Raw genomic sequence first — 72089 nt, 5'->3', positions numbered from 1 at the left:
TAATTGTTGAAGATTTTCATGTAGTTGTAGATTTTATTCCCCTTTTAGGCAGGTGGTCTCTTCATTTCTCACAATAACATATAGTTATTAATAGTCTGTAACATATGGATAACTAATTCTGCCAATCACAATGGCAGTGATAACAGAAAAGAGTGTGATTGTTAAACAGGTCCAGACTCAATTTAATAGATTGATTCCTGGCTTGTGAGTAGGGCATAAAAGGTCACACATTTAATAATATGTTCTCTGACTGTGTGTATGTTAAAAATTATTAAATGTGTAACCTTTTATGCCCTACTTATTTTCTTAGCTATTTTTTCACAGTTTGTTATGGAACTTAAGAATAAAGATTTAGGATCAATGCACATAAAAGATATTCAAGACAGTGATATTAATTATAGTATTATTAATTCACCTTCAGATTGTTTATTTATTTATGTATTGATTTTTAAATTAATTTATTTATAAAATGGAAACACTGACAAGACCATAGGAAAAGACGGGCACAATTCCCACCATCAGAGCTCTGTATTCCATCCCCTCCCCTGATAGCTTTCCTATCATCAGTAGGAACATTGAGTTGCACCAATTTCAGGGCCCATCTTCTTCAGGTGGTAGATAGAGTATGTTATCCAACCCTTCTTCAGAGGATGGAACATTCTCTACAGTTGTTGATCCACATTGAGGGCAAGATCCTATGGGGACCCTAAAGAGGTTCATTATGTTGTTCCTGATGGAGATAACTGGTGACAATGGAGAGAGGGATCTATTTGAGATCTAGGCTCATCCTGTTTGTGTGGGAACCCCAGAACTCCCTGACTAGGGCCCCAGCTGATGGGGTGGCAAGATAGTGACTAAAAACCCATCATTAAAGTATGCCAGTCTCTTGTCCTCATTCAGATTTTTAAAAATATTTATTTATTCCCTTTTGTTGTCCATGTTGTTTTATTGTTATAGTTATTATTGTTGTTGTTATTTATGTTGTCATTGTTGGATAGGACAAAGAGAAATGGAGAAAAGAGGGGAAGACAGAGTGGGGAGAGAAAGATAGACACCTGCAGACCTGCTTCACCACCTGCGAAGTGACACCCCTGCAGGTGGGGATCCTGAGGCTCGAACTGGGGTCCTTATGCTGGTCCTTGCACTTCTTGCCATGAATGCTTAACCTGCTGTCCTACCACCTGACTCCCTTTATTCGGCTTTTGCAGTCCTTAACGTTGATAAGGTTAGCTTTGGATTGACAGAGGAAAAAGTAGTAGGAAGTAGGTGAGGAGGATATCTAGGTCTAAGTAGAAACTGTTTCATTAGGTATTTTAAGTGTCGTTTTAGGTCTTTCTACTTGCTTCCTTCATTTACTGACTCACTGAAAACTCTTGTGCACTTCTCCTTTAAGGTATATATTTTGCCCTAATTTATGGATACATGTGTACATCTTCCCTACCTCATGGGACCTGGTCTATATCTAGGTTTTTGAGGCTTTGTTAGGAAATGGACCACCCAAAATGTAATTAAGGAGTCCTATGAAAAAGGAAAGATCTCACCCAAATAATGAGGCTGAAAGGTTGACATTCCATGCCTGACTAACATCTCTAGACACATTTTGAAGTGAAGCATGCTGAGGTGGTACTCACTGCATTAAGTAGGCTGGGATCAGCAGATACAGTATCAGGTGGTATGAATTGAGAGAAGCATGCTGGAAAGTGAGTCCCAACCTAGAGTTTTAAGGACTAGGGGAAGTATGGACTTTATAGAGGAAGCGGGAGGTTCCTGCTGTCTTAGGGTTTAAGAAGGCAATAAATAGTTATTGCTATAATCAATTTTTTTTTGCCAATTGGTTTGACTGTGAAAATCCCATTGTTAGGATTTGCTGTATCATACACAACTTATCATAATTTGACATTTGATGTTTTATATATCTGTATTTTTTTAAATGAACACCACAGGTTGCTTCTGCTCTCCTGGTCTAAGGTTTAGGAAAGTCAACATTTCAAAGATTCGGTCTAGGGTCTGTGCATTAATAAGTTGAGACATTCAATCAATTTTGCCCTCTCATAATAATTAAATACTGATTTATATGACTACAAGTTTATAGAAGTGTTCATAAACTCTAATCCCACCAACAAAATACTGTGTCCCATCCCATCCTCCCCCTGCACCCCCAGTGAAGCTGAGTGTCCACCCTCACCCTCCACCCAGAGAGATATTTACTTTGGTACCCTACTCTGAACTCAGTCAAATCCTGCTTTGAGTTTCCCTTTCTGTTCTTCTTTCTTCTGTTGATGAGTGGGACCATCTCATACTTGTCTTTGCCTTTTGGACTTAGCTCACTTAACATAATTCCTACTAGCTCCATCCAAGATGGGTCAGAGAAGGTGGATTTATTGTTCTTCATAACTGTTTAGTATTCCATTGTGTAAATATACCACATTTTTCTCAGCCAATCATCTGTTGTTGGGCACCTGGGTTGCTTCCAGGTTTTAGCTATTATGAATTGTGCTGCTATGAATTTAGGTATACACATTTCCTTTTGGTTGGGTGTTATGGAGTCCTTGGGGTTTATCCCTAGGAAAGTAATTACTGGGTCATATGGAAGGTCCATGTCTAGCTTAGTTAGGGTTCTCCAGAATGCTCTCCACAGAAGTTGGACAAATTTAAGTTCCCACTAGCATGCAACCTCTTCAGCATTTGTTGCTGCTGTCCCTTTTGATGTATGCCATTCTCACAGGGGTGAGGTGGTATCTTAATATTGTCTTTATTTGTATTTCTTTGACAATCAGTCACCTAAAGCAATTTTTCATGTATTTTTTAGCCTTTTGGATCTCTTATATAGTGAACATATGGTGACACATAAATTTAATATTTTGGGACCCTTTATCAAAAATTAGATGTTTATAGGTGTGGGGGTTATTTCTGGCCTTTAAATTCTGTTCCACTGGACTGTGTACCTATTTTTGTTCCTGTACCAGGCTGTTTTGTTGATGATGGCCTTATAATATAGTTTGAGATCTGGGAGTGTGATGCTTCCATATCTGTTTCTTTTCCTCAAGATTGTTTTGGTGATTCTAGTTGTTTTCTTGTTCCAAATCATTGTAATTTTTGTTCTATTCTCTTAAAGAAGCTTGCTGGAACTTTGATGGATATTACATTAAATTTGTATATGGATCTGGGGAGAATATTCATTTGTATGATATTAATTCTTCCAATCCATGAGCATGGGATACCTTTCCATTTCTTAGTATCATTTTCTATTTCCTTAAATAGTGACTCATCGTTTTCAGTATACAAGTCTCTCACTTCTATGGTCAGGTTTATTTGTAGATATTTTATTGATTTTTGCTGTGACTATGAATGGGAGTGATTTCTGGATGTCTTATTCTTCAGACTTAGTATTTGCATAAAGGAATGCCACTGAGTTTTGGTACATGGACTTTGTAGCCTGATACCTTGCTATATTGCCTAATGATTTCTAGTATCTTTCTCCTAGATTCTTTAGGTCCTTCTATGTATACAATCATATCATCTGCAAAGAGTGAGAGTTTGACTTCTTTCTCTTGGCAAGAACTTCCAATACTATGTTGAAAAGTAATGGTGATAATGGATAGCCCTGTCTAGTCCCTGATTTGAGGGGGAATGCTTTCAGCTTCTGTCCATTGAGTATGATGTTGGCTGTAGGTTTGCAGTATATGAACTCCACTATCTTGAGGAATTTTCCATCTGTTCCCATTTTTGTACCGTTTTGAGCATGAAATGGGTGTTGGATTTTGTCAAAGACTTTCTCTTCATCTATTGAGATAATTATGTGGTTTTTGGTTTTGCTTTTATTGATGTGGGGCATGATGTTGATTGCCTTATGTATATTGAACCAGCCTTACATTCCTGGGATAAATCCCACTTGGTCGTGATGTACAATCTTTTTGACATACTGCTGTATCCGGTTGGCTAGGATCTTTTTAAATATTTTAGCATCGATGTTAATCAGAGATACTGGTCTGTAGTTTTCCTTTTTTGTTGTGTCCCTATCTGCTTTTGGTATTAGGGTGATATTGGCTTCATAAAAGGTAGAAGGGAGTGTTCCTGTTTATTCTTTCTTTGGAAAGAGCTTAAAAGTATAGGTATTAACTGTTTCTGAAGGTTTTGTAGAATTCATTTGTAAAGCCACTGGTACTGGACTTTTGTTGTTGGAAAGATTCTGAGTAATTGTTTCAATTTCTTAGTCTGTAACTGGTGCCTTTTGGTTCTGTAGCTCCTCCTGGCTCAAGTTGGAAGGGTATATGTTTCATTCTGTAGTAACTTCACATGAAACTTACTTTTTTTTTTTCCTTCCAGAACACAGCTCAGCTATGTTGGTTGAACCTTGTACCTTAGGCATGAAAGTCTATTTGCATAATCACTATGCTGTCTCCCTGAGCCTGAAAATTGCCTAGGTGGTCAGTGCACAGGCTGCATGGCTTTATTAATGTGCTTTCAAACATTTTTATGAATAAAATCAGCATCAAATCAACAGTTGTCATTTACCACTACATTTATCTGAAACCATTACTATATCTTTTTCCATGTCTTAAGAAGCAAGAATATAATTTTCAACATTGTACTCAAGACTTAGCAACATTTCCAGAACTGAGTGCCTGCCTAATTAACAAAATAAATAAAATAAATAAATAAATAATGGAGAACGGCTTAATTTTCAAACAAGTTGTAAAAGTTAGAATTTGTCAGAACTTCAGAAATAGCTTCAAGTTAATCACTGCAGTGGTAAACTAGTAGGTTTATTGTGACCATACCAAAACCACAGTTTGTAAACCAGTAACACTCAAATCAAAACATGCAATAAAGTTCACATGCACATTCTTTCAAAGCAGTTTATCTAGTGGAGGAGATATTGTTCTCTACAGTGATTCGTTACACTTTGATTTTCTGAAATGATACGGATTTGGTCAGTGATTATCTCACATTAGTCTGTGAAATAGTTTAAGTTTTGCTTATGATTTACAAAGCTATAAATAGGAAATGAGCTATGAGCTCACTTAAGCTTTGTTTTTAAAACTGAATTGGTTTAGTCTGCCTAGGGAGTTTTCAAGGCGAGTATCAATTATTTTTTATTTTAGCAAGTTATATTATTGAGGCCTGAAAAATCATGTCTAATTTTATGTATCATTAGAACCAATTGTACACATAGAAATAACTGTAGGAGGTAAAAGTACATTCACTTAGATTTTTAGGCAATAAAATTTATTATTTTACTTTCCAGGTATAATAAACAGAAAATTCAATATAGTTCTATAATTTTATTCATACCCAATTGCATTTCTCAGGTGTGTTTGTGATCCAAATCCTTTTATTTTCCTGAAGTAAACTTCAAAATTATACTGAGAAATTTGGAGTCAAGATCAAACAAATTACTCCCACAACCATAGTGAAGTTATCTGGTATCTGGCCTTAAAAGTTATTGTAAAAGACAAATTATTCAGGTAGAAGTAAATAATTAACACATGACTTCTATATAACTTTACATTTGACATTAGATATATGACAAAAGATTTGAATAGCAAAGTAGTTGGGTAGTTTTTAGCTTTAGAAATTTGTTTATTTGTAGATAAATTCGCCTCTGCTACAGTAGTGCCACAAGTAGTTTCTGTGCATAAAATTTAATAGTAAAGTAGAAGAAAGTATATAAGACTTTTATATATATATTTAGTAAGTGTTTTGATTTTATAATTGGTTAATTATTTTTTCTTTAGCTACCCTGTTAGTCATAGATTAAGTTCAATGAAACTTGGATTTTATTGCTCTATTAAAAGTAGCAACTTTATTTCTTTGTGTTTGACATAGTCTTACTAGTATAAACTTGGTCCTCAAACTGGCTGTTTTGAGATACTAGTTTCTTTTTCTTTTCTTTCCTTTTTTTTTTCTCCCCCCACCGCACCACCAAAGTGATTTCCCTTACTGTGTCTTATGTAGATAATACCTTCCCAGGGTGCAAAAATCAGAAGCAGAAAAAAAAGAATAAAGCTACGGAATCAGTCATCTGTCTTAGCAATTATTTTCCACTTTTGCAAGATATACTAATGTCTACAATGAAATTTTACATTTGATCTATATTTCATTACATATAATTAAGATTTTACATTAGGGATTGGAGAATGGTCACTAAGAGATTTACCTATAAAATGCCATATTATTTATAGAAAAACTTGCACAGTATAACTTCCCCACTGACTGATTCTATTGTATTAAATACTTGTCCATTCTTAATATATTTTTTGGGAAATTTCTAGTAATCAGAAAGGACACATTGTTGTTCTATTTATAAAAAATGAGATTTCTTAAAAAAATAGGTAGTTTGAAAATATACTCCTCATATTTAGGGTCTATATTCAATCTGTATTTTCTGTTTTATTATTTCCAGTCATTTCTTTTGAGAGTAGATTAAATCATATTTACTTATTCACAGTATTCTTGCATTAAACTTGAGATAGAAGTAAAAGTTTTTTTCCCCAGAATAACCTGTAATACATCTACTTTTCTAGATATAGACAGGTATGTGTATATGCATATTTATCACATTAGTATGATAAATAATATGTTATTTAAGTTTTTAATTTTCTATATGTAAACAAATTATACCATCATATCTACAATATATAATATTTTTAAGACACAAGTATTTTGATAAAATGATGAAGATTTTTGATACCAGTGTGACAGTGTAGTAGCAGTGGACTATTATAAATTACTTCATAAAAAATAAAATAGGACTCCCTGGCCAGATGACCTTACCAATATGCCCCAGAACATCACCTCTCCAGAGCCCTACCCAACTAGGGAAATAAACAGGCTGGGGGTATGCATTGACCTGTCAACACCCATGTTCAACAGAAAAGCAATAAAGGAAGTTAGACTTCCTTTTTCTGCACTCTATAAAGAATTTTGGTCCATACTCTCAGAAGGGTGAATGTTAGCGGAATGACCAGAGGGCTCTGAACTCCAATTCTGTCAGAATTTAGAGAAGAGAGAAAGGAAGGGAAAAAAATAAGAAGACACTCAGCAGTGGTAGGTATAACTTAGAAAGGAAGAGAAGGTAGGAGCATAAGGGGGAAAAAAAGATACACACATATAGAGATAGTTATAGAAATAATAGTCAACCCAAACCTGTGATCTTGAAGAACTAATCACTAGTTAATTAATATGAGAGGGGGAAAATTAATTGTATGTCTCGAAGTTTTTCAAAACACAAACTGAATCCTTTTAATATATAGGCTGTGTATTTGATATGCGGACTCTCTCAAAAGCCTAGACCAAGTAGATTAGAAGCATCCAATAGCACAGCTATATACAAGATACTGGATACTGTACAGCAAACCATAACAAAAGGACTTTTCAAAGTTAACCCAATTAAAAAATAATGTGATGATAACATTAACTATCGATTGTCTTTTGAACCCTAAGACAGCAGGAACCTCACATCTGCACTATAGAGCCCCTACTTCCCCCAGTCCTGGAACCCTTGGATAGGGCCCACTTTCCCGTATGCATCTCCCAATCCAAACCAAATAATATTGCATCCACCGATCACAACCTAACCAACGCAACGATTGCCACCTCAACATGCTTCACCTCAGACTGTGTCCAGAGACTTCACGTGTGGAATGACAACCCTTCAGCTTCATTACTCGGGTGAGACCTTTCCTTTTATAGTACACTCTAATTTCATCTCAGGTGGTTCACTTTCTAACAAAGTTCCATAACCTAGATATACACCAGTTTCTGTGAGAGAGAGCTTATGTGCACATGTATCCATAAACTACTGCAAAATGTATTCTTGAAAGCAGAAGTACACTAGAGTTTGCAGTGAGTACCCCCCTAACACTTCCTCTCCAGTATTCCAAGCTTTGGGTCCATGATTGCTCAACAATTTGTTTGGCTTTGTATGTTAATGTTAACTCTCCTTTCAATCACCAGGTTCCAGATGCCACCAGGATGCTGGCCAGGCTTCCCTGGATTGAAGACCCCACCAATGTGTCCTGGAGCTCTGCTTCCCCAGAGACACACCCTACTAGGGAAAGAGAGAGGCAGACTGGGAGTATGGACCGACCAGTCAACGTCCATGTTCAGCAGGGAAGCAATTACAGAAGCCAGACCTTCTACCTTCTGCAACCCACAATGACCCTGGGTCCATGCTCCCAGAGGGCTAGAGAATGGGAAAGCTACCATGGGAGGGGGTGGGTTATGGGGATTGGGTGGTGGGAATTGTGTGGAGTTGTACCCCTCCTACCTTATGTTTTTGTTCATTAATCCTTTCTTAAATAAAAAATTAAAAAAAAAAAACTCTGGTGGTGGGAAAAATGTGGAATTATGCCCATTATCTTACAGTTCTATAAATCAATATTAAGTAACTAGTAAAGATATACTTCTTAACAAAGTAGAGACATGACTGTCTTAGAATAGACTCAAATTTGCTTTAGCAGAACAGTGATAGACAAAAAAAAAAAAAAAGAAAAAGAAAAGAAAAGAAAATGAGAATGATAAGAAATCTTAATATTCCTTTCTTTTTTATAACACAAATTTGAAAACAGACTGCTGGACTCTGGACTCAACTCTGGACTCTGGGAATGATGGAGCTGTGGTTCCAAAGCATACAGCTGTCTGATCTGAAAATGATACATTGAGCAGACAAAAAAAAAAAAAAAGATAATATTGGGTTGTTGGAAAAGTCATGATGCATTTTTGCATAGAAAAAATACATCATGAATTTTTTGTCAAGTCAATCAATAGTAACTGCTGGATCTCTACTTACAGACTTTTTTTTTTTTTAAAGAATTGGTTAATATTCTACACTTGAATTTGGAGAACAAAAGTATAACTACCAGGGACTCGGGTCCCACTTTGAAAATCTGCTCCCTGGTTCTTTGGAAGTAATAAAGACAAGTTAACACTATTAACAGACTTTCTTCCAGGAGGCAATTTGAAAAAGTTTCTATCATGGTCCAGGAGGTGGGAGATCTGTTGGCTTAGGGATTGCTTCCTACTTGCCTTTGAAGCCAAATCCTGGCATTATACCCTCAAGGCTCAGTAAAGATTTTCCCTACAGAAAAGCTTCCCTTAAATCCTTGTAAGGTACCCCTGATAATATCCTCTATAAAATCCTGTGTGGGAAGGGTATTAAGTTTTCAAGTCTCATTGAGGTCATTCTTCCAGCTGTATATGCAACCTTAGATGCATCCCCACACATACTCAATTAGGAGCATCCAAGGCATTCTGATTATTGACCTTTAACCCCAACACCACTTCCGCTATCTGGAGATCATAGGATTCATCTGCCTCTCTTTATTCCTACCCCCAGGTGTGACCAGTGATTGATGACTGCTGTGAGAATAAAAATTCTTCTTTTACCTCCAGTTGAGTCAAAATGTTTTTGTCTGAGTATTTTATTTATTTTAATGAGAGAAATGCAGAGAGTAAGATACAGAGAAAGAGAGAGACAAGAGGACTGCTCAGCTTTATGGGTGTGCTGGGGACTGACCCTGAGACCTTAGAGCCTGAGGCATTAAAGTCATTTACAGAACCAGTATGCTATCTTCTCAACCCTAATCACATTTTTTACTAGTAATTTACAGTGCAGAGGTAATCCAGGGATTATGTTGTTTGGGATTTGCCACATTTCTTCCCCTTTTCTGTTCTGCCTCCATCATGTACTTTCTGGGTCCTCGTGTATGTTCTCCTGGATAAATTGTTTGCATCTGGATCTTTTGCTGATAGTGAATACCATCTGTCACTATGGTTGACAAATTGGAATGTACGTTTGGGTTGTCAGAAAAGTTATGACTTATTTTTCTATGTTTATGTATGCAAAAATGTCATGACTTTTCTGACAACATAATAGTTGTACAAGTTCCTTTGTGTTACATGCCCATCATCTTTGTTGCTGGCACACAGATACATATAGTAATGAAGATGTGTACACATACATATTCTGTATATCAGTGCTACCTTAGTAAACATAGTGTAATTGGATCAGGAAGATAACCTAAAGGTTGTACAAAAGATTTCTTGCCTAATCTCCAAAGTGCCAAATTTGGTCCCTTACATCCTCCTTAAACCAAAGTTGAGCAGTTCTCTGGTAAAACAAAATGACAATTAAAAAAAAAAAAAGACAATGTCATTTACAAATATGAAGCACAGGGGGTCGGGCAGTAGCACAGCGGGTTAAGCACATTGGCGCAAAACACAAGGACCAGTAAGGATTCCAGTTTGAGCCCCCAGCTCTCCACCTGCAGGGGGTCACTTCACAAGCGGTGAAGCATGTCTGCAGGTGTCACTCTTTCTCTCCCCCTCTGTCTTCCCCTCCTCTCTCAATTTCTCTCTGTCCTATTCAACAACAACAATAACTACAACAACAATAAAAAGGGCAACAAAAAGAGAAAATAAATAATAAAAAAGAAAGAATTTTAATAAAATATGTGAAGTACATGTATAATTAAATTGTCTTAGTTGTTAAATTAATAAGATTAATAGGTAAAAAAATAAACTTATAAATATCTTTTTAAAATCCACCTTTTTGGCTATTGTTATTGCAACATAGTAGAATGAAAATTACCAGTTATGGGGCTAGGTTGTGATGTACTCCTGGTTGAATACAAACATTACAATGTGTAAGAACCTGGGTTCAAGTTCTTTTTTTAAAAATTTTTTTATTAAGAAAGGATTAATTAACAAAAATCATAGGGTAGGAGGGGTACAACTCCACACAATTCCCACCACCCAATCTCCATATCCCACTCCCTCCCCCGATAGCTTTCCCATTCTCTATCCCTCTGGGAGCATGGACCCAGGGTCATTAAGGGTTGCAGAAGGTAGAAGGTCTGGCTTCTGTAACTGCTTCCCCGCTGAACATGGGGGTTGACTGGTCGATCCATGCTCCCAGTCTGCCTCTCTCTTTCCCTAGTAGGGTGTGTCTCTGGTGAAGATGAGCTCCAGGACACATTGGTGGGGTCTTCAATCCAGAGAAGCCTGGCTAGCATCCTGATGGCATCTGGAACCTGTTGTTTAGTTTCCATATTCTGTGACTTTAAATAATTTTCTGTTTGTTGTTAAATGTTAGTTTTACTCCACTGTGGTCTGAGAAGATACTTGGGATGATTTTAATGCTCTTGAATTTATTGATGCTTTTTTGAGGCCTAACATGTGGTCTATCCTTGAGTATGTGTTTTGTGGATTCAAAAAGAAAGTGTATTCCAGTTTTTTGGGGTGAAGGACTCTGAAAATGTCCAAGAGGTCTAGTCTGTCAATCTCTTCATTCAATTATTTTGTATCTTTATTGGTTCTCTGCTTTGTTGATCTGTCTAAGTGTGAGAGTGGGGTATTGAAGTCTCCCACTATTATTGTATTACTATTGATGTATTTTTGAAATTGTTTCAGTAGATGCTTAATGTATTTAGATGGTCCCTCATTGGGTACATAGATGTTAATAATTGTTAAGTCTTCTTGGCTGATTGATCCTCTAATCATTATGTAATGTCCTTGCCTATCTTTTATTACTTTATTTAATTTAAAATCTATCGTGTCTGAGATGAGAATGTCTGTTCCTGCCCTTTTTTGTGGTCCATTAGCCTGTATGATAGTTTTGCATCCTTTCACTTTAAGTCTGTGTTTATCTTGTTGTGACAGATGGGATTCTTGCAAGCAGCATATGGTTGGGTTATGTTTTCTGATCCATCCCCCCACCCTGTGCCTTTTGATGGGTGAGTTTAAGCCATTGACTTTTATTGATATTATGGATTTAATGTATTGTAGTGACATTGTTCAAAAAAATTTGTTTGCTCTGATATATTGTAAGTATAATAGTGATGTTCTTGTTTATAAGAGGTCTTTTAGAACCTCTCAGGGCCGGCTTGGTGATGGTTGCCTCCTTTAACTGTTGTTTGTCTATGAAGGTTTTGATCCCTCCATCTAGTTTGAATGAAAGTCTAGCAGGATATATTATCCTTGGTTGAAACCCTTTTTCATTCAGGGCTCGATAGATATCTTGCCATTCCCTTCTGGCTTTTAGAGTTTGAGTGGAGAAGTATGCAGATAATCTTATGGGTTTTCCCTTGTATGTGACTTTTTGTTTCTCTCTTGCAGCCTTTAGGATCCTTTCTTTATCCTTACTTCTTCTCATTGTGACTATGATGTGTCTTGGTGTCTTCAGGTCTGGGTTGATTCTATTTGGTACTCTCTGGGCCTCTTGAATCTTGATGTCCTTTCTGTTATTCAGGTCTGGGAAGTTTTCTTCTATTATTTCCTCTAGAATGTTTGCTTCCCCTTGCTCTCTTTCTTCCTCTGGCAGGCCAATTATACGAATGTTACTTCTTTTGAGATCATCCCATATGTTGTTGTTTTCAGTGTCTCTCAATCTCTTTTTAAGCTCTTTCACCTCTTTATTTGTTTTCTCTAACTCATCCTCTGTCTGACTAATTCTGTTTTCTGCTTCTGTTAGTCTTCTTTCCCTTGCCTCAGCTTCTTTTTTCATTACAGCTATTTCAGCTTTCAGTTCTCTAATTGCCTCAAGATAATCAGTATTTTCCTTGGGGGTCTCAACTGTTGTTTCCCTAATACTGCCATTCCTTTCCTCCAATGTTGTTTTCATTTCTGTTTTTAATAAGTTTATTATTGCTTGCATACTTTTCTTATGGTTACTTCTGGCTGATTTGTAGTTTCTTCTGGGCTCCTGTCTTCATTCATTGGTGTAGCAGTTTTATTTGTTTTTTATCTACCCATTTTTTTGATTTATGTGTTTTTTTTTATGCTCTGTTATTCCTCAGTTGCTGTGTCTTGAGTACAAGTAACTCTGTACTAAATACCTTCATGACAATTGCACTCACCAACCTCAGGAATTACAGTAGCAACTGAAGCAAATATTGAAGCATTTTAATCGTTACCATTTAGCCAAACAATTTCTCCTGTCTGTGAATAAATAGTAACCAAATCCCAGTGAAGAAGAAAGAGAAAAGAAAGAAAGGATAGCAAGAATAGACAGTTATGCAAATCTAGTATCCACTGTATATTCTAGGGCTAACAAGAGGGGAAAGGGAAGTAGAGCAGAGATACACACATAGAGAGTCCACTCTGAGTCAGATTTCTTCCTACAGGGATGCAGAGGTTACATAGGCCCCATGCTAAAGATGCGACCCAGTTCAAATCCATGTTGTTTACAATTAACAATATTTATACACTTTCCCCATATTCAGGAGCTACTGTCTTCCCTGATCAAGATTTCTAGTCCATTTTCCAACTATGACACCATTCCCCAAGATAGTACCTTGGATCCACCTGCATGTTAGCTGTCAGGCTTAGGAAAAAAACTAGTAAAGTCATGACCCCCTTGGAATATACCTAAAATAGACCTACTAGCTTTTTCCAAAATGGAGATCTCCAAATGTTCATCTGCAATATTCTTGTGTTTAGGTTCATGATTAGTCAACAATGTGTTCTGCGTTATAACTTAACTCTTTTTCAGCCACCAGGTTCCAGATGCTACCGTGATGCCAGCCTGACTTCCCTGGGCAGACAACCTCACCAATGTGTCCTGGACCCTCACTTCCCCAGAGCCCTGCTTCACTAGAGAAAGAGAGAGACAGGCTAGGAGTATGAATTGACCTGTCAATGCCCTTGTTCAGCAGGGAAGCAATTATAGAAGCCAGAACTTCCACTTTCTGCACCCCATAATGACCCTTGGTCCATACTCCCAGAGGGATAAATAATAGGAAATATATCAGGGAAAGGGATGGGATATGGGGAGTTATGGTGGTGGGAACTGTGTGGAATTGTACCCCTCTTATCCTATGGTTTTATCAATGTCTCCATTTTATAAATTTAAAAAACTTTTTTAAAGAAAATTATCATATTTTCCTTCTCTCTCTCTCTCTCTCTCTTCCTCTATATCTCCTCCCTTCCAGCCATCCTTCATTTCTCTCTTTCTTTCTCTTCCTTCCTTCCTTCCTTCCTTCCTTCCTTCCTTCCTTCTTTCCTTCCTTCCACCTTCCTACCTTCCTGTCTTTCTCCCTTTCTTTCTTTCCACCAGGGATATCATTGGAGCTTGGTGCCTACACTAACAATCCACCACTCCTACCAGCCATAATTGAGATGGGAAAGGGAGGGGGAGAGGGAGAAGAAAGAGATATCCACAACCTTGCTTCACAGAGGCAGCAGTGGTTAGAAATCAAGTCCTTGTGCATGGTAATGTGTGTGTTTAACCAGGTATGCTACTGCCTGGCCTCTGTATTTTTCATCCTTTGAAGTCGATCACAGTATATCTTCAGAATCTGCTGTATGTTTTACACTTAGAGCATGTCAAAATTCAAACTAGTTCACATATTCTGTATGTAACTAGTTGCAACTAATTTGGACTATGTAGGTAACAGATAAATAAATGTAATTTTGAAATGCAAAAAGGGTTATTATAAATAAGAGAAAGTTGATTTGAGTTAGGAGATATGAGCCTTTATAATATATTGTTTAAGAAGGAAAAACTGTTTTTATTTACCTGAGATATGATATCATTATCACCCATTATGCATATTAAAACCAGCTATGACTATTATAAAAGTACAAATTAGTTTTGTAATTATATTTCATGTATTTCCAAAATATCATTGCCATATAGAATTTTTACTATTTAAACTAGTAAACATTAGAAATTATTAGATGCTGAAACTAGCCCACATCTACATCAAGAAATGAAAAACAAGATGTCAGATTGAGGGAGTGTATTCACTTAAAGATCTGTTTGAAAAATAATCTCATATTTTAAAACAGTAGAACCACATATTTTTTTATTAGATTCCTCTTAAAATTGATTAGCTATTTTGACCTAAATAGCTCCAAATTAAAATGTTTTAAATTCTCACAGAAAATTTTTATTTATTTTTTAATTATTTTTTATTTATTTTTAGATAGAGACAGTGAGAAATTAAGATAGAGAGGGAGAGAGTTAAAGAAACACCTGCAGCCCTTCTTCACCACTCATGAAACTTTCCCCCTGCAGGTGGGTACCAGAGGCTTGAACCCAGGCCCTAGAGCACTGTACTATGCATGCTTAACTAGGTGGGCCACCACCTGGCCCTGATATAATTTCATTTTAAAAATTATTATTAGTGATTTAACAATATTTACAAGATTATAAGAGAACAGGGGTATAATTTTGCATCACACTCAACACTGAAGGTCTCTGTCCCATTTCCTTCCAGCAGTAACCTGCCATTGAAAAAAGAAAAAAAATATATATATATGTTTCTTTTTTGAGTTCATGTGTTTCAATTCTCTTGTATTCTACATATGAGTGAAATCATCCTATAGTTGCTCTTCCTTCAATAAGCATAACAAAACACCAGTTCTATTCATTTTGTCTTGAAGGAAACATACAGTTTTTGTTAACTGCTGAACCACTGAGTATATATCTCATGATTTCTTTCTCTTTTGTAAGACTCAAATTAGTGATTTGATTCAGTTGTTGAAGGCTCCCCCCACCCCAACTATGTTTTCCTCATAAGTTTTTTTCCACCAGTATTTTAATCTTTTATTCAGGGATATGAAAAGGCTTGTAACAAAAGAAGCACATGGGCCTTTGAATAAAGATAGATGATGCCATAGGGAAGCTGATGATCATTTTGTATTCATTACTAAAGCCCCACCTTCACACCATTTCTAAGCCACACCTATTATAACTTCCAGTTATATTTCCTTTTTTTTCTTCTCTCTCAGGTTAGAGTAACAGAGCATGACTTACTCAGATGTTCTTCAAACTCTCCTACTCAGATTTTGGACAAAAACAACAAAGGTTCCTGGTTACAAAGTTCCTAGTCCTGGTGGAACTGAGTTTCAGAGATGACCCTCTGGGTCATCTTTCTGGATGTACTCTCTCTGAGAGCATGAGCTCAACTTTTTTGTTGTGCAAAAAGAAGGAAGGAGTTCAAATTTCTGTAATTGTTTCTCTGCAGGATATAGGTATGATCCAGTTGATTTATATCCCCAACCTGTCTCTATCGTTCCCTAATAGGGATGGGCTCTGTAGTGGTGAGGTTCTGAGATAAGGTGGCAAGGTCATCTGCCTAGAGAGGTCAGGATGGAAACATATTAGCATCTGGAACTTGGTAGCTGAAAGGAATTAAGGTATAAAGTAGAGAAAAATGTTTAATAAACAGGCACCAAAGAGCAAGATTAGAGCCAAGGAGAATAGAGACTCTACAGTGGAAAGAAGCTACAAAGTCTATTTAAGGTATGTTCCCAGGAGCCTATGACATTACTAATCTTTGTTTGCACTTAATAGCTAACATAAAAGTGAACTAGAAATATAATATCTGGGAGGATAGTGTCAGAGTGGAGAATGGGACTTGAGAGCTGAGTTAGGGCAGAAAGTGGCTCATAAACATGTAAGTACAATTAACTGTTGATCACACAGGTCTGACCCAGGGCCCATGAATATCAATAATTAGCACAGGAGCCTGTGCAACTTCAGAGTCCCTGCCAATCTGAACTCATAGTACATTGTCACAGCTGGGAGCGTTCTATGCTGCACACATTATAAGACTAGTCATCCTAGAAAGGTGCTGGGCTCACACAGGGTGACTCTCAGCCAGGAAGGTAAGCTACCGGTTCACCCTCACTAGCTTGAGGACTCAGCGATATAGAGACAAGAGACATCGGGGAGAATTGGAACACTCTTATTTATTGAAAGGTGGGCTTGGGTTTAAATAGGGATTCAGACAAAGAAAATTTTTCAAATACGTCAGAAATTACAGGTTTCTTAAAGGTCAATTTACCCCTATCGTAGAGGAAGGAGAAGAGAACCAAGAGTTAGCATTGAAAGGGGAAAAGGAATTCTTAATATCACGTATGACAAGAATTGATGTGATACATAAAGGTCAAGACAATTATTCTCAATGATGCAAACAGGTTAATTATCTAAGGCATTTGAGAGAAGCATAGGGATTAAACCAGCAGGGTGAGATAGAAGATAAACAAGCTTGATGTAAATCAAAGATATCAAAAGATATTAAGGAAATAGTGTTTTGGGGGCTTTACTGACTGATGTCAGGGAGGTGCTTGATGGAGTATGTTTTCTTTAGTGATCAAAAGTGAGGTGGTTGTGTGAACTCTGGGTGACTATGTGAACTTTGAGTGAACCTTAAAGCAGACAGCCATGTGGCCTGCAGTTAGCGGGGAGAAACAGTGAGATCTCTGTGCGCTTGAGAGTCTGATAAGGGGAAACTGAGTCTGAGAGACATTTTTCCCCTTTGCTTATCTCTTGTGAGAGAGACTAGCAAGGGGGTGTCTTTCCCAGACCTCTATCCAGGGATGGGAGGAGTTTTCCCTAAACTCTACCAAGCTTACACATAGTCCCACAGAAAGGCAGAGTTGGGTGACCGATCCTCCCCTTGGAGAGTGGGGCAGTCCATACTGTTGCTATATTGTAGTTATTGTATTGAAGGTAAGGTCCTAAAGAGACCCATAAAAAAGCTTTAAAAAATTGTTTCTTTACAAAAGGAGAACATTTCTTCACACATGACCAAATAATATCCTTTACATTACTTGAAAACATTAATCTCTATAGCAGTGATGTGAACATTTACTGTGTAGTATATTAAGTGATGTCCTAGTTACTATGTATATTATTTCATAGAATCTTCATTTTCTTCTGAGATAGCAGATACTCATAAATATGGAACGAAACAGAATAAGCTGTTCCTGTTTTTTAATTATTATTAAGTAGAATCATTTAAAAAGACAAATTTTGGTAAAGAACGTGATTGTGATAATTAAATTTTTACTTTTGAAGCCTAACTTTGGAAGATAGACTGGAAACTACCTATATTGTTAATTTAATTTTTAATTATGGAAATGTATAGTTAATACTTTAGAATAGCCTGTGGATTGTATGTCTATCAGGAAATAATTGGGTTTAATAATTATAGTATAAAAAGATATTTTATGTATCAAAAGAAGTAATTTGCAATTTTTAACTTAGACTGTTAACATGATTTCATTTCATGCACACACACACACACACACACACATATCATCATCAAAGTCTTACAAAACAATGGAAAGGAGGAAAATTTTCCAAAAATATTTTATGGAGCCATTGAAAATCAGAAAGGAACCTGAAAACCCCACCAATGTGCAGACAACCCCACCAATGTGTCCTGGAACCCCACTTTTCCAGAGCCCTGCTCCACTAGGGAAAGAGAGACAGGTTGGGAGTAAGGATAAACCTGTCAATGTCCATGTTCAGCAGGGAAGCAATTACAGAAGCCAGACCTTCCACCTTCTGCACCCCATAATGACTCTGGGCCCATCTCCCAGAGGGTTAAAGAATAGGAAAGCTATCAGGGGAGGGGATGGGATATGAATTTCTGGTGGTGGAATTGTGTGGAGTTGTACCCCTCTTATCCTATGGTTTTGTTAATGTTTCCTTTTTATAAATAAAATAAAAAAATATATAAGAAGGAAGAAAGGGACTTGACCAAAAAGGAAACAATAGATTAGTATCTCCAATGCACATGAATGTAGACATCTTTTGAGCTTTTGGATGATATGTCGATTGTCTCCTAAACCAAGCCATAAAAAGGGACAAAAAGGATAAATCTGAAGACTACAGGAAATGAAAAATGCAGCATTATTAGACTGTTGTTCACCTCTTCTTAAAAAAAGTGAATGGGTGGGGAGGCGATAGCATAATAGTTATGCAAAGAGACTCTTATGCCTGAAACTTCAAAGTGCTAGGTTGAATCCCTACACCACCATAAACCAGAGCTGAGCAGTACTCTGGTAAAGAAGACAAAACAAACAAACAAAAAACCAAGGTGAGTAGTTCAAGTGCTCTATTTTTATAGTACACTTGTCTAAACTGGATATATATCCCAAATCTCTAAGGTGGTATGTATAGCTCTAAGCATAGTAAAAATAAAGCACATCCAAAAGATTCAAAAACTATTGGAAATGACCACTAGAGGATAAGTGAATTGATTTTTACAGTAAGTAAATGAACAGCATGCTTACAATAGCATTAAGATGAATATTTTTCTAATTTTCTAACAATGTTTTAAATTGACCCTGCTTTGCTGTTCATTAGGTGTGAATTAGTGAAGTTTCCCTCATATAGGTCTGCCTATATAATAATTATTTTAGCCTGAGTTCATTTTTAGTTAATGTAGCCTGAAATGTGAATCTGGTGAGTAATGCATTTTTAGTTTCATTGCCAAGAATTCTGAGAATATGCCCAAATTTGCTTGGCAAATGAAGTGTGTCACCATAAGGTCACAAAATTAACAATTTGATATAAAAGAAGAAAGTGTATATAATCATAACATTTTTATTCATTCTAAAAATTGGAGGTGCCATATGGCAATATATTTCTTAATTGTAAATGATTATTTAAACATTCCTTTTATATTCCATATTTACTTATATATATAGTATGTAAAATAAAAATTTACAAACTGTAATTAATATATGTGTTTCACTCTTTCCTGTTAGTCTACTGATGTATACTATATATTACTAATAAATTTTTAAAAGAAATTAGTATGAGTATTCATGATTATCTTTAACAGTGTATCCTGGCACCTTCATTACTGTTGAATAGTATGTAAAGTCAGCATATGCTATCACTGAACTGACCTATTTATAACTGTGAATAAAAATCGACAGACTCAGTGTAATAGCTTTGCTCTGTTATGTGTAGGTTTCTGGACCATTTTATGGATATGTAAGTTGAAGTACTTTGCACTTTAAGCTGTAGTACACTTAATATTGCAAGTACTTTATTTACTTTATTTACATACTACAAAATTTTATTGACACGTTAGTTTTAAAATACAACAAACGACCACCTAAACCTTTCTGTCAGAAAGGGTGAAAAATTACCAACTTTATTTCAAATATTTTAAATATAGTCTCTTTTAAATTGTTAGTAAAGATGAAAAGAAGAATTGAATAATATGTGCAAGATTCTCATGCCTGAGGCTCAAAAGTCGCATGTTCAGTCCCCTGCATCACCATAAGCCAGAGCTGAGCAGTGCTCTGGTGTCTCTCTCTCTCTCTCTCTCCATCTCTTTCTCTCAGAAAAAAATAATTTTATATACAAGTGATTTTATATAGATAGCAATGTCCTAGACAGTGTCAGCACTTAACAGATATTTAGGGACAACCTGGGAGGTGATACAATGACCAACATATCGGAATTAAAAACATGGCATCCCGAGTTAGATTCCTGGCGTTAAATGTGCCAGAGTGATTCCTGGCTCTGGTTCTCTCTCCCCTCTCTCTAACTAAACAACAGATATTTTTAAAGAAACATTTATGGGAATTTGTGAGGGATAGGCTATTGGGATATCTTTGGTGTAAAAGCACTGGAACTTTAGTGGTATCATTCAAATCATATATTAATATATAGTATATATAAGTGTGAAACAATTCTCTTCAAATTGTGTAATACTGCAAGCCAAGTTAAATCAATTAAATAATTAGTTTAAAATAATTAAAATTGGTTGGGGAAGGATCTCAGGACTTGCCTGCATAGACCACAGCTTTTCTTCTAGGCACTAAATATGCCAGAACTGAGCAGTTTTCTGACCCTTCTCTCTTGCATAGAACAAAAGCAAGCAGGGGCTGGATGTTAGCATACCATGTTGAGTGCACATGTTACCAAGACAAGGACCCAGATTCAGGGCCTCAGTCTCCACCTGCACTGGAGAGACTTCACAAGCCATGAAGCAGTGCTGTAGGTGTCTCTCTTGCTCTCTCCTTCTATCTCCCTCAACCATCTCGATTTTTCTCTGTCTTTGACTAATAAAAAAATAATGTTAAAAAATAAAACCAACTCCCTAAAGCAAAACAAAGGAAGTTGAAAAGTATCTATTAATGAGCAAAAAATAAAATTATTTTTCAAGTAGTCAGATACCTAAGAATATTGATAAATAACAATTGGGTTGGGAATGAAAGGTTATTGATAACAAGAAGAAAATTTCAGTGCTGTTGTAGGGATGAATCTCTGTTCACTATTATTTGGGGAAAAATGGTTGACTAGGAAGTAGGGAAAGAAAATTTAATTATGAGAACCTGAATTTATAATGTTAAAAGCTGGGGTTTCAACATTTCAGTTAAAAAGGACTAGAAAAAATAAGCATGGCCTAATACTGGCACTCTTCTCATATTAATCTTACTAGTATATTTGTTTTATCTCATGCTAATTTCTTTCCAAAAACTGAATTTGTAAAAGCACTTGCAGTAATGTTAGCTTTGGTGATAATGGATGCATATGGAGAACATGAACCATTACTGGACAAATTGTACAATTCCACCTATAATTTTTAAAGACTTTAATATGATTTTATTTCTATTAACTATATAGTATGAGACAAATATTTAATGTTTGCCGTCATTCAATAATTTATGTTTTTAACCGTTCTACATTTTTTACTGTAATATGATGGGATTTTAAGAATAAAAATAAATATTAAGAGCAAATGTGGTGTGGGATGTCTCACAGTGGATAGAGAAATGGACTTGTAAGTCTAAGCTTCTAAGTTTTATCTGCAACATTGCATTTACCAGAGAAATGCTCTAGTTCTTTTTTTTTAAATTTTTTATTTAAGAAAGGATTAATGAACAAAAACATAAGGTAGGAGGGTGTTGGTTTTTACTTTGGTGCCCTACTTACAATTTGGTCAGGTCCTGCTTTTACTTTCCCTTTCAGATCTTCTTACTCAACTTCTGTTGATGAGTGGGATCATCCCATACTCATCTTTATCTTTCTGACTTAGTTCACTTAACATGATTCCTTCTAGCTCTGTCCAAGATGGGTCAGAGAAGGTGGGTTCATTGTTCTGGATAGCTGCATAGTATTCCATTGTGTATATATCCCACAGCTTTCTCAGCCACTCATCTGGTGTTGGGCACCTGGGTTGCTTCCAGGTTTTAGCTATTATGAATTGTGCTGCTATGAACATAGGAGTACACACCTCTTTTTGGTTGGGTGTTATGGAGTCCTTGGGGTATAACCCCAGGAGAGGAATTACTGGATCATATGGAAGGTCCATGTCTAGCCTTCTGAGAGTTTTCCAGACTGCTCTCCACAGAGGCTGGACCAATTTACATTCCCGCCAGCAATGTAAAAGGGTTCCTCTGTCCCCACATCCTCTCCAGCATTTGTTGCTGCTGTCCTTTTTGATGTATGCCATTCTTACAGGAGTGAGGTGGTATCTTAGTGTTGTCTTAATTGGCATTTCTCTGACAATCAGTGACCTAGAGCAGTTTTTCATATGTTTGTAAGCCTTTTGGATCTCCTCTGAGGTGAATGTTTTGTTCATATCTTCTGCCCATTTTTGGATGGGGTCATTTGCTTTTTTGGTGCTAAGTTTGCTGAGCTCTTTATATATTTTGGTGATAAGTTTCTTGTCTGATGTCTGGCATGTGAAGATCTTCTCCCATTCTGTGAGGGGTCTCTCTGTTTGTTTAATAGTTTCTTTGGATGTGCAGAAGCTTTTAAATTTGATGTAGTCCCATTGGTTTGTTTCTGCTTTAGTCTTCCTTGAAATTGGGTTTGATTCATCAAAGATGTCCTTGAGGTGTAGGTGGGAAAGAGTTTTACCAATGTTTTCCTCTAAGTATTTGATTGTTTCTGGTCTGACATCTATGTCTTTGATCCATTTGGAGTTGATTTTTGTTTCTGGTGAGATAAAGTGGTTCCATTTCATTCTTCTGCATGTTTCAACCCAGTTTTCCCAGCACCATTTATTGAAGAGAGCCTCCTTTTTCCATTTAATCCTTTGGGCCCCCTTATCAAAGATTAGATGCCCATAGGTGTTGGGATTTACTTCTGGGCTTTCAATTCTGTTCCACTGGTCTGTGTGCCTATTTTTGTTCCAGTACCATGCTGTTTTGATGATGATAGCTTTATAATATAGTTTAAGGTCTGGGAGTGTGATGCCTCCATTTCTGTTTCTTTTCCTAAAGATGGTTTTGGCAATTCTAGATGTTTTCAGGTTCCAGATAAATGATTGTAGTGTTTGTTCTATTCTCTTAAAGAATCTTGGTGGAACTTTGATGGGCATTGCATTAAATTTGTATATGGCTCTGGGGAGAATATTCATTTTGATGATGTTTATTATTGCAATCCATGAGCATGGGATATCTTTCCATTTCTTGGTATCAGTTTCTATTTCCTTGAGTAGCGACTTATAGTTTTCAGTATACAAGTCTTTCACTTCTTTGGTCAACTTTATTCCTAGGTATTTGATTGATTTTGCTGAAACAGTAAATGGGAGTGATTTCTGGATGTCTTCTTCTTCAGATTTAGTGTTTGCATAAAGAAATGCCACTGATTTTTGTACATTGATTTTGTAGCCTGATACCTTGCTATATTGCCTAGTAACTTCCAGTAATTTTTTACTGGATTCTTTAGGTCATTCTTTGTATACTATCATATCGGCTTCAAATAGTGAGAGCTTGATTTCTTCCATTCCAATCTGTATTCCTTTGATTTCTTTCTCTTGCTTGATTGCTATGGCAAGAATTTCCAATACTATGTTGAAGAGTAACGGTGTCAGTGGACAGCCCTGTCTAGTCCCCGATCTGAGGGGGAATGCTTTCAGCTTCTGTCCATTAAGTATGATGTTGGCTGTAGGTTTGCTATATATAGACTCCACTATCTTGAAGAATTTCCCATCTATTTCCATTTTTTGTAGAGTTTTGAGCATGAATGGGTGTTGCATTTTGTCAATGGCTTTCTCTGCATCTATTGAGATAATCATGTGGTTTTTGGCTTTGCTTTTATTGATGTGGTGAATGACATTGATTGACTTACGGATGTTGAACCAGCCTTGCATTCCTGGGATGAATCCCACTTGGTTATGATGAACAATCTTTTTGATGTGTTGTTGTATCCGGTTGGCCAAGATCTTGTTTAATATTTTGGCATGTATGTTCATCAGAGATATTGGTCTGTAGTTTTCCTTTTTTGTTATGTCCCTATCAGCTTTTGGTATCAGGGTGATGTTGGCTTCATAAAAGGTGGAAGGGAGTATTTCTGTTTCTTCAATCTTATGGAATAGCTTAAGAAGTATGGGTATTAACTGTTTCCTGAAAGTTTTGTAGAATTCGTTTGTGAAGCCATCTGATCCAGGACTTTTGTTGTTGGGGAGATTCTTAATAACGGTTTCAATTTCTTTGTCTGTGATTGGTGCATTTAGATTTTGTAGTTCTTCTTGGTTCAGTTTTGGAAGTGCATAATATTCTAGGAATTGTTTCATTTCTTCCAGATTCTCTAGATTGGTGGCATATAGTTCTTTATAGAAGTTTCGCAGGATTCTCTGGATTTCTGTGGTGTCAGTTGTGATATCTCCTCCATCGTTTACAATTCTATCAATTTGAGTCTTCTCTCTTTTTTGTTTGGTGAGTCTGGCTAGGGGTTTGTCAATTTTGTTTAATCTTTCAAAGAACCAACATTTGGCTTCATTGCTGTTTTGTATGGTTCTCTTATTTTCGATGTTGTTTATTTTTGCTCTAACTTTAGTGATTTCTGTCCTTCTGGCTGCCTTAGGGTTCCTTTGTTCCTCTTCCTCTAAGTCTTTGAGGTGTGCAGTAAGGTCATTCATTTGAGCTTCTTCTTGGTGTTTAATATGTGATTGTATGGCTATAAGTTTCCCTCCCAGTACTGCTTTAGCTGTGTCCCAAATATTTTGATAGGTTGTGTCTTCATTTTCATTAGTTTCCAGGAACATTTGAATTTCCTGCTTGAGTGAGTCTCTGACCCAGTGGTTCTTAAGGAGCATGTTGTTTAGTTTCCAAATTCTGTGTCTTTTAATAATTTTCTGTTTGTTGTTAAATATTAGTTTTACTCCACTGTGGTCTGAGAAGATACTTGGGATGATTTCAGTGCTCTTGAATTTATTGATGCTGTCTTTGTGGCCTAACATATGGTCTATCCTTGAGTATGTGTTATGTGGGTTTGAAAAGAAGGTGTATTCCAGTTTTTTGGGGTGAAGGACTCTGCAAATGTCCAAGAGATCTAGTGTGTCGATCTCTTCATTCAATTTTATTGTATCTTTATTGGTTCTCTGCTTTGTTGATCTGTCTAAGTGTGAGAGTGGGGTACCGAAGTCTCCCACTATTATTGTATTACTATTGATGTATTTTTGAAATTCTTTCAGTAGATGCTTAATGTATTTAGATGGTCCCTCGTTGGGTGCATAGATGTTAATAATTGTTAAGTCTTCTTGGCTGATTGATCCTCTAATCATTATATAATGTCCTTGCCTATCTTTTATTACTTTATTTAATTTAAAATCTATTGTGTCTGAGATGAGAATGGCTTTTCCTGCCCTTTTTTCTGGTCCATTAGCCTGTATGATAGTTTTGCATCCTTTCACTTTAAGTCTGTGTTTATCTTGTTGTGACAGATGGGATTCTTGCAAGTAGCATATGGTTGGATTATTTTTTCTGATCCATCCCCCCACTCTGTGCCTTTTGATGGGTGAGTTTAAGCCATTGACATTTATTGATATTATGGATTTAATATATTGTAGTGCCATTGTTCAAAAAAAATTTTTTTTTGTTTGCTCTGATATATTGCAAGTATTATAGTGATGTTCTTGTTTATAAGAGGTCTTTTAGTACCTCTTTCAGGGCAGGCTTGGTGATGGTTGCCTCCTTTAACTGTTGTTTATCTAAGAAGGTTTTGATCCCTCCATCTAGTTTGAATGAAAGTCTAGCAGGATATATTATCCTTGGTTGAAACCCTTTTTCATTCAGGGCTCGATAGATATCTTGCCATTCCCTTCTGGCTTTTAGAGTTTGAGTGGAGAAGTATGCAGATAATCTTATGGGTTTTCCCTTGTATGTGACTTTTTATTTCTCTCTTGCAGCCTTTAGGATCCATTCTTTATCATTACTTCTTCTCATTGTGACTATGATGTGTCTTGGTGTCTTCAGGTCTGGGTTGATTCTATTTGGTACTCTCTGGGCCTCTTGAATCTTGATATCCTTTCTGTTATTCAGGACTGGGAAATTTTCTTCTATTTTTTCCTCTAGAATGTTTGCTTCCCCTTCCTCTCTTTCTTCCTCTGGCAGGCCAATTATACGAATGTTACTTCTTTTGAGATCATCCCATATGTCTCTGTTGTTGTTTTCAGTGTCTCTCAATCTCTTTTTAAGCTCTTTCACCTCTTTCTTTGTTTTCTCTAACTCATCCTCTGTCTGACTAATTCTGTTTTTTGCTTCTGTTTTAGTCTGCTTTCCCTTGCCTCAGCTTCTTTTTTCATTACAGCTATTTCAGCTTTCAGTTCTCTAATTGCCTCAAGATAATCAGTATTTTCCTAGGGGGTCTCAACTGTTGTTTCCCTAATACTGCCATTCCTTTCCTCCAATGTTGTTTTCATTTCTGTGATTAATAAGTTTATTATTGCTTGCATACTTTCTTATCTATGGTTACTTCTGGCTGATTTGTACTTTCTTCTGGGCTCTTGTCTTCATTCATTGGTGTAGCAGTTTTATTTGTTTTTGATCTACCCTTTTTTTTATTTATGTGTTTCTTTTTTTTTTATGCTCTGTTGTTCCTCAGTTGTTGTGTCTTGAGTATAAGTAACACTGTACTAAATACCTTTATGACAATTGCACTCACCAACCTCCGGAATTACAGTAGCAACTGAAGTAAGTATTGAAGTAGTTTAATCGTTACCAGTTAGCCAAATAATTTCTCCAGTCCGTGAAAAAATAGTAACCAAATCCCAGTGAAGAAAGAGAAAAGAAAGATAGGATAGCAAGGATAGACAGTTATGCAAATCTACTATCCATTCTAGGGGTAACGAGCGGAAAGGGAACTAGAGCAGAGATACACACATAGAGAGTCCACTCTGAGTCAGATTTCTTCCCCAAAATAATTCACAAATTCAGAAAGGCAAAGAAGAAGGAAGAAGTGTATGACAAGATTAAAAAAAAAGAGACAAGAGAGAGAAAAGGGAGAAGATAAGAAAAAGAGTTGTAATTAAAGAGCAGTGAAAGGAAATTCCCAAATGTGTATCAGTGAATTCAAAAAAGCACCCTGTTTGATGGTGTGGGGTATCCTGCTAGGAGCTGTTCCCCAGGCACTGCTTATGGGGGGGGTGGCGGGAAGGAGGTATGCTTGAAAATTAAAAGGAAGAAAAAAGAATTTTTCCCCTTTTTTCCCCTACTCTAATTCTTAACCCAAATTAAGTTATAGTCACCTCCTTGGTGTCTAAGGACCCCTTATTGGCTGACCTGCTAAAGGCAGAAAATCCTATTGTTTCCAGGAGATGTGTTCGGAGCTCAGCGGCTAGCAGCTTCTCAGTCTGCCATCTTCTGGTAAACCCCCCCCTCCAGACTTTTTAAAGGATTCCTTGAAAATGAAAACTAGCTCCAAGTCCTTTGATCCAATGAGAGCTATACTCAAGAAGTCTTCGGATCCGCCCTCATGTTTGCAGTGGTCCCTGGAGACTCCCAAGAGAAAGCCCCCGAGCTATAGTGCTCCCTCTGGGTCCTCTTCCAGCCGCCCACCAGCGCTCTGCAACCAGCGGAGGAGCCACCTTCCCGGGTGGAGGACAATGCCCGGCCCACCCGCCTTGCCCGGCGCCGCCTGGGAAGTCTCTAGCAGCCGCCCGCTAGTTCGTGCCACCTTTACTCTAATTCTTAACCCAAATTAAGTTATAGTCATCTCCTTGGTGTCACCGATAGGGCCTGCTAAAGGCAGAAACTCCTACCGTTTCCAGAAGATGTGATCAGAGCTCACGCTGCTAGCGGCTTCTCAGTCCGCCATCTTCCGAGACCCCCAGAAATGCTCTAGTTCTTTATGTACCATTATGTTGTAAAAATAGAAAAGCTTTTTTTTTTTTTTTTTAAGAAAGGAACAGATAACTTCTTGGATAGTGTGCTGCTTTACCATGTGCCCAACCCAGGCTTGAGTCTGACCGACACTGCATTAAAGGAAGCTTTTACACTCTCTTCCTCTCTCTGTATTTCTTTACCTAAAAATTGTCTTTAAAATATGAGGTACTCATCTAAATCTTTTGTGATTTTCCTCTAAAGATAATTCTACCGTGGGAACACCAAATATTCCAATGCTCACAGCATCATTTATGTGTGTTTGTATATGTGCATATACAAACTATGAAAAAACACAACTACTAGAAGACACTTATCTCTTTTTATAACTGTCAACGCCATTATATGCATATTTGTGTGTAATTGTACCTTAATTACATCCTGGTATCCACTAGGATTAGCTATATACAATCACAACTTATCACTTTATTGGGTTTAACAAGTAACATTTTGACATGTTATTATTTCTTAATGAGGACAGCACCCTTTAATTAAATCAGCACATTAGGCGATACATGCTAGAACCAGCAAAGTAATAATCTATATCTTTGCAAATCATTGATAGAAAATATGCTTTAGTTTCTCTATTGCCTTAATTAATACTTTTTTTTTCCGGTTTCCTATCCAAATTAAATGTCAGACAAGAGCTGATCATGTGTAGAAAGGACTGCTGGTTAATGTGCATTATTTCCCATTAGTGAACCAAAGCAACAGGTGACTTCATTTCCACAAAATAGAAGCTCATACTTCCCTATCTAAAACATTTGGGTAAGATATATTTTGTTCTTTTTCAGATATTTGGGAAGTTTAAATATATATTTAAAATATTAAGCAGCATACACTCATCATAGTATAGAGACCTATCATAATTAAGTAGTATTTCTACAGGAAAACATTAAAATATTCTCATTAAATAAAAACAGAATTTCATGTCACCCTAGATCTGATATGATTGCATATAGGCTATGAAAAGTCAGATTTTCAGGTTAACAATTGGAAATTAAGAAACATGTTCTAAGATTTCTAACATTGAGTGCAGAAGTCTTTCTGTAAACAAAGCAAACTTTAAAAAAATGTTTTATTGGTGATTTAATAATGATTAACAAGATTGTGAGATAAGTGGGACACAGTTCCCATCAACATAGTTCTGTGTCTCATCCCCTCCATTGGAAAATTTCCTATTCTTTATCCCTTTCTGGGAGTCTGGACCAAAATTCTTCATGGAGAGCAGAAGGTAGGAGGTTTGGCTTCTGTAATTGCTTCTCCTCAGGACATGGACATCGGCAGGTCAATCTGTACCCCAGCCTGTTTCTATCTTTCCTTTCCTTAGTGGGGCAGCTCTGGATAGATGAGGTTCCAGGATACATTGGTGAAGTTGTTTGCTGATTTCTGTTTTGAGGCTTTATAATTTTTTTTTTAACCATTTACTGCTATCTGTCTTTTCATGTGCATGGTTTTCTCTTTTATTTACTTTATTAGAGATTTAGTAGTGGTTTACAAGTTTATGAAATTACATGTGTATAGTCCCATACCGTATCTACCACCAAAGTTCTGTATCCTCACTGGAGCTCTCAGAAAGTCTTAGATATGGCTTTGTGACAGCTACTGATGCTTCTGTTTCTCCTCTTTTCTTTTCTTCCTTGTTCTTTCTTCTCTTCCTCCTGCACCTTCTCTTTCTTCTTCTCTATCCTCTTCCATTACTCTCTGTTTCAGTATTCTCTATATTCCTCATATGTCAAATAATCCTCCTTACTTAGTTGCATTTTGTCCCAGACAACAAAATGTCATCCTTTTCAACTGAAGAGTCATATTCCATTGAGTGTGTATGTTTTAACTTATTTATCTAGTTTTCCATTGATGAACATTATGTTGTTTTTACTCCTTGGCTATTGTTAATAATGCATCTATGAACATAAAAGTGCTTATGTTCCTTCAAATTAATATATTCATGTCCTTCAGATTTACATTACAGACTTTCATTCTTAATTTTATTGGGGAGTTAATGTTCTTGGTTATTTTTTGCCACCAAGGTTATTGCTGTGGCTCGGTGCCTACACTACAAATCCAACTTCTCTTGGAGGCCATTTTTCCCATTTTGTTGTCCTTGCTGTTGCTCTAGTTGTTGTTGTTATTGTTGCCATTGCTGTTGTTGTTGTTGGATAGGACAGAGAGAAATGGAGAGAGGAGGGGAAGACAGAGAGGGGAAGAGAAAGATAGACACCTGCAGACCTGCTTCACTGCTTGTGAAGTGACACTCCCCCCCCCCCCCCCCGGAACTGGGATTCTTGAGCCAGTCCTTGTGCATGCGCTTAACCCGCTATGCTACTGCCCAGCCCCCTGGGAAGGTAATGCTTTACAGTATAGCCTTTAACACTTAAGTATAACCTCTTATCTGCCCTTGATTGATGTCTAGGCACACCACTGGATCCCAGTGTCCCTTCATCTTGTCTTTTTTCCTCCTTCCCCGGAGTCTTGTGCTTTGGTGCAATATGCCACACCCAGTCCAAGTTTTGCCTTATGTTTTCCTTTACTGTTCTTTGTTCTTAAGTGAGGTCATTTGGTATTGATCTTTCTCCTTCTCACTTGTGTCATTCAATAAGATGTGTTTGAGTTCTAACCACACTATTACAAAGGAGATGGCCTCATCTTTCTAACAGCTGCATACTACTCCATTGTGAATCTACCATAACATTATTTTTTTAAGTGTAAATACTTTATTAATTTTTATCATATAACATCCATAGCCATTTATCTGTCCTTGGGCATCTGGACTGCTTTCAGATTTATGATATTACCAACTGTGTTGACATTGGTGTTCATAGGTTTTCCCAGATAGGTGTTTTTATTTTCCCTGGGTAAATTCTGAGGAGAAGGATTGCTGGATCATAAGGTAGGTCCATTTCCAGAGTTCTAATGAATCACCAGACCATTTTCCCTAGAGATTCGATCAACTTATATTGCCCCCACCAATGTGGATGTGAATGTGGATGTGTCCCTTCCCCCCCACACACAGCCTCTCCAGCAGTAGGTGTTTCTGTCTTTTCTAATGTGAGACATTTCCACAGGTGTAAAGTGGTATCTCATTGTTTTTAGTTTCATTTCCCTGCTTATCAATGACTTTGAGAATTTATTCATATGATGGCTTTTGGATCTCTTCCTTGGAGAAGATTCTCCCCTAATTTTTCAGTGAGGTTGTTTGTCTTTTTATTGTTGAGTTTGATGAGTTATTGTTTATTTTTGGTATCAGTTGATCTGCTATTTGATATATAACAGTTATTTTCCTCACTTCGTGGAGGTGGGGGGATTGCTTTGTTATAGTAGTGCTACTCTATGCTACACCAGTGGGATTATATCAAACTGAAAAGTTTCTGCATGGCAAGGTGGATGGTTTTCTATAATGGAATTCTCATTGGCTTCATTTGTACTTTCTCAGTTCAGTTAATTCTCTGCCACATTGGCTATTCTTTCTGAGTAATCCAGCACCCAGTTTCCTTAAGGCAGAGGATAGGAGCCCAGACAGAGATTACCGGCTGTACCACAGCACTGTTTACTGCTTAGCCATCAAGATGATGTCATCGGTCAGTATGAACGCTTTTTTTCTCCCACCTCCCCTTTTCTGCCAGCTGACTGCATCTGAATGCACTCATCTCTAGCTATATAGTTTTTTTTTTTTCCAGAAGTTTCAGCTGTAGTTTGATGAGACTGGTGTGTTCTGTCATTGAATTTCTAGTTGTCTCAGAAAGTTAGTAAGCAGCAATTTTCTGCTGCTTCATGACCATGCCTCTTAAAGTTGTGGTCTAGATGTAATTTAAAGATAGGAAATCCCAAAATAGTCACTGGGGAATGGCATGAAGGCATCGAAAGACATGGAAACTGAGAATGACTAGAGTAAGTCTTTCCAGAGACAAACTAGAGGAAGGAAACATGTTCAGTCAGTTATTTGAGGATTGTTTTACTATTCATTGTGATGTCTTTATTCCGTTACTCGGGGCTGCATGGCTGTGGTTACTAGTTTGAAGAAAATATAAGAACTGAAAATTTTTCACACAGTTAGATGTTCAACTGGTTTACAAGAATCTACAGAATATATATAAAGTTTTCATCTAAAATCAAATGCACAGTGCAGTCAAAGATAGTACAAGTAACACTGGGAATTAAACATATTTCCAAAAGTAAGCTCTCTACAGGTATTATGTGCACATGGAAATACTTTGTCTTCAATGCAAATACCCACCTGTGTAATGAATCTTTTCTTTGCAAGAGCTCAAAGCAGATGTTCCTAGCCAGATTTTTGGTTCTATAGTCTTGTCAGGTTGTCTAATCTATTATGCCTTTTGAATACCATCAGTTAACAAATTGACCCTGGGGATAGTCAAGTGAATTTTGTACTTTAAATAACATGCCATAAATTTCATTCTATCTTGGCCAAGAATCAAAACCATACATCCCAGAATCCCCAGAGAAAAGAACAGAGTTTTCTAGTTTAGTTGTAAATTAATTCTCTCTGACAAAATAAGTCATATGATATTTGATCTAGCATTTTAATTTGAATGACCATATTTTTTTCTGCATGTATTTTTTGAAAATATTTATGGAACAAAAGACCTCTACAGGACAATTTTCAAATACTAATTAAATTGTCCATTATCAGATAAAGAGTAGATAGATCAGTCAGACTGTTTTATCTACATAATTATTGTAGTAAATAAGTTACATTAAAAACTGAAACTATTATAATTTCATGTACTTTAGGACTTCTTAGTAAAAGTAATCTTTGCATGTTTCATCAAATGTTGCCAGTTGACTTTAAAATAGAGTGCATTCCCTGCATGTGTAAGATCCTGGATTTGATCCCCAGCACCACCTGTAATCATGAAGTAGTACTCTAGTTCCCCTTTCCCTTTATTGAAAAAGTTCAATAAAGGAAGAAAAATTATGCTTTTAAATCTCATTAGTTGAGGGCCAGGTGGTAGCACACCTAGCTAAGTGTCCCTGTCACATTGTGCAAAGACCCAGGTTTAAGCTTTTGCCTGCAAGGGAAAAGTGGTGCAGCAGGGCTACAGGTGTCTTTCTGTCTCTTTCATTCTCTATCACCTTCTCCCCTCTCTGTAACTACCCAATAATAAATAAGTAAATAGATAATATTATAAAAATATATAAATATCACTAATTATGGCATAGTTCAATGGCCAAAGTTTTTCTAATGTTGCATTTAAGTCTCTTGTGACACATGGAATTATGATCTATATTATACTACATGGCTGTACTTATCATGAACCTTACATTTAAATCATCTATCCTTCTCCCCAGCACACATGTCCACAAAGCAAATTCTTGGTAGACAGAATAAAATTGCACATCCAGCTTCTCTATGAAGTACTTTGGTCTTTGTTTATATCTGCAGTTTTGCTATCTTGGGATTACTTATGCAAATTATATCCTTCAATAGGGAATTTAGTAGACTAAGGGTATCATAAATCTCCTAAAACCTCATTGCTTTTACTTCCATTGCTAAGATCCATGTCTTTGTCCTTGAACAACCTGCTTCATCTAGAGAAATAGCCCTTCTTGGTTCAGTGTTCATGTTCTTTCCTATCTTTACTTCCATCATGCTATTGAATTATCTTTTGAGATTATTTATATACTTTTTAAAGAAGCATACCCCATCCTGGTTTCTTGCATCCTTTTCTTCTGAAATAAATTTTCCCTAAGTGGCTAGTAAGGGTTGGTAAGGCTTTTTTTTTTTGGTATATATCTTTATTGGAGACAAATTAAGCTCACCCATGGAACACCATGGAACACACTTGTGCCAGTTCCTCCTGGGACTTTTTAAAAATGTTTATTTATTTATCCCCTTTTGTTGTCCTTGTTGTTTTATTATTGGAGTTATTATTGTTATTATTGATGTCGTGGTTGTTGGATAGGACAGAGAGAAATGGGGGGGGAGACGGGAAGAGAAAGATAGACACCTACAGACCTCCTTTACCGCTTGTGAAGCGACTGACTCTCCTGCAGGTGGGGAGCTGGTTGCTCAACCTGGGATCCTTATGCCAGTCCTTGTGCTTTGCGCCACCTGTGCTTAACCTGCTATGCTACCGCCCGACTCCTTCCTCCTGGGACTTGTATAGGTAGAATAGTTGTTTGTTTTTTTAACCAGAGCACTGTTCAGCTCTGGCTTATGGTGGTGCGGGAGATTGAACCTGGGTCTTTGGAGCCTCAGGAATGAGAGTTTGTTTGCATAACTATTATGCTATCTACCCTCCGCAGGTAGAATAGTTTTATCAACATTTATCAAGCCAAACATTTTGCTGCTGCGGAATGATTGTTCATAATTTCACATTAAAGATAACATTTGTACACTGAAATGTTGGATTTGTGAGTAATGTCATATATGTTACAGATTGTAAAATATATTTTAGTTTGAAGGTGGCAAAGGACTTGTCTTAAATGCCCATGGCAGTCATTGCAGCTATTAGGTAAAAACATATATGGCACTATGTCACCCCTAAAATAAAATTAGTTTCTATTTTTCAATATTCTTTTGTACTTGAGCAGTTTCTCTCCATCTACACATACAAATAGCTATATTCATAGCAAGATCATTATTTTGGGTCTCAGGATATTTTTTCCCTCTATAATAGAGCTAAGTCCCAACAACAAATGAACAATTGCCTTCTAAATTGTGCATAGCGTGAAACTGCACTATAGATTTGTCGCAAATCACAATGGTTTCTGTTGAATAGCAGCGACAGAATTTTGCCTCATGTCTCGTCATTATGGCCATAAGCTTTAGACACTTCAAAAACAATTTGAGTGCAGGAACTATGTATATTAGATTATACCATGTGGTATGAGACCCCAATAAAGCACTTTCTTTGGGGAAAATTAAATGTAGCTGTTCTCTTAGTAGTTTGTGAACAGTGTAGGATTAAAACTCTCTCAAATATCTTTGAGTTCTTTGAGACGGAAAAACAATATGAGGTAGATATATTTGAAAAAAAAATCTGTTCTATCATACTCTACTCTACTCTACTCTACTCTACTCTACTCTACTCTACTCTACTCTACTCTACTCTATTCTGTTCTACTTTACTCTTTTTTTGCCTGAGGTTGCTGGGGCTTAGTGCTGACACTAAAAATCTACTGCTTCTGATAGCTTTTTTTTTTCCCCCCTTTTCATTCAACAGGACAGAGAGAAATTGAGAGAGGAGGGGAGATAGACAGGGAGAGAGAAAGATAAATAGCTGCAAACCTGCTTTATCGCTTGTGAAGCGACCCCTTTGCATGTGAGGAACCAGAATCCTTGTGTAACTATTTATTGGTGTATTAAAACAATGAAAGCTGGAATCTGCAGCTGAGGAAAAAATATAAAGAAGTAAAAATGAAATATTAGTTGCAACCAACTGACAAATTATCTAAATCAACCAGATATTTCTCCTAAATATTGAGAAATTTATTGATAACATATGTACCTCTTATACCTAAGAAAGGTTCAGCAAATCTTAGTAACTCCTTCACCATGTGGTTTCAGTCAGTCCTCATTCTAAAATAGCTTTCAAACTCAGAAGACATGGGTCAAAGAGCCAAAGAGGGAGGGAAAGAGGGAGGAAGGGAAAGAGGGGGAGGGAGGGAAGGAGGGGGAGAAAGAGAGAGAGAAAGAGAAATATGGAGAGAAGGGGAGAGACCACAGCATCAAAGCGTCTTCACTGTGGTGGGGGCCAGTCTCAGACTTGGCTCACACACATAACAAAAGAGCACACTATCCAAGTAAGTTATTTTGCCAACCAGGAGTGGTATATTTTCACTCCTCTATAACAGGTACTAACGCTATTCTAAATTGTGGCATGAGCTGATTTTAGAAACTAAATAATCCAATAAGTCTTCATACCTCTTTATTGGTTTGGAAACTGGCTTGGGTTTTATTCTCTGAGTAATTATTCTCTATTGTAAGTAATGCCAAGGAACTTTACTGTTTCATAAGCTCTGTACTTTGTTTTGGTTAACTTACCATCCTCTGTTGTCCATACAATCAACAGGTATTTGTAATTATGTCTTGACCTACTCTTCTCTTTTATATGAAATTTGGTCAAACACATGGTCAGTTTTTATAACTCAAGATAATCTCATATATTAGAGTATAGTTTTTTGAGGGAGATTCACAATACCACAGTACTAGCATACAATTCAGTTAGCAATAATGGTCAGAGAGAAGGGTACAAATCACTGTGATGTTGTCATGAGAAGCTGATGGGCAGAGAACAAAGGTTCTCTTCAGAGAGGAAAGGATCATTTCATTGTGGGAATCCTTGGAAGCTCTTTCTAGCTGAGCCTTGTTGAAGTCAATAGGCAACTCTTTTGTTTCCATTGTAATGTATTTAAGCAATGTGTTAACAGGCATATTTGCAGGCTTTAGTTAGAGTCTAGCTCACAATTAAATGTTATCTATTCTTGCTTCTTTTGCAAGTCTATAGGAAAGAGAAGGAAAGAGGAAGTGTTACTTATTAGTCAGAGAATAGTAGTGTACTATGTAGGAGTGTCCTTACCCTTTGTTACCAGATACTGTGCTCCTCTGAGGAAGATTCTGCCTTTTAAGTAACTTGGGAGTCACTGTCTTAGTGGCCCCTACCCTTTTATCCACTGGATTTATTAATGTAATGTTTTGATTTGGTAGGGCTATTATAATACCCAGATATAGGATGTTTTCAGATTGTGATATCAGCATTTTATGTTCAATATAATGAATAACAGTATTTCCCAACTAAACCCAATCTATATCTCTTCTCTTCTCACCAGGTTATGGCAGTAAAAAGGAAATGCTCTTGTGACTAGATAGTGAAGGTATCCCAGAGTCCATTCAAGATGAATGCAAACAAGCTTTAACTTTTAACCTTCTTCCAAATAGTGATTAAAAAGAAGGCAAGGACCAAAAACAGCTGTATTTCCTAGTTTATGATGTATATTGAACTCTTGCTATCATATTAGGTATAGCTGATACTATTGAAGGCACAATTGTTTCCTTCTTTTATGATCTATAGTTAACTTTCAGACTTGACCAGCTTTTTATAGTCAATCCTGGACTATTAAGCAAGAAGTTTATGAGTATGTAAATAAATAATGAGTACTTGAACTTAATAACTCCTTTATTAAAACAAAATATTTTCTCCCTAAATTATCTTATACTGTTTTAAAATAAGCACTTGAGTACATTTGGATTATTATAATGCTGTAATTTTATTACTCTCTAACTTTTCATTAGCAGACCTATTAACGGCAGCATATGGAACAAAGCAGTGTCCAGTCATACAAACAGATTCTGTTTCCCAGCCCCCAGTCATTTACCTATTCATTGAAAATTACCCTGAGTTCTCTCCTGTGATTGTGCCTGTATTCTGGCTCTCTTGCATTCAGAATTCTAACCATCTCATGCTTTAATTGGCACTGATTCTGAAAGGACTTAGACTCAGTTTTCTATAATCATGCAATTTTTGTTTGTAACATTCTTGTTGTAACCTGAATTGGTTGATAGGGCTAGGTGACCTAGGCTCACATTGTGAGACATTAAAATTTTAAGTTTTTTTGTCACTTCCAAGTGAACTATGAAGAATTCCACGCAGTTTAATTATATTAAGGATTCACATAATAGTCTATTTTTTATAGTTCAATTTTTTCTTTTTCTTTTTTTTTATCATTCGCTTAATTTGGGCCTTAAAGCCTCAAACAGTTTTCTACACATCATATGTTCTCCTCAACCATAAACTCAACATGGAATCCAGATAACTAGAGTCTTCTTGTCACAGCAGCAATTATCATTCGGTAAGATGAATAGAGTTAGTGTATAGTATAATAAATACATGTCATTAATTTGCATCTTTAACTGCCTCCAGCTGTATCTCTGTTACCATCCAGTTTGAACATATTGGGGGGGGGGAGCACCTATGATTGAGAGTACTCATCCTTTTCTGGCTTACCTCACTGAGAAACAAAGAAAAAGAAAATAGGATATATAGTGTCTACTATTTTTTAAATATTTTTTAATATGTAATTATTCCCTTTTGTTGCCCTTATTGATTTATTGTTGTAGTTGTTATATTGATGTCATCATTGTTGGATAGGACAGAGAGAAATGGAGAGAGGAGGGGAAGACAGAGAGGGGGAGAGAAAAATAGACACCTGCAGACCTGCTTCACCATTTGTGTATCTCTTCTTTAAAGAACTAACTATTCGTATCTTCTGCCCACTTTTTAACTGGGTTTGTTCTTTTTCATTTTGTTGAGCTGTATGAGTTCTTTACAGATGTTTGATATAAACTACTTGTCTCAAATATGGTGTGCAAATATATTCTCCCAGTTGTTAAATTTCCTGTATGTCCTTATGAAGTTTTCTTTAGATGTATAGAAACTTTTAAATTTTTATTTATTTATTTATTTATTTATTTATTTATTTATTCCCTTTTATTGCCATTGTTGTTGTAGTTATTATTATTGTTGTTGTTGTTGTTGGATAGAACAGAGAAAAATGAAAGAGGAGGGGAAGACAGAGGGGGAGAGAAAGATAGACACCTGCAGACCTGCTTCACCATCTGTGAAATGACTCCCCTGCAGGTGGAGAGACTGGTTTCTAACTGGGATCCTTATGCCTGTCCTTGCGCTTTTCACCACATGCGATTAATCTGCTGCACTACCACCCAACTCCCGAAACTTTTTAATTTCATATAGTCTCATTTGTTCAATCTTGTTTTTGTTTCCCTTGCCAATGGGGTGAAGTTTCTAAATACTTCTTTAGTGTTAATGTCATGAAATGTTTTATGGATATAGTCTTCTATGTATTTTATACTTTCAGATCTAATATCCAGATCTTTGATCCATTTTGAGCTAATTTTGGTGTATGGTTTTAATTGGTGGTCTAGTTTCATTTTTCTATATATAGTTGTCCAGTTTTCCCAACACTACTTGTTAAAGAGATCTTCTTTTCTCCATTGGGAAAATTTGGCCCTTTTGCTATATATGAGGTGCCTATAGATACGCAGATTAAATTCTGGGATATCCTATTCCATTGGTCCATATGTCTATTTTTGTTTCAATATCTATGTGCCAACAACTGAACTGTAACCCTTTAACCTCCCAATAAAAATAAAATTTAATTTAAAAGTATATATGTATACATATACATATGAAATATTTTTATTTTGTATCTCTATAGACATATAAGACAACTGTCCTCATTAGGTTTGTCAAAAACAAGTCATTAATTATTGTGATATCCTGCTCTCTATATTTTATAGATTTATTAAACTTACTTCTAAAGACTTTTCTTCTAAACAGAGTGCACTCTAGTACTGCATGGGTAGCTCTTTATTTGCTCATATGTAAATGCACTGAGAAAACAATAAATAAAAGTAATGGTGAATGTAAAATACTGAACTGAAATTCAAAATAGGCTTGATTCTTATGGAGACTTTGAGCATAGTGGAAATATAATGGAAGTTAAAATTATAATGTAGGTAAAATTATTTGTAAATTATGTAACAATGTCTTTACATTATAGTAAATCTTTAAGGGTTTTAGAATCCTTTTGGACAACTTAGAATATCATCTTACTGGTATGTAGAATTTAGATGTTTGAAATTATCATTTAATAATTATCATTTCTGTTATGTAGTTAATTCATATGTACAAATTCTGAATAATATAGAAAATAATCTATAATGGGTGGGGAGCATATAGCCTATGAGCTACATACAGGACTCATAATTCAGTGAGTCTTAGAGCTTTGTTCATAGCACCACTTTCAAGTTAATAATTCTGAATCGTCCATGAATGATGTTATACATATGCAGTTTACCTTGGCAGAACAAAGTTCTTACTTCCTGAATAAAGGTATATTAGAAACACATATCAGTGTTGTTTTAACATTGTATTTTGCTGAATGACTACTTTTGTGTTAAAGAGGTATATTTGAAGAATGGATCAAATGATACAATTTGAAGATACAGTAGCTTCTGCTCTGTATTCAGACAATTATTATGGTGACAAATAAAACTCACACACACATTTCTTTGGGGTAGGTAAAATTATCAACTTTTACCTCTATGGTAATTAATATTTTTAAATGCACCCCTACTGTTACTTTCCTTTGCATTCATAGCAACTGAAATCATGGAAAAATGCCTCAAAATGGCAAATATTGTATCAGCACATGGGAAACAATGAATTTGACTTAATATATATTCCAATAAGCATCCTTCAAGCTTCCTGTTATGTCTTAACCCATATGACTTGCAGAACAATAATTAAAAATATAAATTTCCCCTAACGAGGAAGGACAAAGAGAAGATGAAGAAGAAGAAAAAGAGGAGGAAGAAGAGAAGGAGGAGGAGGAAGAAGAAGAAGAGGAAGAGGAAGTAGTAGTAGTAGTAGTAGTAGTAGCAGTAGAAGACCTGGCAGCAAAAAAAAAAAAAAAATATATATATATATATATATATATATATATATATATATATATATATATAATATTACACCCCTTTCATGGTACCTACAAACTCCTTTCTACAAATATCTAACTTTTAAACCATAGCATTAATCAAATACATGTGCCTAAAAGTTTTTATTTTATTTTTTTTAATTTTATTTTTGAGAGAGATGCAAAGAGAGAGAGAGAAACACACACAGAAACACCAGAGCACTGCTCAGCTCTGGCTTATGGTGGTGCGGGGGATTGAACCTGGGACTAAGGAGCCTCACACATGAGAGTCTGTTTGCATAACCATTATGCTGTCTCCCCGCCCTGTTTTTGCTTTATTTATTTATTTATTTATTTATTTATTTAATTTCCACCAGGGTCCTCACTCGGGTTCTGTGCCAGCAGGATAAATCCATTGCTTTTGGAGGGAGGCCATATTTCTTTCCTTCCTTCCTTCCTTCCTTCCTTCCTTCCTTCCTTCCTTCCTTCATATTTATTTATTTATTTATTCCTTTTTGTTACCCTTGTTGTTTTATTGTTGCAGTTATTATTGTTGCTGTTATTGATGTTGTCATTGTTGGATAGGACAGAGAGAAATGGAGAGAGGAAGGGAAGACAGAGAGGGGGAGAGAAAGATAAACACCTGCAGACCTGCTTCACTGCCTGTGAAGTGACTCCCTTGTAGGTGGGTAGCTGGGGGCTTGAACAGGGATCCTTCTGCTGGTCCTTGTGCTTCACTCCATGTCTGCTTAACCGCTGCGCTACCGCCCAACTCCCTCTTCCTTCCTTCCTTATGTTATTATCAATAGTATTAGTAATAATATAATTCCCCATGTAACTAAGTGACTACTAATGTCAAGTACGCAGAAAGTAACTAAGGATGTGATGAAGAGCTAAGATGATGACCCTCCGTAAGCTTACAGTTCACAATGATAGTAATAACTATAAATAATTATTATATTCATTTTATCACTATGGACTCCAAATATGCTGTGAAGAATTAAAAGTATAATATCAGCAAGTGACCAAACAAAAAAAAAAATCTGACTTAGTGGAAGTACCAGTTAGGCAGGAAATCTCTGAAGAAGTTCTTACAGTCTCATACTAAGAGTTAGTGAAGAAAAAAAAATAGCAGTTGGGGAGGCAGCATAATGGTTCTACAAAAGCCTGTCATGCCTAAGGCACCTGAGCAGTACTCTGATTAAAAAAAAAAAAAAAGAAGAAGGAGATTTTGAATAAACAATAAAAGTCAAGATTTTTATTAGAAAGTGCTTGGCATATTTCATTAATTCAGAAGCTGCTGGGTGCCTCAAGCATCTAAAGGAGTGATGCAGTTACATATGAATATGGAGAAAGAGAGGAAATGAGATTGAAAGAGTGAGGAAGGAATTACAGACACCTAAATTATTCAGGCTTCTACCATCCATGAAGACTTTGTATTTACCTTTTTTAAATGGGAAGTAAATAAAATATTTTATGTATGACATTGACATGAGATATATATATGTGTGTGTGTTATATATATTATAAGATATATATATATTATATTTTTCAACTTTTGAATTGTCCTGTACAGTACGATAAAAGGTTGAATATAACAACCATTGAGAAATTTTGCAAGTGTAATTACAGTTGTGAGACTGCTAATAGATACTTGGAAGACCAAATAGAAGTAGTCTGGGTTGAGGAGACAGTATAATGGTTATGCAAAAGACTTTAATACCTGGGACTCTGAAATCCCAGTTTCAGTCTCCAGCACCACCATAAGACAGAGCTAAGAAATGTTTTTCTTAAATACGCTTTGTCTCTCTTTCTTTTTCTCTCTTTTCCTTCCTCCCTCCCTCCATCTTTTCTACCTATCTTTATCCCATTAATATAAGATAAATAATCATATTTTAAATAAAACAGTAAAGTATGAGTATTCATAGATGATAGCTTAAGGTAATTGCATGGGAATTTAGTAAAGTTTGCCGTGGATTTTAGGCAAATTTTCTCAGCTTAATTACGTTATAGTGTGAGGAGAGTCTCCACTTTTGGATTTACTAAGTTAACATTGTTTCAGATCTTTACTCCTTAGACTACCAATTATTGCAAAAGTTCCAGGTTTCCTGTGTTACATTATTTATTACTTAGAAATTTGGAAATTCCCCAACCTATGGGCATCAACTCTTTGATAAGGGGGCCCAAAGGATTAAATGGAAAAAGGAGGCTCTCTTCAATAAATGGTGCTGGGAAAACTGGGTTGTAACATGCAGAAGAATGAAATTCAACCACTTTATCTCACCAGAAACAAAAATCAACTCCAAATGGATCAAAGACCTAGATGTCAGACCAGAAACAATCAAATACTTAGAGGAAAACATTGGTAAAACACTTTCCCACCTACACCTCAAGGACATCTTTGATGAATCAAAACCAATTGCAAGGAAGACAAAAGCAGAAACAAACCAATGGGACTACATCAAATTTCTTTATGCAAACACTAAATCTGAAGAAGAAGACATCCAGAAATCACTCCCATTTACTGTTTCAGCAAAATCAATCAAATACCTAGGAATAAAGTTGACCAAAGAAGTGAAAGACTTGTATACTGAAAACTATAAGTCGCTACTCAAGGAAATAGAAACTGATACCAAGAAATGGAAAGATATCCCATGCTCATGGATTGCAATAATAAACATCATCAAAATGAATATTCTCCCCAGAGCCATATACAAATTTAATGCAATGCCCATCAAAGTTCCACCAAGATTCTTTAAGAGAATAGAACAAACACTACAATCATTTATCTGGAACCTGAAAACATCTAGAATTGCCAAAACCATCTTTAGGAAAAGAAACAGAAATGGAGGCATCACACTCCCAGACCTTAAACTATATTATAAAGCTATCATCATCAAAACAGCATGGTACTGGAACAAAAATAGGCACACAGACCAGTGGAACAGAATTGAAAGCCCAGAAGTAAATCCCAACACCTATGGGCATCTAATCTTTGATAAGGGGGCCCAAAGGATTAAATGGAAAAAGGAGGCTCTCTTCAATAAATGGTGCTGGGAAAACTGGGTTGAAACATGCAGAAGAATGAAATGGAACCACTTTATCTCACCAGAAACAAAAATCAACTCCAAATGGATCAAAGACATAGATGTCAGACCAGAAACAATCAAATACTTAGAGGAAAACATTGGTAAAACTCTTTCCCACCTACACCTCAAGGACATCTTTGATGAATCAAACCCAATTTCAAGGAAGACTAAAGCAGAAACAAACCAATGGGACTACATCAAATTTAAAAGCTTCTGCACATCCAAAGAAACTATTAAACAAACAGAGAGACCCCTCACAGAATGGGAGAAGATCTTCACATACCATACATGAGACAAGAAACTAATCACCAAAATATATAAAGAGCTCAGCAAACTTAGCACCAAAAAAGCAAATGACCCCTTCCAAAAATGGGCAGAGGATATGAACAAAACATTCACTACAGAGGAGATCCAAAAGGCTAACAAACATATGAAAAACTGCTCTAGGTCACTGATTGTCAGAGAAATGCAAATTAAGACAACACTAAGATACCACCTCACTCCTGTAAGAATGGCATATATCAAAAAGGACAGCAGCAACAAATGCTGGAGAGGATGTGGGGACAGAGGAACCCTTCTACATTGCTGGTGGGAATGTAAATTGGTCCAGCCTCTGTGGAAAACTCTCAGAAGGCTAGACATGGACCTTCCATATGATCCAGTAATTCCTCTCCTGGGGTTATACCCCAAGGACTCCATAACACCCAACCAAAAAGAGGTGTGTACTCCTATGTTCATAGAAGCACAATTCATAATAGCTAAAACCTGGAAGCAACCCAGGTGCCCAACACCAGATGAGTGGCTGAGAAAGCTGTGGGATATATACACAATTGAATACTATGCAGCTATCAAGAACAATGAACCCACCTTCTCTGACCCATCTTGGACAGAGCTAGAAGAACTTATGTTAAGTGAGCTAAGTCAGAAAGATAAAGATGAGTATGGGATGATCCCACTCATCAACAGAAATTGAGTAAGAAGATCTGAAAGAGAAACTAAAAGCAGGATCTGACCAAATTGTAAGTAGGGCACAAAGTAAAAACCCAGTGGTGAGGGGGTAGACATGCAGCTTCCTGGGCCAGTGGGGGGTGGGAGTGGGTGGGAGTGGGTGGGAGGGATGGGTCACAGTCTTTTGGTGGTGGGAATGGTGTTTATGTACACTCCTAGTAAAATGTAGTCATATAAATCATTAGTTAATTAATATGAGAGGGGGAAAATCAATTGTATGTCTCAAAGTTTTTCAAAACACAAACTGAATCTTTTTAATATATAGGCTATGTATTTGATATGCGGACTGTCTCAAAAGCCTAGACCAAGTAGGTCAGAAGCATCCAATAGCACAGCTATATACAAGATACTGGGTACTGTACAGCAAACCATAACAAAAGGACTTTTCAAAGTTAACCCAATTACCAAATAATGTGATGATAACATTAACTATCAATTGTCTTTTTGAACCCTAAGACAGTAGGAACCTCACATCTCCACTATAGAGCCCCCAGTCCTGGAACACTTGGATAGGGCCCACTTTCCCGTATGCCTCTCCGAATCCATATCAAATAATATTGCATCCGCCGATCACAACCTAACCAATGCAACGATTGCCACCTCAACATGCTTCACTTCTGACTGTGTCCAGAGACTTCAAGTGGAATGACAACCCTTCAGCTTCATTACTCGGGTGAGACCTTTCCTTTCATAGTATACTCTAATTTCATCTCAGGTGGTTCACTTTCTAACAAAGTCCCAAAACCTAGATATACACCAGTTTCTGTGAGAGAGAGCATATGTTCACACGTATACATGAACTACTGCAAAATATATACCTGAAAGCAGAAGCACACTAGAGTTTGCAGTGAGTACCCCCCTAACACTTCCTCTCCACTATTCCAAGCTTTGGGTCCATGATTGCTCAACAATTTGTTTGGCTTTGTATGTTAACTCTCTTTTCAGTCACCAGGTTCCAGATGCCATCAGGATGCTGGCGAGGCTTTCCTGGATTGAAGACCCCAACAATGTGTCCTGCAGCTCAGCTTCCCCAGAGACCCACCATACTAGGGAAAGAGAGAGGCAGACTGTGAGTATGGACCGACCAGTCAACGCCCATGTTCAGCGGGGAAGCAATTACAGAGGCCAGACCTTCTACCTTCTGCAACCCACAATGACCCTGGGTCCATGCTCCCAGAGGGATAGAGAATGGGAAAGCTATCATGGGAGGGGGTGGGATATGGAGATTGGGTGGTGGGAATTGTGTGAGTTGTACCCCCCCCTACCCTATGGTTTTTTAATTAATCCTTTTTTAAATAAAATAAAAAAATATATATATATAGATTGCACCCATCCAGACAATCCAGATCAGTCAAGATAATTAACCATGTCAGTCTTCAACCACAAGAAGAAAATTCCCACAGGGGATTCAGTAGAAGGAACCAGTGACAGCAGAGTGAAAGAATCAAAGAGCAACAAGAGGAAGCCTAGTAACTAAGATACTAGTTACTGCAGTCACAGGGCTATTGGACTCACAGGGAGGAGGAGGTGTTTGGGGTACTGGACTCTCTCAGAGGGGAGGCCCTGCAAGTTCAGTGCTCAGCTCTCTACAGGGAGCAGAGTGGAGCTGGTACACAGACCCTTTCTTGCAGGCTGCTGAGTCTGACTAACATTGTCCTTTTTACAGACAGATGCTAACAAGAGCTGCAAACCCACCTAATGGCAGATCTAACAGGAAGTTCTCTGGCCTGAGTGACTCATAGAGTCTATGGATTCCCAGCCAAGATCAGAGTATGAATGTTGAGTTCCAGGAAAGAAAGATATCAAATAAATAAAATAACTAGTTTAAAAAAAAAGAAATTTGGAAATAATTTGAGATTTTGATGGAATCTTACCTGATCAAACAAGGGAGAAGCAAACCAGAAAATAGTACCATTTAGCATTCATGAGGATCTCAGTTATATTTCTCACTATAACATCTCAAGCTCACCTGAAAAACTTAAGGGACATACAATTAATCCATCATAAAGCAAAACAAGAAGAAACTTAAAATATTTTCAGCTGGGACCAGGAAATAGCTCAATTAGGGATAGTGTGTTGCTTTGCCAAGTGCTTGTAACAGGCCTGAGCTCAGCCCCCAACAAAATGAAGGAAATTTGATGCTGTGGATTCTTTCTTTCTCTTCCTCTCTTTTCTTTTCTTTTTTCTTTTCTTTTCTTTTCTTTTCTTTTCTTTTCTTTCCTTTCCTTTCCTTTCCTTTCCTTTTCTTTCTTTCATTTTTTCTTTCTTCCTCTCTTTCTTCCTTTTTTGCCTCTGTACCTTCCCTGTTTCTATCAAAAAATAAAGAGTAATTATTAGAATATTTTTCTATCACCAATCCACATACATACCAATCAAGTGACTTATCTCTATCTTTTTATTAGTACAACTTTCCTTGCCTGTATTCCATACATACTATTACTCTAAAATCTTTCTTTTTACTCTTAATTGTATTTATTTATTTATTTATGAGAAAGATAGAAGGAGAGAGAAAACGAACAAATCAGACATCACTCTGGTATATGTGCTGCCAGGGATTGAACTCAGGACCTCATGCTTGAGTGTCCAATGCTTTATCCATTGAGCCCACCTCCTGGACCACTCTATAATATTTCTTTGTTGGAATTAATATAGATTTGAATTAATGCCTAGTCAAGCAAATTTCAGAGTCTTATTTTAATAGGTTTAATTGTTTCTAGTGAATTGGTCCTGAAATATCTATATTTATACTTTTCACATAACTAAAAGTGTGTACATACTTTTTAAATTGCAAAAATATGTTTTTCATAAATTAAAAATACATACTGGAAAATTAAAGGTTCTGGGAATTTTATCTTTAGTATCTACAGATAACATTTTTCAAGTGAATGTTTCTAAATTATTGTTAAAGAAATCATACTAACCTATTCATCTTAGAGAAGTCTGACATAGAATGTTTGATCGGAGCTGTCAAGAATTCTAAATAATTAGCAGAACAGATTAATTTATTTTCAGTTTTTAACTGATTACACTGATGTCAACACTATTTGAAGTCATCACTGTGAAATAAAGTCAAATGCAGCATTAAATGTGTTGATCAGCAGCCCTTAGTGTGAAACGAGAGAGACCAGCTGCTTTCTCAAAAACAGAGAGAAAGATGGGACAAGAGTGATTAAGAGAGAACAAGAAAACAGACAAAAGCAGGTCTATTTATTGAACATGTAGCATTACGAGGAAAAAGGGATGCACTGGATCAACCTTCTCGTGGTGCATCCTGTGAGTACCCATTCATTGGGGAAACTGAGGATCCTTCCTAGCCAACTGAATCCACATGGATCCCAGTCACTTTCAAAGCCAGCAACAAGCAGCTCCTGACAGCTTTCAACCTGACCTGTTGACTGGCTATGGAAGAAGGGCAAACACTAGAAGAAGAACTAAGAAAAAGCTAAGAACATTTTAATATATAAATACTCTGAATGTATAGGTATCCTGAGAATTTATGTTTACCTTGTACATATATGCCCCTAATTTTACACCAAAAATGATTTCTGATAACTGAAGTAATTTAGTCTTTACATACAATTTCATCATCTATAAAATCTGACATTCTTTAAAATAGACTTCTCTAATGGTCATTAGCATACAATTCATTAGCATACAATTCTGCTATTTATTTTCATCAGCATTTGAATTGAGAGGTACTATTAACTCTAAAAAAATATGCCAACCTGGAATCTTTTCAGATAAAAATTAAATTAAATGACAAAGTCTTATTTAATAAAATAATCTATGGTACTTTAATTTCAGATTAATTTTTTTTTTGCCTTTTGAACATATTAGTTATAACTTCCTTATGTTCAGGATTTTTGTACATTGATTTTGTAGCCTGATACCTTGCTATATTGCCTAACAACTTCCAGTAATTTTCTACTGGATTCTTTAGGTCTTTCTATGTATACTATCATATCATCTGCAAATAGTGAGAGCTTGACTTCTTCCCTTCCAATCTGTATCCCTTTGATTTCTTTCTCTTGCCTGATTGCTATGGCAAGAACTTCCAATACTATGTTGAAGAGTAACGGTGACAGTGGGCAGCCCTGTCTAGTCCCTGATCTGAGGGGGAATGCTTTCAGCTTCTCTCCATTGAGTATGATGTTGGCTGCAGGTTTGCTATATATAGACTCCACTATATTGAGGAATTTCCCATCTATTCCCATTTTTTGTAGAGTTTTGAGCATGAATGGGTGTTGGATTTTGTCAAAGGCTTTCTCTGCATCTATTGAGATAATCATGTGGTTTTTGGCTTTGCTTTTATTGATGTGATGAATGACATTGATTGATTTACGGATGTTGAACCAGCCTTGCATTCCTGGGATGAATCCCACTTGGTCATGATGAACAATCTTTTTGATGTGTTGCTGTATCCGGTTGGCCAAGATCTTGTTTAATATTTTGGCATCTATGTTCATCAGAGATATTGGTCTGTAGTTTTCCTTTTTTGTTCTGTCCCTATCAGCTTTTGGTATCAGGGTGATGTTGGCTTCATAAAAGGTGGAAGGGAGTATTCCTGTTTCTTCAATCTTATGGAATAGCTTAAGAAGTATGGGTATTAACTATTTCCTGAAAGTTTTGTAGAATTCGTTTGTGAAGCCGTCTGGTCCAGGACTTTTGTTGTTGGGGAGATTCTTAATAACGGTTTCAATTTCTTTGTCTGTGATTGGTGCATTTAGATTTTGTAGTTCTTCTTGATGTTCAGGATTTTAATGATCAGAATTATTCCTGTAATTCTTCATCAGAACAGGAAGAGGGATGTTGGTAAAGTATTACTATTGGGACTGGGTGGTGGTGCGCCTGATAGAACAGCACATGTTAGTTACAGTACATGAGGACACAGGTTCGAGTCCGTGGTCCCCAACTTAGGGAGAAAGCTTTGTCAGTGGTGAAGCAGTGCTGTAGGTGTCTCTCTGTCTCTCTCCCTCTCTATCTCCCCTGACTCTTTTAATTTCTGGCTGTCTCTATTCAATAAATAAAGATAATAAATACTAATGTATCACTATTAAAACTAAAATCTTATCAATAAGAGAAAAAATTATAACTTTCACCTTTGTTATTACCTTTTACAATAAAATATCTCTGGATATTCAAACTGAGCATTTATCTCATCAGGTATATTCTATATTGTGCTAAAACTTTTCCTTAAATACCAATCTTTCTTTTTTTTTTTAAATTTTTTATTTAAGAAAGGATTAGTGAACAAAAACATAAGGTAGAAGGGGTACAACTCCACACAATTCCCACCACCCAATCCCCATAATCCCCCCCCCCCTCCCATGGTAGCTTTCCCATTCTCTAGCCCTCTGGGAGCATGGACCCAGGGTCATTGAGGGTTGCAGAAGGTAGAAGGTCTGGCTTCTGTAATTGCTTCCCCGCTGAACATGGGCGTTGACTGGTCGGTCCATACTCCCAGTCTGCCTCTCTCTTTCCCTAGTAAGGTGTGTCTCTGGGGAAGCTGAGCTGCAGGACACATTGGTGGGGTCTTCAATCCAGGGAAGCCTAGCCAGCATCCAGATGGCATCTGGAACCTGGTGATTGAAAAGAGAGTTAACATAACAGTCCACAAAAAAGGGCAGGAACAGCCATTCTCATCTCAGACACGATAGATTTTAAATTAAATAAAGTAATAAAAGATAGGCAAGGACATTACATAATGATTAGAGGATCAATCAGCCAAGAAGACTTAACAATTATTAACATCTATGCACCCAACGAGGGACCATCTAAATACATTAAGCATCTACTGAAAGAATTTCAAAAATACATCAATAGTAATACAATAATAGTGGGAGACTTCAATACCCCACTCTCACACTTAGACAGATCAACAAAGCAGAGAACCAATAAAGATACAAGAGAATTGAATGAAGAGATTGACAGACTAGACCTCTTGGACATTTTCAGACTCCTCCACCCCAAAAAACTGGAATACACCTTCTTTTCAAACCCACATAACACATACTCAAGGATAGACCACATGTTAGGCCACAAAGACAGCATCAATAAATTCAAGAGCATTGAAATCATCCCAAGTATCTTCTCAGACCACAGTGGAGTAAAAATAACATTTAACAACAAATGGAAAATTATTAAAAGACATAGAATTTGGAAACTAAACAACATGCTCCTTAAGAACCACTGGGTCAGAGACTCACTCAAGCAGGAAATTCAAATGTTCCTGGAAACTAATGAAAATGAAGACACAACCTATCAAAATATTTGGGACACAGCTAAAGCAGTACTGAGAGGGAAAATTATAGCCATACAATCACATATTAAACACCAAGAAGAAGCCCAAATGAACAACCTTACTGCACACCTCAAGGACTTAGAGGAAGAGGAACAAAGGAACCCTAAAGCAACCAGAAGGACAGAAATCACTAAAGTTAGATCAGAAATAAACAACATCGAAATAAAAGAACCATACAAAAGATCAATGAAGCCAAATGTTGGTTCTTCGAAAGATTAAACAAAATTGACAAACCCCTAGCCAGACTCACCAAACAAAAAAGAGAGAAGACTCAAATTAATAGAATTGTAAACGATGCAGGAGATATCACAACTGACACCACAGAAATCCAGAGAATCCTGCCAAACTTCTATAAAGAACTATATGCCACCAAGCTAGAGAATCTGGAAGAAATGGAACAATTCCTAGAAACCAATCTTTCTTAAATATTTAGTTTGATGGAGATAATATGCATTTAACCAACCATTTCATTTATCCCTAGACATCGCTAGACATATAAGAGCACTGTATCGTCTACTTTTAGTAATTCCAGTAAAGTCAGCTTATTGAGTTTTGGGAATTTTGGTGTAAATATAGTTTTTATTTTACAATGTCATTCATGATATGAGGAACCAAAAATATGTGCTGTGCTTAGGAATTCTTCTTCTTTTTCTCCTTCTCCTTCTGTTTCTTCTTCTACTTCTTCTTCTTCTTCTCCTTCTTCTTCTCCTTCTCCTTCTTCTCCTTCTTCTCCTTCTTCTCCTTCTCCTTCTCCTTCTCCCTCTTCTTCTTCTTCTTCTTCTTCTTCTTCTTCTTCTTCTTCTTCTTCTTCTTCTTCTTCTTCTTCTTCTTCTTCATCATCTTCTTCTTCTTCTTCTTCTTCTTCTTCTTCTTCTTCTTCTTCTTCTTCTTCTTCTTCTTCTTCTTCTTCTTCTTCTTCTATTCATTTAGTTGATGAGAAAGAGAAAAGTAGAATATTTAGGTTGCCATGGGATGAGGATTAGGTGTGAAAGGAAACTGTGATCTCAAACCTTAGGTGGTGACAATACATACAGTCCAGGGCCAGCAGAGATCAGAGTTTGGTAGGCTATGGGGTGACTGAGAGCAGGGCAGACATTTGGGCCCCCTTGATATTTGGTTATACTTTTGGAGAATTGCAAAAGTACTTGCTTATGGTAAGGCTATCAGTTGCTTGGAATGAATCAGGTATGGGCTGGAAAGAGCACGTCTGTTTGTCAGGATTTATCAATTATTATTATTATTATTATTTTACCAGAGCACTGTTCAGCTCTGGTTATGGTGGTGTGAGGGATTGAACCCGGGACTTTGGAGCCTCAGGCATGAGGGTCTCTTTACATAACCATTATGCTAGCTACCCTTCATGGATTTAGCATTCTTGATTCACTTTTCTAAATTAAATCTGCTGCTAAATAGGAATGGGCTCTCATCCTGGAACCACCCTCCCCTTCACCCCCTACAATTTGTTACTATGGATGTTTAATTTCACTATGATGTCCAGCAACTCTGCTCTCATCTAGATTACAAAGGCCCTTAGGAAGGCTGCTGTTGCATGGTTTCTTATCTCTGGTAGCAATGTTATAAATTTAAGATCATAGTAGTATATTGGGATGCTAGAAGTTTTATGCAACTTGCCTCTCTGCCTCTAGATTAATAAAGCTCTGTACCTTAGAAATCTTTCTTATATAAGGCATTTATATATGGGGTTAATGACTTAAAGTACAGTTATTGGCACATATGTGCAATTCTTCATCTTCCCATGATAGATAACTGCAGTCTCCTCTTTTCTTCAACTTAGATCCTTGTCCACCATACACCAGGGCTTTAATGTCCCATGTCTTCACAGGTCTGTAGATGTCTTAACTTCCTCTCTTCCTTTCTATCTCCCCTTCCTGTCTTAATTTTGCTCAGTTCTATCCAGTAAAATGTCCACCAGAAGCAGTGGATTCATGGTGCTGGCATTGAGTCCCAACAATAACCCTGGTGGCAGAGAGAGAGAGAGAGAGAGAGGGAGAGAGAGAGCTGATGGTGGTGCACTCAGTTGAGTATATATGTTATGCCTAAGGGCATGAGTTCCTGGGGAAATCTTCACAAGGATGAATCACTGCTACAGGTATTTCTCTATCTCCACTTTTCATCTCAGTTTCTCTCTGTCTTAATAAAAAAATGAATAAATATATAAAATATTATAATTAGTAACAAGTAGCGTAATTTTTGCTTTGAAATTTAGCTATATTAATTTTCTCTAACTTCATTACATTGCATTTTTTCTTGTGCTTTATTCCTTATAAGTAAAGTTATTTTTGAAAACAGAACAATCTAAATAAGTGCATGAATAAAAAATTCTTTGGAGAGGGGCTGTGGTGGAACACCTGGTTGAGTGCACATGTTATAGTGTGCAAGGACCATGGTTCGAGCTCCTGGTCTCCACCTGTGGAGGAAAGCTTCACAAGTGGTCCCCCTTCCTCTCAATTTCTGGCTGTCTCTATCAAATAAATAAAGATTAAAAAAATTTCTTTAGGATCAGAGAGACACACCTATAAGAGTGCCATTCTGCATGCCTGAGGCCCCAGAGGCCAAAGGGTCACTCTGTAGCACTAACTTACGCCAGAGCTGAGCAGCAATGGACTTCCCTTCCTTTCATCCTCTGTCTGTGATGCTGATAAATCTTTTTCAAAAGTTGCTTTGCTCTCTAAATATATAATAATTTGTTTATTCTTCCTGAAAGATCTATTTCATATTATAAGTTCAGAGAGTTTAAATGTGTTAGTGATGTCAGAATAATATTCATGGACTTTATCTGTGACTCCACAGTGGAATAAATTTATTGAAATGTGATATGAGTTCACGTTCTAAAAATTATAAATTTATTGAAAATATCATACTTTGAAAAGCTGGGTTTACTGTGAATTTTTTCTATATAGTTAGCACACTGTCACAGATAAGATAGGACTTTCATTTAAGTTTCTGTAGTATTCACTCAAACCATTCATAGGTATAGATTTTAACCCTGCTAATATAAAACACAGTGAAATTCAGTAACCACACTCCACAAAGGCTGGGATATATTTTTTATAAACATCATTTGCTGAGTTCAAGATCCTTCATGCTTATGATCTTCTTGGCCTCATACATCTGTTTGACTTTCCAAAAGAACTTTTACTCCTATAATTTAAAATTATTTAAGAATGTGAGAAATCTTTCATATAATAAAATTAAAATAAGGCACATGTCGTTGGGGAATAAAAGAATTAAGAAAAAGACGAGGGTGCCGGGTGGTGGTGCAGCAGTTTAATCACACATGGCACAAAGCACAAAGACCAGCATAAAAAGCCTGGTTTGAGCCCCTGGCTCCTCACCTGCTGGGGGAGGGGGGGTCACTTCACAATAGGTGAAGCAGATCTGCAGGTGTCTATCTTTCTCTCCCTCTCTCTGTCTTCCCCTCCTCTCTCGATTTCTATCTGACCTATACAACAGCAGCTGCAATAACACTATACAATAACTACAACAATAAAAGCAAAAAAAATGAAAAAAAAAAAAACGGCACCAAGAGCAGTGTATTCCTAGTGCAGGCACTGAACCCCAGTGATAATCCTAGAAGCGGGAAAAAAAAATTAAGCACATATGGTGCAAAGCACAAAGCACAAGGGCAGCTTAAGGATCAGGGTTTGAGCCACCACCTCCCCACCTGCAGGGGGTCGCTTCACAAGCAGTGAAGCAGGTCTGCAGGTCTCTCTGTCTCCTCCTCTCTGTCTTCACCCTCTTTTGGTTTCTCTCTGTCCTATCCAAAAACAACAGCTATGACAACACTAACATCTATAATAAGCACAACTACAAGGACAACAAAATGGGAAAAATAGCCTCTAGGAACAGTGGATTCCTGGTGCAGTCACCAACCCCCAGTGATAACCCAAAAGCAGAAAAAAAAAAAAAAGATAAAGAAAAACGAAAGACAAGAAAGGAAGGGAAGTAAGAACATTTTTACTGAAACTATAAAATGTCCCGAATGTTTTTAATACTTTTCAAATACATTGCTAGAACTGACTTTAACAGTATAATCTCAACATCAGGGGGTTGTTTCAGCAGGTAGAACATCAGATGTGCATGCAAATTGCCCGAGGCTTGATTGCTAGTATCAAGTTTGTGAGTTTGGAGATTTGGCCTATCTCTTCTAAATACAAACATACTCTCAGGCAGAAGTTGAAAAACAAGATCAGAAAACAGAAGTAGAACCTGAAATGGAATTGACGTATCACACCAAAATAAAAGACTCTGGGGTGGGTGGGTGGTGAGAATACATGTCCAGGAAGGATTCAGAGGACCTAGTGGGGGTTGTATTGTTATATGGGAAACTGGGGAATGTTATGCATGTATAAACTATGGTCCTTACTGTTGAATGTAAAACATTAATTCCCCAATAAAAAAAAATAATTCTAAAAAAAAAAGAATTTATAATTCCATTGTGAAGTTGACTAACTTGTTAGTGCTAATAAGATTCTCAGCATACAAAATAAAAGGTAATCCTATCTCAATTGTAGCTACAGATCGAAAAAAAAAATATTGGTTGCAAAGCTGAGACTCCACCCCAGTTTCCTGGGAGTTAAATACTTTTCTTGTCCCATGTGTATTCACTCAGGAAAATTCTCCACTGACTGTCTTAGTTGTTTGCTTCTTAAATGACTTCAACTTTATTTTAAAATTTCTGTTGTCTCCATATATTTTTTTTATAATTTAAATAGAAAAGCAGAGAAAAGGTGAGCTACCCTTCTTTCTTACACAGGGAAATGGTGATTAAAGTCAGTGATTAACTGAAAAATAAATAAATAAATACAAACACCTAGAAAGCAAAACAATGTTCTCCTAAAAGCTTCAACTCTACAGTGTTTCTAGTGAACATCCCATGGATGCAATGCTGATAGGCTCTAGTACTTTGAATTACAGCCATGCCAGCCAGCTACATAGGAATGTATAGAAACTCGTGACTTTAAAGGATGGGATAGATATCACAGAAAAAAAATGACAAATGCTTCCTGAGAGCCAAAATTATCTTAAAATTGTTGTTAGTGATCCATTCCAAAACAATTATATATTTATAGGTTGATACTAGATGAATTTAAAGATGCAATATTGTTATTTAACCAGAAATGTCACCTTTTTACATTTGAATATCTTTGTACCTAGCATCTTTTACTTGCTAATTTCAGGCTGCATTGTTCAAAAAGCTAGTATGGTAGAAGAATCAAACTGATATTTAGTATATTTTTTCTTTTTTCTTTTCTTGTTTTGTTATAGACACCTACTTCAAATCTCCAAATGAATAACATTTTATTAAACAAAATGCAAAAGTTATATAGAAACTATATCATAGTCGTTAATTGTAGATAATTCCATTTATATAAATTTTGTAGTCTGAGAATACTAACAATACACAAATTGTACACTATTCAAACATTCTTGGTGACCAAATTAAAACAGTGGCAATCTAAATAGTGAAGTAGGTTATCTTATTGTTACATCAATTAAATGTATTATTTAACACACATATAGCAACAGATTCTTTCTCTCTCTGCTGTCCTGTGAGTTTTAATTTATGTATGAGGCTACCATTCATATTAGAGCAGAAACAAATTTACAAGACCACTTGACTTTCAATAGTAGGTGACTAGCAAGTAAAAATAACATTAGATGAGGCATAGAAACAGAAGGAATAATTAGGTATCCAACTTCTTTAAACATATTGAATGCAATCTGAACATGTATACATCCATAGTTATGAAAGTAATAAAGTCATCTTTTTGCCTTCATTGGCAAAACATGATTCACATTAGATAATGAACTATTTATGTAAGTATTGCTATATAAAATATTCACATAACAAGTCCAGAAAGCATGATAGAGGACCTAGTGGGGGTTGTATTTTTATATGGAAAACTGGGAAATGTTATGCATGTATATACAAACTATTGTATTTACTGTTGAATGTAAAACATTAATTCCCCAATAAAGAAATTTTAATAAAATTCACTTATTTTTTATTATTTAATTAACTCTGTTTTAAATTTCTTTATTTATTTATTTATATTTGCAGAATAGGGGCCTTGCACAATTTAAACACTTGCATTAGGCAGGCAGACAGGTATGGATCAGTAGTATGAGGTCCTAAGTCAAGGTGGCACTTGGCAAGACACATGTCCTTCCAGAGGAGGTACCTTTGTCCATGTCCTTTGTTTCCATAAAGATTAATTTATTTATTAGAGAGAGAACTACAACATCATTCTGGCATATATAGTGCTGGGGATCAAAATCAGAATCAACACTGAAAAGTCCTGTGTTCTACCACCTTTGCCATGCCTCTAGCCAACTTGTTAGTTATTAATATTTTAGTAGCTAATACACAATGAAGTTGAATTCATGTCTTCATGCACTCCGTCTGTTATAAAGTCATCCACTCACTCTCCTCTTAAAAGATTCACTATACACTCATCAGGAAATATAATAAAAAAAATAAGTATCACAACCATAGTTTTGCCCTCTGGAATTCCTGTGAAGTGCTCTGGAGTTCAGCTTGAGCTTGCTCAGTACCATAAGAGAGAACATTAATACTCAGAGGATGAACTGTTCGTTAGTTTAGAGATAGCAAAGATGGCTATCTTTAGTCTATATTTATTGCTATCTTGTCTTATCCCATGATATTTGTCAATATGTTTTTAGAATTTTGTGACTAGTAGTAACAACTTTTTAATATGTTGTCTGACACTAAGGGCATAATTCATTCCCACCAATGAATCTTCGTCAAGAATCTCTCCTACATGGATGAACATGATTAAAAAAAATAAATAACAGGAGTCAGGCAGTAGCGCAGCGGGTTAAGAGCAGGTGGTGCAAGGATCCCGGCTCCCCACCTGAAGGGGAGTCGCTTCACAGGTGGTAAAGCAGGTCTGCAGTTGTCTGTCTTTCTCTCTCACCTCCCTGTCTTCCCCTCCTCTCTCTATTTCTTTCTGCCCTATCCAACAACAACAACAGCAATAACTACAACAATAAAAAAACAAGGGCAACAAAAGGGAATAAATAAATATAAAAATAAAATAAAATAACAAACAAAAATTAACAACACTGTAACCTGATTTTTTTCTTACAAAAGCAAAAAAAAAGATAATAGTAGCAGATTTCATGACAAATAACTCCATTAACTATAATATGTCCCAATTATCTTACAGATCTGAATGTAGAGTGAATAAAGATTTTATATGAAACAGTCTTTAAATTATATGCTTTTCTAAAGTATTTTTAGTAGAACACCTAAAACACCATTTCTTCATTAATTAAAGATGTATTTAATTATTCATGAAACACTTGAATGTATGTTGTCATAAAATTATTATACACTGTATATTGTCTAAGTACCTACCCTTTGGTTATTTCATAATCAAGGTAATTTTTAATTTTCTTAATTTTGAGTAGATTTTATGTTGACATTAGATGTTTTATCTGTTCATATATATGACTGTTAGCTCTACTAGAATAAGTTATATAGTATAAATTAAGTTACTTTATATAGCATTTATTCAGTAAAATGTATATGTATTGATCATAACTATAAACATCAAGACAAAAGCAGGATGTGATGCTATACTATTGGTAATACATTAAAATATGAATTCTAAGTATGATCACTGTCTACTTTCTGATAAAAGTATTTTACACTGATGTGAAGCGGAAGGATGTTTGGCATATCTAAACTGTTAAAAGTTTAATATTTGAGGCAAGTTATCTGTAGATACAATAACATGAATAAAAACTTCTTAATGATATATGTAGAGAATTATGCCTATTTTAAATAATTTCATTAATAATATAAAATGACTTTGCTCATTCCTTTCCTAACACATCATTAAATATTATTGAGTTAGGTCCTGACATTTTATTCAGAATTATGTTTCTGGCATTTAAGTATTTAGTTCTAAATGTTAAGGATGCCAATTATATAAGCATCCATCTTTTTCAGTATGGTCTCCCATCAAACATTAATGGTAGATGTACTAATTCATTTCAAGTAGTTTCAAATTTCTGCCCTGAAGAAGGTTGATACTCTACAAGTGCTCTGACAATCTCTGGTAAGTAATTACTCTTAAGAATATCTCAGTAAATTCAACTCACTCCTAAAGGCATTTTAAATTATATGTCTTTAAAATGTAATTCTTTCTCAAATGACAAGGTCATGCCAGAAAGCAAAATGACACTCTATTTTTACAGGAAACATACCCATGCCAATATAAATGTTAAAAGTTAGACTTTAAAATAGGAAAAACAAGTCATAGTACACTGAGACATGCAGTAATCACAGCAAATTGTTATATATACCAACAATAAATCAATTGATGGTTTGGGTCTGTGTGAGAAAATGGCCCATTTACTGTGTGAAGAGTAGGAGGACTACACATTTTTATATAATCTGGGATAGAGATGCATTGACTAAACCGGATATTTAATTGTCTCTGTCTAACCTTTCCTCCTGACACTTAGTAAGAAACACTATAATTACATAAAATTTCACGTTGGCATTTAAATGATCTATGAATAAAGGAATATATTGCAGAGGAAATTGGTTGCATTGTATTTTAAAAAAGATTTACTTATAGAATTAATGAAAAAGAGAGAGAGAGAGAGAAAGGTGGGTGAGGATACACTGGAGCATCGCCCTGGCACATGTGATGCTGAGAATTAAATCTGGGACTCATCCTTGAGAGTTCAATGCTTTATATTCTATAATACCATCTGTATTTCTTTTTTTTAATTTAATTTAATTTAATTTTTTAATTTTTTATTTAAGAAAGGATTAATTAAAAAAAACATAGGGTAGGAGGGGTACAATTCCACACAATTCCCACCACCCAATCTCCATATCCCACCCCCTCCCTTGACAGCTTTCCCATTCTCTATCCCTCTGGGATCATGGACCCAAGGTCATTGTGGGTTGCAGAAGGCTATCAAGAACAATGAACCCACCTTCTCTGACCCATCTTGGACAGAGCTAGAAGAACTTATGTTAAGTGAGCTAAGTCAGAAAGATAAAGATGAGTATGGGACTACAACAATAAAAAAAAAGGGGCAACAAAAGGGAATAAGTAAATAAAATAAAAATAAAATAAAACAAAAAATATTGAAAAAAAAAAGATGAGTATGGGACGATCCCACTCATCAACAGAAGCTGAGTAAGAAGATCTGAAAGGGAAACTAAAAGCAGGACCTGACCAAATTGTAAGTAGGGCATCAAAGTAAAAACCCAGTGGTGAGGGGTAGACATGTAGCTTCCTGGGACAGTGGGGGGTGGTAGTGGGTGGGAGGGATGGGTCACAGTCTTTTGGTGGTAGGAATGGTGTTTATGTACACTCCTAGTAAAATGTAGTCATATAATACACTAATTAATACGAGAGGGGGAAAATTAATTGTATGTCTCGAAGTTTTTCAAAACACAAACTGAATCTTTTCAATATATAGGCTGTGTAATTGATATGCAGACTCTCTCAAAAGCCTAGACCAAGTAGATCAGAAGCGGCCAATAGCACAGCTATATACAAGATACTGGGTACTGTATAGCAAAGTCTAACAAAAGGATTTTTCAAAGTTAACCCAATTACCAAATAATGTGATGATAACATTAACTATCGATTGTCTTTTTGAACCCTAAGACAGCAGGAACCTCACATCTCCACGATAGAGCCTCTACTTCCCCCAGTCCTGGAACCCTTGAATAGGGCCCACTTTCCCATACACCTCTCCCAATCCATATCAAATAATATTGCATCTGCGGATCACAACCTAACCAACACAATGATTGCCACCTCAACATGCTTCACTTCAGACTGTGTCCAGAGACTTCACGTGTGGAATGACAACCTTTCAGCTTCATTACTCGGGTGAGACCTTTCCTTTCATAGTATATTCTAATTCCATCTCAGGTGGTTCACTTTCTAACAAAGTCCCAAAACCTAGATAAACACCAGTTTCTGTGAGAGAGAGCATATGTTCCCACGTATCCGTAAACTACTGCAAAATATATACCTGAAAGCAGAAGTACACTAGAGTTTGCAGTGAGTACACCCCTAACACTTCCTCTCCATTATTCCAAGCTTTGGGTCCATGATTGCTCAACAATTTGTTTGGCTTCATATGTTAACTCTCTTTTCAGTCACCAGGTTCCAGATGCCATCAGGATGCCGGCCAGGCTTCCCTGGACTGAAGACTCCACCAATGTGTCCTGGAGCTCTGCATCCCCAGAGACCCACCCTACTAGGGAAAGAGAGAGGCAGACTGGGAGTATGGACTGACCAGTCAACGCCCATGTTCAGCGGGGAAGCAGTTACAGAAGCCAGACCTTCCACCTTCTGCAACCTACCATCTATATTTTTTCGTCCTTACGTTACATAATACAGATGTAATGATTTGGTAAAATGTAAATATAAAATCCAAAGTAAGTTATGAGAAAAATGTCCTAATTAGATCCATACCCACAAATATAGAATTGCTTTCTTTTAAAAATATATATTATCCTTATTTATTGACTATATGGAGACAGCCAGAAATTGAGAGGGAAGGGGAGAATAGTGAGGGAGAGTGACTGAGAGACACCTACATTACTGCTTCACCACTTGCAAAGCTTTTCCCCTGCAAGTAGGGACCAGTGGCTCAAACCTGGGTCCTTGTGCATTATAACATGTGCACTCAATCAGGTGCACCACCACCCAGCCCCAGAATTACTCTCTTGATCAAACCATTTTTAAATTTTTTTTTCCTGATAAAAACATTTCAGCAGGGAGTCGGGCTGTAGCACAGTGGGTTAAGCGCAGGTGGCGCAAAGCACAAGGACCGGCATAAGGATCCCGGTTCGAACCCCGGCTCCCCACCTGCAGGGGAGTCGCTTCACAGGCGGTGAAGCAGGTCTGCAGGTGTCTATCTTTCTCTCCTCCTCTATGTCTTCCCCTCCTCTCTCCATTTCTCTCTGTCCTATCCAACAACGACAACAACAATAATAACTACAACAATAAAACAACAAGGGCAACAAAAGGGAATAAATAAATAAAATAAATATTAAAAAAAAATTAAAGAAAACATTTCAGCAGTCAAGGGGTTAGTTATGAACTAAATGTGTTCTTTTTAATTTTTTTATATTTATTTATTTTCCCTGTTGTTGCCCTTGTTTTTTATTATTATTGTTGTTGTTGATGTCATTGTCTGATAGGACAGAGAGAAATGGAGAGAGGAGGGGAAGACAGAGAGGGGGAGAGAAAGATAGACACCTGCAGACCTGCTTCACTGCCTGTGAAGTGAATCCTCTGCAGGTGGGGAGCCTGGGGCTTGAATCCTTACACTGGTTCTTGCACTTTGCACTACATGCACTTAACCTGCTGCACTACTGCCTGACTTCCAAATGTGTTCTTTCATTTGTGACAGTCGGGTTTTTGGCTAAGTAGTATCTATTTTTTCACTTTCTTTGTATACTCTGATAGGAAAACTAAATTAAATTGTGTCTATGGAACTTGTAATTTTCCTTTATTATAGAAACTTCTTTAGGAAATGATTTTTTTCTTATTGCCACCAAGGTTATCTTTGGTGTTCAGTGCCTGTCTGAGCAATCCACTGCTTCCTGCAGCACACTTTTTTTTTGTCTTCTTTTATTTGATAAGGCAGAGATTTTTGAGAAGGGGAAGATAGAGAAGGGGAGAGAAAGACACCTGCAGCAGTACTCCACTGCTCATGAAGCTTCCCCCCTGCAGGTGGTGACTGAAGGCTTGAACCCTGCTCTTTGCATGTGATAACCTTGTGTGCTCTGCTGGGTATACCACTGCCCACCTCCTGATTTTTACAAAGAAAAAACATATGATCTATAAAAATGAGCTATTTAATTTTGGCCTAATTCTAAATAAGGAAAAAATATACATATGTTTGATGTCTTGATACATAAAGTGATACAGTCTTTTTTTTCCATAAAAAAATAGTTGTGAAGGCATGGGGTTGGTAGTTTATAAAACTCTCTTTTTGTAGTCCAAATGTTATTTTAAATAGTTGCTTCTGAGATGTGACAGTAGGGGGCTAGGTGGTGGTGCACCCACTCCCCATCTGTGGGGTGACCTCTTCATGAATGCTGAGGCAAGTTTACACGTATTTCTCTTCCTCTCCCTCTCCCTCTCCCTCTCCCTCTCTCTCTCTCTCTCTCTCTCTCTCTCTCTCTCTCTCTCTCTCTCTATATATATATATATATATATATATATATATATATACATATATATATCCCTCTCCTCTCAATTTCTATCTGTCCTATCTAATAAAAAACATAGAATACAATTTTAAAATAAAAATAAGTGAAGGCATAAAAAATGGATTCTGGGAGCAGACACTGAATCCCAGCAATTATTCTGGTGGCAATAAAAAACAATAATAAAAATAAATGTCACAATAAATTTGAATCAAAGCAATGCATAGTGATAAAACTTAAAAAGCTATCCTTTTATATATTTTTACTTGGTTAACAAAAATGATTCACATAGAATGATGAGCTTAAAAAGAACTTCATAATATCTTCCCTATACTTAGTTAAACTAGTTCTATCACCACCCCACCCCACTCCCAGGGAAATCTGCTTCATTCTGAGTAGATGTTCAAGTGGGGAAATGGACAAGAATGAATTAAATACTGTGTGATTGGGGACACTGTGGTAATGTACCTGGTTGAGGGCACACAATACAATGTACAAGTGCCTGATTTCAAGACCCCAGTCCCTGCCTACAGGGAAAAGAAAAGCTTCATGAGTGGAAAAGCAGTGCTACAGGTGTCTCTCACTCACTCCTCTTCTCTCCTTTTCCTCTTGATTTTTATCTGTCTTTGTTCAAAATAAAATTTGGAAAAAATGCTGTAGGATTTTTATCATTCATGCTGATCCACTAATTACTGAATTGTGTGTGTGTGTGTGTGTGTGTGTGTGTGTGTGTGTGTAAATTTATCTTGATTCATCCTGATAGTCTTCTCTTTTTTCTTTTCTGTAAGAATAGGGGTAAAAGATAGAAGGATGATGTTGAAAGAGGCCATTTTGTTGTATTTTATTGTCACCACAGTTATCACTGGGGCTCTACTCCTGCATGGTTCCACCACTCCCAGCAAATCTTTCTTTTAGAAATAGTCAGAGTCAAAGAGGGAGAAAGAGACAGAAGTAGGAGACACAGCACAGCGACATTCCACTGCTCATGAAACTTCCCCCGTACACTCACTTGTAGTGGCTGCAGGATAGTCCTAGTGTCCTTGCATATAGTATTGAATAAGCTACCTCTCAGGCCCCTGATATGATTTTATTCATTGTAAAAATGTTTTGACTTTCCTCTAATTTCTATTTTTTAATACTGCATTGTTTCACTTTAAACATTTGATTATACTGTCAACTTGATGCAAACACCCTTGTTAGAAAATTGAAGCAGGGGGGTGGACAGCATGATGCTTATGCAAAGTGAATCTCAGGCCTGAGGCTCCAAAGTCCCAGGTTCAATTCCTCATACCACCTTATGCCAGAGCTGATCAGTGCTCTGGTTAAAAAAAAATCCTTAAAAAAAGAAAAAAATTGAATCAAAACTAATTGTATATGTATTTAAATGTCATTTTCACATTCTTAAGTTATAAGTGTAGGTTCTATTATTTTCACTTCCATCTTGGTAGTAATTAGCAAAGAGAGGTCTGAAAAAATAACTTTCAGGATAGTCTCCACACACAAAAGAAGAAACAGAGAAAAAAAGAGGAAGGGGAGAAGAGGGGAGCTAAGGGGAAGGGAGAATAAAGGAAGTAATACTGAACAACACTGTAGTCTATAAATCAAGTACAGCTCAAATGGCCCATATTTTTATGTTGCTTGAACTAAAAATATATAGAACAGGGGTATGGAAGAGTACCATGAGCAACTAGGTGCTTGAAGCATAGTCCACCAGGCCAGAAAGCAGTATCTAGCTAGCTATTAATAAACATCACAATCTATCACCTGCTATAGGACTTTTGAATATTCTATCAGTTCTCTGCCCCATCTTCGTGTCATATACAAAATTTAAGTGATGGGACTGGGTAGTGGTGCACCTGTTTGAGTGTACATGTTGTAATGCACAAGGACCCAGGTTTGAGCCCCTGTTCCCCACCTGCAGAGGGGAAAGCTTTGCAAGTGGTGAAGCAGGGTTGCAGGTGTCTTTATGTTTCTTTCTGTCTCCCTCTTCCTCTCAATTTCTGACTGTCTCTATCCAATAAATAAATAAGTATAATAAAACAAAAATAAATAAAGTGAAAATAAAAAAATGGTTCCGGGGAAAACTCAGCAATGTAATTTGAACTCTCTGCATAGCAAATTTACATATTGATATATATACAAAATGCCTCTAGTGTGCATTCATTACATTATGTAAGATGTTTAGTCTGATGATGCTGTGTAATAGTTCATTTCATTGTTTTATTTCTAGCATCTAAGACAATGTATTGCATAAATGGTATATAGGGAAATGGCAGAATGATTGAAATAAAGTTATTAAATTAAATAATAAATATTGGGTATCTTGATGAAAGTTTTCAGACTAAGAATAAAAAATGAATTGAGAGATGTTAACACTTGGCGATAAGGCAAAGGAAAACTTGGCAAATGGTTTTTGATATTATCATTTAAGTGGAAGAATGAGACAAAAATAAATTACTTCAATGATGTGAAAAATAACTGAAGTATAACTGTAAAAGGGGAAAGAAATAGGAATGATATGCAGTAGACTGTAATTTATATTAATTTAGTATGGCTGGGAGTTAGATTTCTCACTGCTTGTTGAACATGAAGCCTTGGGTGTATGCACCCAGAGTCTCACAGGAATGATATTTTGATAGGGTGTTAGTAACTATCAAGGGAAAATAAATGAACCAGCAGGAATTAGAAGGATAAGTAAACATGAGTCGCTAATTCATATAATACATAGTTGATGAAAAGTTATTTAGAATGGTTCCACAGATTTCTAGTTTCAAAAATAGTAAAATACTAGCAAAAATAGTATATGTGATAATAATATCTGTTTACAATGATGATATTAGAACAGTAATAGTAAAAAGGACCATCACAAGCTACTACTATTACTATTATTGCCACCAGGGTTATCCTGGGGTTTGGTGCCAACACTACAAATCCACAGATCCTGGAAGTCAATTTTTCCATTTTTTTCCCTTTCTCCTTTATTTTTTATTTGACAGGAAAGAGAGAAACTGAGAGGGAGGAGAGATAGAGGGGGAAAGAGACAGAGGCACTTGCAGACCTGCTTCACCTCTCATGAAGCTTCCTCCCTGCCGGTAGGGAGCAGGGGATCAAACCAGGACCCTTGCTTATGGTGATAAGGAGTACTTAATAGATTGCACCACCGCCCAACCCCTCAGAAGCTCTCACTCTTTGGGACACCTATGTTTTGATTTGTGTATAATATAAAACATTTAACTGGAAGATATTTGTATTTAATTATGTAATTTAGATATGATTTAAAAGGATGATATCTTAAAGATAAATGTCAGCGTAGAAGTTTCACTCTAATGATAACTGAAGTGATAGAGGAATTGGAGTCAAGTTTTCTTTTTATTTATTTGTACTTGGACTACGTAATGATTTTACAGACAGTAATTGAGAGGGGAGGGGCGATAAAGAGGGTGAAGCATTGAAATCTTCAGACATGCTTCACTGTCCTTGAAGCATACCCTGTGCAAGTGGGGAGCATGGACTTGAACCTTGGTTCTTGCTCATGTTAATGTGTGCACTCAACAGGATATACCCACATCTCAGGCCCTATTTTTTGTTCCCAGGACTTCATTGTCCTAGGCTGATTATTTCAGATGATATTGGGTGTGTTTTGGGTGGTCAGAAAAAACTATTGTATTGAAACTTATAGTGCCAAGTACTCCTATATGTATAGACTGGATTCAAACCTGGGTAGCAGTGTACAGCAAAGCAGGCATGCTCCCATCCTATTTTGCTGGCCCTTTGTATTTTAAGTTTTAAAGGCAAATCTGCCATTTACATATTTGATATTTGTATATTTTCTTCATGAAAAAAATAAGTAGTAATGTTTTTTAGTTTCCTTGAAGTCTCTCCTGCTTTTCTTGAGATTTTCATATTGTGAAAGTTACCTTTAGATGCTTTTTTAACTGCATTCATTTTTTAATTAATTAAAGATGTTATTTGACAAAAAAAAGTTTGAGATCTGTGCTCTTATTTAAAAATGGCCCCATTGTTCATAATTGAAAACTTTGTAGAGTGATGATTTTGCACACTACTAATACTAAAAATGTGACAGGTTTTGAATATGAAGACAAATAACCACAACTGTGAGAACATTAATATGCATCAAACATTCTAACAATACATCTCACTGAAACATGATTAATCTTAACACATACTGATGGTACTTAAATCAGAAGCATTATTGAAATTAATCTTGTTCTCTGAAAGTGTTCGGTGAATGATGCTATACTCATTGCAACTACTGGATAACATACTGAAGTTCTAATACTTTTAATGCCAAATATTTGCTAAGTTAGGCAATTTTAATATTAAAGATTGTTATGTTTTATAGGCATTTAAAATAAATAAACCTATACATCATTGAAAAATGGGTTACTACTTAGACTGAATGATAATGATTTAATCCATTTCCTTTTCTGATAGAGAAATTCTATCAGAATTCTGTCAGAATAGGGAAGCCACTTGGTGGACATACAGTATCAGTCTGTGTCCCTTGAATTAGTGAGATATGAGAAATTGCTTATATATAATAATTTTTATATTGAAAAAGTATTCTGTGTATAGTGGAAATGCAAACCCAGAGATGGACAGCAACTAATTAAAAGTCCTCTTCTCAGAAGGTGCCAGTTTTCAATGGGAGAAATTTTGAACATTTTCTTTTACATTACTAGATACATTATATATTTTTTTGCTTTTAGAATAGTGTTTATGAGTATTGATCATTCTGAATTTTAAATTATTCACTTCATATACTTCTGAATATTTTTATGCATTCTAAATATGAATCTATTCTTTACACAGTTTCAATAACTGCAAATAATGTAACAAATAACAGAAGGCTAATTTGGCAGTTATGAAGCTAGCATGGCAAATAGTAGCCTAAATGAGAAATTACAATAGTTACACAACAGATAGATTAAGAAGCTTTTTAAGACACTTTTCCTGAACATGCACAGCCTGAAGTGTATAATCTAGGAACTCAAGATAAAGATCATTCTGTACACAACTAAATAGAAGTTCCTATTGCTCTATGTCTGTATTTGGTGTTGCCAGTGCTGGAGTACAGCATTTTAATGTGTGTAATTCTATTGCATTATTTTAATTTATATTTCCCTGGTAACATATGATGTATAACATGTTTTATGTCTTATTTATTATTTATACTTCTTTGATGAAATATATTTTGAATAATTACATACACTTAATTATTCACGTGTTACTGATTTTTTTCTTTTTTATTTAAGAAAGAATTAATTAACAAAACCATAGGGTAGGAGGGGTACAATTCCACACAATTCCCACTACTCAATCTCCATATCCCCCCCCCTCCCCTGATAGCTTTCCCATTCTCTATCCCTCTGGGAGCATGACCCAGGGTCATTGTGGGTTGCAGAAGGTAGAAGGTCTGGCTTCTATAATTGCTTCCCCGCTGAACATGGGTGTTGACTGGTCGGTCCATACTCCCAGTCTGCCTCTCTCTTTCCCTAGTAGGGTGGGTCTCTGGGGAAGCTGAGCTCCAGGACATATTGGTGGGGTCTTCAGTCCAGGGAAGCCTGGCCGGCATCCTAATGACATCTGGAACCTGGTGACTGAAAAGAGAGTTAACATACAAAGCCAAACAAATTGTTGAGCAGTCATGGACCCAAAGCTTGGAATAGTGGAGAGGAAGTGTTAGGGGGTACTCACTGCAAACTCTAGTGTACTTCTGCTTTCAGGTATATATTTTGCAGTAGTTTACGGATACGTGGGAACATATGCTCTCTCACACAGAAACTGGTATATATCTAGGTTTTGGGACTTGGTTAGAAAGTGAACCACCTGAGATGGAATTAGAGTATACTATGAAAGGAAAGGTCTCACCCGAATAATGAAGCTGAAGGGTTGTCATTCCACACGTGAAGTCTCTGGACACAGTCTGAAGTGAAGCATGTTGAGGTGGCAATCATTGTGTTGGTTAGGTTGTGATCGGCAGATGCAATATTATTTGATATGAATTGGGAGAGGCATACGGGAAAGTGGGCCCTATCCAAGGGTTCCAGGACTGGGGGAAGTAGAGGCTTTACAGTGGAGATGTGAGGTTCTTGCTGTAATTTGGTCAGGTCCTGCTTTTAGTTTCCATTTCAGATCTTCTTACTCAATTTCTGTTGATGAGTGGGATCATCCCATACTCATCTTTATCTTTCTGACTTAGCTCACTTAACATAATTCCTTCTAGCTCTGTCCAAGATGGCTCAGAAAAGGTGGGTTCATGTTCTTGATAGCTGCATAGTATTCCATTGTGTATATAAACCACAGCTTTCTCAGACACTCATCTGTTGTTGGGCACCTGGGTTGCTTCCAGGTTTTAGCTATTATGAATTGTGCTGCTATGAACATAGGAGTACACACCTCTTTTTGATTGGGTGTTATGGAGTCCTTGTGCTATATCCGGTTGGCCAAGATCTTGTTTAATATTTTGGCATCTATGTTCATCAGAGATAGTGGTCTGTAGTTGTCCTTTTTTGTTCTGTCCCTATTAGCTTTTGGTATCAGGGTGATGTTGACTTCATAGAAGGTGGAAGGGAGTATTCCTGTTTCTTCAATCTTATGGTAAAGCTTAAGAAGTATGGGTACTAACTGTTTCCTGAAAGTTTTGTAGAATTCGTTTGTGAAGCCATGTGGTCCAGGGCTTTTGTTGTTGGGGAGGTTCTTAATAACGGTTTTAATTTCTTTGTCTGTGATTGGTGCATTTAAATTTTGTAGTTCATCCTGGTTCAGTTTTGTAAGGGCATATGCTTCTAGGAATTGTTCCATTTCTTCCAGATTCTCTTAGTTGGTGGTGTATAGTTCTTTATAGAAGTTTCGCAGGAATTCTATTAATTTCAATTACTCAATTCTATTAATTTGAGTCTTTTTTCTTTTTTGTTTGGTGAGTCTGGCTAGGAGTTTGTCAATTTTGTTTAATCTTTCAAAGAACCAACATTTGGCTTCATTGATCTTTTGTATGGTTCTCTTATTTTCGATGTTGTTTATTTCTGCTCTAACTTTAGTGATTTCTGTCCTGGTTGCTTTAGGGTTCCTTTGTTCCTCTTCCTCTAAGTCCTTGAGGTGTGCAGTAAGGTCGTTCATTTGAGCTTCCTCTTGATGTTTAATATGTGATTGTATGGCTATAAGTTTCCCTCCCAGTACTGCCTTAACTGTGTCCCAAATATTTTGATAGGTTGTGTCTTCATTTTCATTTGTTTCCAGGAACATTTGAATTTCCTACTTGAGTGAATCTCTGACCCAGTGGTTCTTAAGGAGTATGTTGTTTAGTTTACAAATTCTGTGACTTTTAATAATTTTCTGTCTGTTGTTAAATGTTAGTTTTACTCCACTGTGGTCTGAGAAGATACTTGGGATGATTCTGATGCTCTTGAATTTATTGATGCTGTCTTTGTGACCTAACATGTGGTCTATCCTTGAGTATGTGTTATGTGGATTTGAAAAGAAGGTCTATTCCAGTTTTTTGGGGTAACGGAATCTGAAAATGTCCAAGAGGTCTAGTCTGTCAATCTCTTCATTCAATTCTCTTGTATCTTTGTTGGTTCTCTGCTTTGTTGATCTAAGTGTGAGAGTGGGGTATTGAAGTCTCCCACTATTATTGTATTACTATTGATGTATTTTTGAAATTCTTTCAGTAGGTGCTTGATGTATTTAGATGGTCCCTCATTGGGTGCATAGATGTTAATAATTGTTAAGTCTTCTTGGCTAATTAATCCTCTAATCATTATGTAATGTCCTTACCTATCTTTTATTACTTTATTTAATTTAAAATCTATCGTGTCTTAGATGAGAATGTCTGTTCCTGCCCTTTTTTGTGGTCCGTTAGCCTGTATGATAGTTTTCCATCCTTTCACTTTAAGTCTGTGTTTATCTTGTTGTGACAGATGGGATTCTTGCAAGCAGCATATGGTTGGGTTATGTTCTCTGATCCATCCCCCCACCCTGTGCCTTTTGATGGGTGAGTTTAAGCCATTGACATTTATTGATATTATGGATTTAATGTATTTAGTGCCATTGTTCAAAAAAATTTTTTTTGTTTGGTCTGATATATTGCAAGTATTATAGTGATGTTCTTGTTTATAAGAGGTCTTTTAGAACCTCTTTCAGGGCCGATTTGGTGATGGTTGCCTCCTTTAATTGTTGTTTGTCTAAGAAGGTTTTGATCCCTCCATCTAGTTTGAATGAAAGTCTAGCAGGATATATTATCCTTGGTTGAAACCCTTTTTCATTCAGGGTTTGATAGATATCTTGCCATTCTCTTCTGGCTTTTAGAGTTTGAGTGGAGAAGTCTGCAGATAATCTTATGGGTTTTTCCTTGTATGTGACTTTTTGTTTCTCTCTTGCAGCCTTTAGGATCCTTTCTTTATCCTTACTTCTGCTCATTGTGACTATGATGTGTCTTGGTGTCTTCAGGTCTGGGTTGATTCTGTTTGGCACTCTCTGGGCCTCTTGAATCTTGATGTCCTTTCTGTTATTCAGGTCTGGGAAGTTTTCTCCTATTATTTCCTCTAGAATGTTTGCTTCCCCTTCCTCTCTTTCTTCCTCTGGCAGGCCAATTATACGAATGTTACTTCTTTTGAGATCATCCCATATGTCTCTATTGTTTTCAGTGCCTCTCAATCTCTTTTTAGGCTCTTTCACCTCTTTCTTTGTTTTCTCTAACTCATGCTCTGTCTGACTTATTCTGTTTTCTGCTTCTGTTAGTCTGCTTTCCCTTGCCTCAGCTTCTTTCTTCATTACAGCTATTTCAGCTTTCAGTTCTCTAATTGCCTCAAGATAATCAGTATTTTCCTTGGGGGTCTCAACTGTTGTTTCCCTAATACTGCCATTCCTTTCCTCCAATGTTGTTTTCATTTCTGTGCTTAATAAGTTTATTATTGCTTGCATACTGTTCTTATCTATGGTTACTTCTGGCTGATTTGTAGTTTCTTCTGGGCTCTTGTCTTCATTCATTGGAGTAGCAGTTTTATGTTTTTGATCTACCCATTTTTTTGATTTATGTGTTTCTTTTTTTTTATGCTCTGTTTTTCCTCAGTTGTTGTGTCTTGAGTAC

The sequence above is a fragment of the Erinaceus europaeus genome, chromosome 3 (genome assembly GCF_950295315.1).
Source record: "Erinaceus europaeus chromosome 3, mEriEur2.1, whole genome shotgun sequence".
In the NCBI taxonomy this organism is placed as follows: domain Eukaryota; kingdom Metazoa; phylum Chordata; class Mammalia; order Eulipotyphla; family Erinaceidae; genus Erinaceus; species Erinaceus europaeus.
This window is presented reverse-complemented; position numbering follows the sequence as displayed.